Source organism: Lonchura striata, chromosome 2 (assembly GCF_050655825.1).
Source record: "Lonchura striata isolate lonStrDom1 chromosome 2, ASM5065582v1, whole genome shotgun sequence".
NCBI classification, from domain to species: Eukaryota; Metazoa; Chordata; class Aves; order Passeriformes; family Estrildidae; genus Lonchura; species Lonchura striata.
Genome location: NC_140704.1, coordinates 153,090,599 through 153,161,478, shown reverse-complemented (window position 1 = coordinate 153,161,478; position 70,880 = coordinate 153,090,599). Strand labels below are relative to the sequence as shown.

At 48.9% G+C, this 70,880-nt stretch overlaps 1 protein-coding gene and 1 long non-coding RNA gene across 2 annotated transcripts; one reads left to right on the top strand and one right to left on the bottom strand.

The window, feature by feature from the left end:
* Positions 1-4,100: 4,100 nt before the first annotated feature.
* LOC110480155 (uncharacterized) lies at positions 4,101-17,976 on the bottom strand. Its single transcript, XR_002467061.4, has 3 exons — positions 15,260-17,976; positions 14,603-14,694; positions 4,101-14,504 (listed from the first exon to the last, which is right to left on the bottom strand). It is a non-coding gene; the product is annotated as an uncharacterized LOC110480155 (long non-coding RNA).
* Positions 17,977-23,076: 5,100 nt separating this feature from the next.
* PTP4A3 (protein tyrosine phosphatase 4A3) lies at positions 23,077-65,002 on the top strand. The gene is made up of 6 exons (XM_021547913.4): positions 23,077-23,235; positions 54,089-54,878; positions 56,125-56,217; positions 59,379-59,509; positions 59,843-59,917; positions 60,377-65,002. The coding sequence occupies exons 2-6, from the start codon at positions 54,774-54,776 to the stop codon at positions 60,492-60,494; spliced, it is 522 nt and encodes a 173-aa protein (XP_021403588.1). The 5' UTR covers positions 23,077-23,235; positions 54,089-54,773; the 3' UTR covers positions 60,495-65,002.
* Positions 65,003-70,880: the final 5,878 nt, after the last annotated feature.

The window sequence follows — 70,880 nt, the reverse complement described above, 5'->3', positions numbered from 1 at the left end:
TATTATGGGTTAGAAGGCCCTAGGAGTTGAATGTATCAGAAAAAAAAACTCATCTATTGCAAAACAAACAGTAAAATCACACAACAGCATTGTGCTTGGGAGCTTTACAAAGCAGGAATATTTCTATTTTCTGCACTTACCTAGACAAATCTACCAGCCATCTTTCCTCTCCAGCATCTAAGGGACTTTATGGGGCAGTAAAAACTGAATTAATAAACCCAGATAAGAAGCATTAAATTATTGGCTTGGAAAAAAAAAAAAGAACATACTTGTCTTTCAAAATATTGGAGCTGTAAAAACCATCAGGGAAGAATTAGGTAACTTTATAGCTGATTTCAGTCTGTGAGCTTTGGAGAACAGGGGTTTGCATCCCAATGACCTTCTGCACATGAAATATTTACAGACCCCTTTTTGTGTATGTGCATTTGGACATTTTTAGTTGTGTCCTTTTCTCAATTTATTCAGTTTCGCATTGAAAAGACGGAATAAGACAGCAGCAATGTGAAAGCCAAAAATATCCTTGATTTTCATTTTCCAAAAATGGCCAGTTGGAGGGGAAAAAATTAAAAAGAAGTTGTTTTGTTTGGTGGGTTAAGGCAAATGGTCCATTTTGAAATAAAAAAATGCTATATCCAATGCAAACAAACCTTCTGGCATTAGGAATTATGTGACTGGATTGTGCAAGTCGAACGTGTCTCAGCAGACTCAGGGGCAAAGGAGCAGCTTTGGGCTTGCTCAGGGCTGCAGTCACAGTGCTGGCCTCTGTCCCCTTCTCCCTCCCTTCTTCAACTACATTTACTCTGCTGCCTCAGTTTCTCTTGGTGTAAAACACGCTAAAAATAGCAACTCTCCTCCCGGAGGAATCTCTGAGGAGTAATTAACTAATGCTAGCAAAGTGCCAGCCAGCACTAATTACTGTCATTATGCAGGAGAGGAGCAGTGGGGTTTGCTTTGGTCCTAGTGGTGCTTGTTTTCCTGGACTCGATGAGCCACAGCATCAATGAGCCACTGATGGGGCTGTGACTCCTCAAGGCACTGCAGCAGGTTCTGAAAATATAAACATTAACAGATTAATTTAGCTCTCCAACAGCCTCCAGGAAAGTGAAGGCTCCAGCCTCCCTCACAACGTGGCACACTGGGGAAAAGGGTAAGGAAAGTTATTACTGCTATTCCAGGATGATAAAATGCCTGGGTCTATCTGTACATCCCCATTCACCATTTGATTTGCCCTCCAAATAAAACCAGAACCGTGGTGGCTCTGCTGCAGCACCTGGAGCCATGCCCTGGGAGCAGAAAACTGGGAATGGGGCCAGGCTGGTGTAGGAAGGATGGGGGAAAGCAACTGGTTTTCAAAGCAGGGAAAAAGAAAGAAGAACTTAGCCTAAGGAGCAAGAGTCAAGGCATTCCCTGTACCTTTGGGTCAAAAATCTGCCCAAAAAGAGGGAATGGTTTGTGGAAGAATCAGAGATAGGGACGTTACCAAATTCATCTACGGAACAGGAACTTCTGGTGCAGACAGGCCTTTCATGAGCATGGAGGTTTTACAATAGAGGACCCAAGCTATGATCTGTCCAAATAAATATTTCTCTGCCTGGGAGAGCAAGTTTCTCTGTCATCCTCAGGAAAGGCTGCTGGGTCAATAGCAACTAGAAATTGTTGATCCCGTGGCAGGGGTGTTGTAACTAAATTATCTTTAAGGTCCCTTCCAGACCAAACTATTCTATGATTCTGTGAAATCACAGCAGGGTGCAGAACACTCTGTTGTTTGTAATCTGCACAGATCAAGTCTCTGCAGGGACTTTCCCAAAGGATGCTCCAGGGAGGAGCATCCCCCATGGCCATGGCACCACCGGAGCCTGCAGACTGAGAAAAAGCTTTCTTCAGGTTTGAAAAAGGAATAGCCACGCTCAGGCCAAGTGCAGGCTGGAAACCTGAGCTCATATATAATTGCACTCCCCAGTTAGACAATTGAAGGGAAATAGATTTGCTGACTGCTGTCTATGTGTGAAGACCTAACAAAGCAGGGAGATGGGAAGAGTCCTAGGTCTGGACATATTCCAAGGTGGTAGCAGTACAGACAAGGAGCTACCCCCACAGGAAGAGACAGTGTGAAGGAATCTTCTTTCACAGTTCTTTCCCCTCTGGCAACAGTTTCTCAAGTTAAAATATTTATATATGTATATATGCATTCATGTACATGCCCTCACAAAGCAAGGCAAAAAGTCAAATCTTACTGTCTGAAAAGTGGATCGAATTAAGTAAACTATCTTCAGTCTTGAAATTTCCCTTCCAATACTGTAAAATGTTTTATTTCAAAGTACAACCTCAGCTTTCCCAGTACAGAGTCATTTACATATTAACATTTTAAGTATAATGCCTTTGAAGCCTCTTTTAAACTTCCCAAAATGCTTTGAAGATGGGAGGGTTCAAACTTACAAACCCCTGGCAAAGGAGATGCCCCTTTAGAACCAGATGAGCCTCATCATCCTGTTCATTCAAAAAACCCTACAGTTAGTAGGATAATTTGGAAAACCCAGTGTGTGTTACCCCAGTATGACATTAGATGTCACCCATGCACTGCATTTACTGCCTGTCCCCCTTTCCTGGTCTTCACACGGGAAAGGAACAGCCCATTCCCCCCCTCACCCCAGGACTGGTGATTCAGGCTGGGGGGGATCTCAGGATATCACACAGGGAGACCCCTGGAGCACCAGGAGAAATGCCCAGAGCCTGGACCCGATAGCTCAGCCTGGAAGAGGTGGGATAGGAGCAGCATCCAGCCCCCACAGCCTTGCAAGACAGGGGTGGGTCTTTGGACTCAGGAGAAGATCCAAGATGCAAAATGTTTAACTCTGTACTGTCCCCGACCTGTGCCAGCCAGTTCAGCCCATGTCTGAGCAGCCCTGGAGGGCTGAAGGGTTTGGAGACACATCCCCACTGGGATGCACCCCTGATTTAGCAAGAAGAGAGTACAGCTATGTGGAATTTAGATGTTCTGTGACACACACACGCCCATGGCCAGGAAATGGGCCCCCAGAGCAGACAGGAGGCAGAGATGGCACAGAGGTACAGGGACAGCCCCACGTTGTAAGGCAGACAGGGTGCTCTGCACCCTCCGTTCCCCTGGCTCAAGGTCTCCTTCACACGCCCTCTGCTCCAAGGACTGCTTCACCCTCCTGTTCCCTTGCTACAGAAGGGGAACCAAAACCCTGGGAAGGTGGCCACCAGGCTGGAAAGCTGGGAGGGAGCCAGCTGAGCAGCCCCACGCTGGGAACCACCCCTGGTGCCATTTGGGCACTGTCCCAGCCCTACACCAAGGGCGCAGGATCTCCCAGAGGGCTGACAGAGGCCAGCAGGAGGAATCCCATGGATTGGAGAAGGAGGCCGACCTCATTAAAGCCATGGAAATCCCCTTCCACATTCCCGGCTGCGGTGTTTCCTCTCTTGCGAGAGCGTGAGGCGGTGGCAGGCAGGGAGAGGCACTTTGGGGAACATGTTTACAGAACTCCTGCCAAACCACAGGAAGTCCCAGCTCCTGGAGATGAAGAACGGGTGGAGGAGGAGGCAGATGTGGCCAAGGCTCTGTCAGCTCCTCTCCACTGCCACTGGCAAACAAAAGCCAGAGCACAGCAGCGCTGTTGTGCCTGGCCATGTGGGATGCAGGAGGGCCTGGAGTCTTCTCCCTTTGCTGTTTTATCTCAGAGCAGCCAGCAAGTGAAGTCCTCCAGCAAAGAGGGATAAAAACACCCGGGAGATAGGTAATTTTTCTGCACACATCTGCACCACTGTGCTTCTGACTGTGACAACAGAGAACCGACTTAGACATGGGATCCAACAGCTCACCATGCAGAAAGCTGACACTCAGTTGTATTAAAGTTTTCTTATGATTTCTAAACAGGATTCATCTGCTGCACCCTTTTCACCCACCCAAGGAATGCTACCTTGTGGAGTTCTCCTGGCTTCTCCCTGAAGGGCTGGCAGCAGAGCTGTCCAAGCATACAAAAAATCTAGAGGAAAGTATTCCTTCCCATGGCATGAGAGCTTGAACCACATGATTTTGAATGGTCCTGATATGAACAGGCAGATTTGAGGTAAGCCAGTTTGAAAATCTCAAGACTGTTTATTACAACCAAAACAACTGAAGACAGGGCCTCAGGATAAGCCCTCAATGACAAGCCACAGCACAGAATGCTTCCAGGGATAGACAGACCACTGGAAAGACCTGGATGCTTGGCACCCAGGGGTTTTTAAAGTTTCTTACTGGGGCAGGATTGGTGCATTCTTGATCCGGTGGATGATTGGTTCTTTTTTTGGTCCCTGATTGGTCCATAGCGTGGTGCATTCCTGACCAATCATTCTGGAAACTCGAGGCACCATGGGCTGGTTGGTTCTCCCAGTCACAGGTGGAGCTGGTGACATCACTCATTGACACAACCCTTCACCCTTCCCTGGATTGACAGCTACACACAGAACTAACACTACATATAACTTCATAACTTATTATATTAATTACAACAATTCATTACAGCACCACAACTCATTACACTAACAATTCATTCATTACAGTACAACAATTCATTACACTAACAATTCATTTAAAACAATTAACTATTATTAACCCCGCCCACTAAAATTAATTTATTTATAACAATCCCTTCCGGCCCAAACCATTCTACGATTTTACGAATCTGCTGCCTCTGCCACTCACAGCTGTGACATTCCCCTTGTCCAGTGAGGCTATCAGAGGTTTGGGCAACAGCTTGAAGATGCTCCTCCTTGATCAGAAGGCCCCTACAAATACATCCTAGAATGACAATGACCTCTTGAGACTGGGCACCACCTCCTCTGCTGACACCAGCTGAGCAGGATTTGGGCAGCAGGTCCACAATTCAGTACATGTTTTACATTCCTTTTCATTTCATTATGGACCACAGCCTTACAGCAGTCAAGGATGTTTCTTCATCTCACACGATCTCACACTCCTGGTGGCTTTGGCTGCATCCTTGGGGAAGACCTGGCACTTATAATGGGTTTACTTGAAGGTGGGTAGGTTTAGATTAGATATTGGGAAGAAATTCTTTACTGTGAGGATGGTGAAACACTGGAACAGGTTTGCCCAGAGAAGCTGTGGCTGCTCTATCCCAGGAAGTGTTCAAGGCCAGAATGGATGGGGCTTGGAGCAACCTGGGGTAGTGGAACGTGTCCCTGCCCATGGGAGGGGGTTGGAATGAGATGATTTTTAATGAGCCTTCTAACCCAAACTATTCTGGGATTCTATGATAGGTATCTACAGAGAAGCTTTACCCACCATTCCCCAGAGTACTCAGCACAGCCCTGTCCTCACCATTTCACTTGTTTAATGAGGACAGACACTCCACACCCTGATTTATCTATTGACATCTGCAGGGGTACAGACAGACAGAAAAACAAACTACCTACCAAAACATTGCCTCATATTGTTCAAGCCAGTCAGAACTGCAAATTAATTCATAACAGACTGAATTTAAGACCTGAAGAAAAATACAAGTTCATTTATTGGACATGCTATTTAAAAATGAATAATATAGTTCTTGTTTAAAGGCCACTAAAGAGACAGATTTAATAAAAGAAAAGAGCAAAGTTTCCAAGAGGTTTCATCTCACAGTGAATTTCATATTGAACATAGTCGGGAAGAGAAGTTATTGTAGTCTATATAATTAGTCCTTCCCTCCACCCCTGTTTGGCAATCACTTTATCAAATTACAGATGTCCAGACTGGATTAAGTGTTGCTGAAATACCTTGCAGTCAAAATCTTTGTGCAGTGTTCATTATCATTAATTAAGTGTATGTGATCCTAGTTCCCAGAAGAATGTCCTTTTCTGTTAGCTGAGCTATATTTAAACTCAGGAGAATTCAGCATACATTTTTAATAGAAATTCAACAGACAGTATTGACATTTCTTTTTGGTTTACAGCAGCCTTTTTACATCACAAAAACCATCACAATGACCCAGCTTCTTCTCCTGTTCAGCTAAAAACCCCAGTTCTTTAAACCTTTCCTCCTAAGACAAATTTATGAGATCTTTCTATCACCCTATTATAGACTTAGATCCAGAAAAGCCTTGCCCTACTTCTAAGAAGTAAACTCTGAGTTTACTACTAAGTGATATGCTTGTTTACACCTCCCAGTACGCTCTTTACTCTCTCCAGAGGGTGGATTTCCTGACTCACAGTGCCTCTAACCCATTGCCCAAACTGGTTGCTCCCCATCCTGTCTTTGTGCAGCTGAATGTTGCTCCTGCTTTATTCCACCCCACGTGCCTCCCAACTGAATCTCACTCTACTTTGGAAAGGCCATTATTCCACAAAATGAGGGTCCCCCTTCTTCCCAATCTCATGCTACAGTGCTGTTCTCAGATCTTCCTGACTCTGCATGTCCAGCAGATTGAATAATCCTCCTCTGGGTTCATCCACCCACCCTGCAGACCCATGTTCACTACCACCATCCCTCTCAGAAGTCCTGTTAAAAAGCATCTGAGTTGTGCTTCAGCTGTTTTAGAAGATTACTGATGAAAGCCCTGCTGGAGCCGAGGCAGCTACTGCATCTCTCCAAAACAGCTCCTGCAAATGGAATTTGATTGATCCAAAAGTTTTCTCTTGACCAGTCCCTAATGGCTGATATTAATTTCCTTAATTACCTGTCATGTGTTTGTAAAATGGCCATTTAATTACCTGTCCTTCACTTATGTTTTGTAAGATATGTGTTTCCTACTCTGTTGACTCTCCCACTTTACTGTACAGGTACTGAACATCCAGTATTGCTCTGCCTCATCATCCCTGATCCTCAGCATGAAACAGCCCTTTATGGGTCACTAAGGGGAGAAAAGGCCCTCCAAAACATATCTGCTAAACATTCCCAGTGCCTTCAGTGACTGTTTGGGTGCCATTCCTAATATTAGTCCATTTGATCCTAAAATAACACTTTAAGTACACATCACCAGCTTCACCACAGGTCTGCAGAGCTTTGGCTCTGGTTCATAACATTGTGGAGACTAAATGTTTCCATCCGTGGGTTAAAAAAATGCTGGTGATGTTTATCTGTTCCAAGGAACACCTGTGAAATGGATTCGCACATTGAAACAACTTGCGTTCACCTCGTTGGAGAAATGAGAACCCAGGATTTCTTCAGTGCTCCCAGCCAAGCCCATACCCCTGTCCTGCTGGGAAGGAAAATATTCCCATGAAGGCTGGGCTAAGAAGCAAGGAGAAAGTCCACATTCAATGAAGAATTTTCTCCCCCAGCAGCATCCCAAAGGGTTTTTGTGTAGAAGCTTGTTCGTACCTGATGATGTGACTGAGACCTGTGCTAAGGTGGCCTCAGGGGACTTTAAAACACATTTGACTGAAGCACCTCCATTAAAAGCTGCTCCCTGGGGTCCTTATACAACCAAGGAAATGGCATAACATCACTCCTGGGGGTCTTTAGGCATCCTCAAGGTAGCAAGCATGAATCCTTGCTATTGGGGATAGGGATTCTCTATCATTTTGGGGCAAGTTGATCACAGATACAACAGGGAAGAATCAGAGTTTGCATTTCTCTCACTGCTCAGCTGAAACCATCTTCAGACTGTTCATCTTTCTTGTGTGAGATAAAATTCATCACAAAGCCAGTCCCTCCTTGCCAGAAGATGGAAATGGTCCAATGTAAATAGGACAAATACACCAGCTAACGCCAGCTCTCTGTCAGTCAGTCAGCCTTCCCTCTGAAATGAAAAGTAAAGCAAGTCCCAGATGTCTCTCCTGCCCTGAGCATGGCTTTACAATTATAATTTATCCTAAGATTATCTTTGTCCCCAGCAGTGCTGAATTCACCTCTGCTGTGTTTGCTGAGGGATTAATTGCTGCTGCATTGGCTGCACTGCAAAACAAAACCTGGGGATGCAGCAAGCTCCTGATTGCTACCATCATTCAGCAAGGGGTGACAAATTTACAGTCAAATACACAGGAAACACTTTTTGATTTAGCACAGTCTGCAATTAGCCAGCACACACCACTGCTGGGAAGGGAATCAAGGCAAACAAGACCAGGCATCCAAAGGATGTGAGCAAGGACAGGAATTAGGGTAGCACTGGGTAAAGCAGCAATGTCCAGAGCTGACTATCCTGGCTTCAGGAAGCACCAAGGATGAACAGGTGCTTCTTGCTCTTCCCACATCCTAGCATGATGTCTGACAGTGCCTGGACGCAACATCCAAATTATTCCTTGATATCCTCTCCCACACTGTCAGGAGATTGCACTGGCGCCAATTTCTAGGACTCTGCATTCAAAGGAGATGCTCCAGGACTGCCCTTCCATCCCACCTCTTCCCTTGATGGACCACACATCTCACATGGGGAAATGTGAGGAGAGCAGATACCCAGAAGTCTGGCGCTATTGCAGAGCACTGGGCTTGCTTTCCAGATCCAAGTCTCTGGTTCCATCTTGGATATCCTGCCTGAGTGTGAGGAAAGGAGAAACTTCATTTCCAGCAGAAAAATCTCCCACTTGCAGAGGTCACCCACAGCCTCACCATCCTTATCCATGGTGGAAACAAGCAGCAAACACACCACTCCTCACTAAATCTGGGCTGGATCAGAGGAAAACTGAGATCCATGGGATTGCAGGAGGGCCCTGGACATCAGCACTGCTGTCACTCTGCTCTGGTGCTGTGGGACTTCCAGGCACATGGAAATGTGGTGAGAGCTCCGGACCCAGAGGCTCAGATGAAACACCAGAAGCTCCACAGCTCTGAGTGGGACCGGGCTGAAAATCTGTCAAGTTTTCTCATGAGATTTCCTCTCTCCCTCCTGGTTCTGTTTGGACTGGAAACACCATGAGAATAACTTTCCTCCTTGCATTTCAGCAGTTTTGCTTCCGGGCCTGGGCTAAACAAGGAAGTGCAGAGGCGTGGGAACCAAGGGGAGACACAAATACATGGGAGCGCAGGATGAATGGCTCCAAATCCCTGCATTCAACTCGCTGCCTCCATCAGGGGTTCTCCTGCCAGCAGAACTCCTCTGCACGGGCTGACACTTTCAGGTGGAGGTGGTTATCTGTGGTTCAGATCCTTCTCTCCCTTAGGCAGCAAGGCGCTCCCAGGAATAACTCAACTTTTACTGCTGTGAGACAAGAACATTTGGACCAGGATCTTGGTGCTTTTTAAAGACACATCACCCAGCCCACAGCAGAGCACTTGGACACAGAGCCCAAGACCTCTAAACCTTTGTCCTTCTGTGGTAAAAGGGTTTGACTTCTTGATGCACTCATAATCTCAGCACACTGAAAATTGAGTCCATTTCAGGTGTGGAGTACCACAAACCACTTCAGGGAGGCTGACCCATTCCTCCAGGATCCAAACTTCTTCACTAATCCACACCTTCAGCATCCACTGACAAAACAAGTTGTGCCCACAGGAGCAGGTATGGCATGTAGGGGTGAATAATGATCCTATCACCACATACATATTTCAGGATAAAATTCCAGCTTCACCACAGCCTAATGCACCACCCAACATGTGTTTACATCAAACAATCAGTAACTCAAAGCTGCAAAGAATGAGGAAATGGGAAGGAGTTTTTCCCATACCAAGCAACTTGTAATTTAAGGCATTGCTCTTTCTCATAAGTCTCCACCAGATTGGCATGGAAATCTCTTTGGGATTATGTGGATCTTTTCAGCAGTTCAAAGGTTAATTGGAGCTACACCAGCATTATGAGCAAAAAGGAAGGGACAATTTCTAGCAGAAAGGTCATGTATCTACTGAGCACTTCCCTCTGGAGCATTCATCATTATTTAATTATCACTGTACTAACAGCTAGCATGAATTAAAATATTCAGGGTCTATTAGGCTTTGTGGAAGAATAAAACCTTGTGGTTTTTTAAGAACCTCACAACAGGAGATACTGGAACATCCTCCTGGCCCAGCTGGCCCTATCTCTGAGCATTTGGGGAGAACAACTGGATTTACTTAACTCTACAGCTTCCAGGCAGGACTGGCCCAGACCATGGGCAAAGAAGTTCCAGGTGAGTCTCAAGGACCTGCAAACAGCCCTGGCACAAGCCAGGAGAGGACTCAGTGACTAGAGAGACCATTTAAGTAGTCTTAATTTGAACCAGAATAGGTTTACATTAGACACTAGGAAAGAATCTTTAAAGTGAGGGTGGTGAGGCCCTGGCACAGGTTGCCCAGAGAAGTTGTGAATGCCCCATCCCTGGAAGTGTTTCAAGGTCCGGTTGGATGGGAACAGCCTGGGATAGGGGAAAGTGCCCCATCCATCTTGCCATCTTCACTGAACAAGTTACATCTGAATTTGAGCCCCTTAATACCTGTTGCAAAAACCACCTTCCCCTCCTGGCTGGTGCTATCTGGTAGCAGCACCTAGACAGGTTCTGTCCTCTTGTCTGCATCATGTTCCTGCTCTGAACACATCCCCAGAGGCACAAGCACAGCTTCTCCATGTCCTTGGCTCAGACAGAGAAGCACAGCCCTGAGCCATGTCCTCCTCTCCCTGTCAGAAGAAGCAAGAGAGGCAGAAATGCACCCAAGAGACACCCTGTGACTCTGGTCCCTGCCAGCTCTCTCCAATGTGCCCTGCCCAAGGCACTTTTCCCTGTCGCAGTCTGGCACATCTATTTCAAATGCGGAGGATTGCCACATATCACAGGGAACAAGAAACAGATTCCCAACAGGGAAGCAGGGCCCTGGAGCAGAGTGGCATCAATGACATGCCCTTGAGGTTCAGAGAAGGAGGACACAACTGCTTGTTAATCCTGCTTCCCAGCTGGTGATTTCTAGGGATAACCTAGCCAGGGAATTCTAGGGAAAATGTTAAAAGAACTTCTAGCAATGCACTGTGAGAATAAAATCCCCATCGCTGCAGCTCACAGGGAGGCAACACTGCTGGTTGCACAATAAACCATGTGAACCACTGGACACAGATCCAAGGATCAGGAAACAAGCAGCAAAGTCTCCAGCAAAATCACCTCTTTCATTATTTGGTTTTAGGAACCCAGATGTGACCGCCTGTGTTATGGTAGATTACATGGTGGTCTCAAGCCTGCCTTTCAACCCCACTTTTCCTGAGTCCAATATTTTCTCTTGTTCTATTGTGCCTTTTTCACATGTTCACCCCTACCACATTTGCCTCCTTGCCCTTATCCCAGGCCCTCTCCCCAGCTTCCTCAGACACCATGAGCCCTCAGCCTGTTCTTGACCTCTCAGCGTGGCAGTCTTGAGCTCTTCAGACCTTGCCTGTGACTTTATGCTTCAGCACTTTTATTAATTCAGAGATGCCTTGTCTTAGAGGACAGATATGTACCAACCTGGAGGCACGAGGTAAGGCCACATGGTTGCAGCCCCAGAAGACAAAGCACATGCCCTGTGCCCACATAGATGTTAGCTGGCACAGTCCTGCCACTGAGGACCAAGAAATGAATCAACAGCACAGTGCTGCACCTTTACACAGGCAAGGAAAAGAGGCAGAGGTGAAAGTAAGTCACAAAATCAGAGCTGCATTACTCAGCATGGCCAGTTTGTCATTGCAGCACCTGAGTCAGAGGAGTAGAATTCATTCCACTTAAATTTAGACCTCTAAAATGTAGAATCTTATGTCTGGCCACACAGATTCAGCTTCCTTCACAGTCTGATTCATCTGACCTCTCTCAGACACTATTGTAGATTGAATCACACTCTGGTTCTTCCTATTTTTCTGCATTGGCAACAAAGGGAGCCAACGGTGACTGGTTCATCCAAAGCCAGACATCTCAACTCTATATGCCAAAATAAGAGCAAAGGAATCCCACTCAGAGTATTGTCATTTTTCCCTAATTTAAGGGCTTAAAACTTTCAAAGCAGAAGGACAATGACAGCTGAATTTGTGGTGGGGCTTTTCATGCCAACATTCAGAGACTGTTTCCTCCCTGCCAGCTCACTCAGTTTAATTCATGGGAATGTCCAGAAACAGGAACCCCTGGAGCACAGTAAAAAAATGAGCCAGGCTCTGGCATTTCTGTGAGCAACCAGTTCTTAATTATTTGACTAATACAAGCTTTGTGCAGCAACCCCCATGTGCATTGAGCAGTTTGTGGAGGTTTCTTTGTCACCCATGCACAAACCTCCACAAGGATCTAGGGTTTCTGCAGAGGTTTGGGTACAAGAGCACAATGCCAAACTGCAACTTTTCTCAGGAAGAAGAGGAATTTATAAAGAAATTGACCTTAAATGTAATTTGGGTCCAGAAGGATCAGAGCACCAGGAAAGGGGCTAATGCTGATCAAGTAGGAAATATATCATGGGCATGAGGCAAACCCTCCTAAATTCTGGAAAGCTCAGGAGCATGCTGGGAGCAGGTCTGATGGGAAAACCACAGGAATGGGAGTTTCTGCACAGAAGGGACACAACTACCCTGGGAGCAGGCTGCAAAGAAGCTCTCTGAGCCATGACAATGGAGACAAAATTACTCACAAGCCCCTGAACATTGGATACCTGTGGAGATGTGGGCTCTCCCTTCACTAGGAATAAGTCAAATATGGTTAGAAATCAGGATTTTATAATTTCAGCTCCCCAGCCCCACTCAGAAGTATTACTAGTTGAGGGCTCTGAGGCAGAGCAGAGCCAGGAGGGAAGGAAATGTCTTGGGCTGTGCCCAGGGGCTGCACTCAGACCCCACAGGGCTATGACAGGGCCAGGAGGAGAGCACGGGGGAAGGAAGTCTTATGGCAAGGTCGGACAGCAGCTGTCTCCAGGAATTAATCCAGGACCAGCATCCTCCTGGGATGGGCCTTAAGGATCTTGCATTGACTGACTGCCCTTCCTGAGTTCGGGAGGAAATTAATCTCCCACCGTGGGCTCCAGTTTATTTTTACATTGCAAGTTAGCCCAAAGGGAAAAAAAAAGAAAATCATAAAAAATGTTCTATTCCCTAAAAGGAATCACAAATTTCACAGCGACCTAAGGAGATTAGTCAAATCCCTGTGACCGTCAGCAGTTTCACTTAGGTCAAAGCCTGGCATAACTCAACCTCTGTGAGAAGGGAGGAGTGGCATGGACTGCCCAGCTCTGCAGGCTGGCCAGCCTCTCCAAGAGGGCCCTTCAGCAATATCTGGAGGGAAATATCCCTTTTGCAGTCCCACAGCAAACAGTCAGACTGACCCGGAGTGCAAACTGTGAAAGGGAACGTTATCTCTTGCAGATACCACAGTGAGATCTTCCAAGCTGGGAAGCAGGAGGAGGACAAATTTCCCAGGCTGGGAGACATCAAAGGCTGTGTGAAACCTTCCGAAAATGCTCACCCTGAATTTCTCATGCATGGGTGGGCATATGGGATAACTCTCCATAGGGTCAGGGAAATGTAGAAAGTGGAGCAGTTGGGTTCTGATTCGCCTCTTGCTTTGAGGGAGAAAATGAAGAGAATTTAGCTCAAAACCTAAAAATAAATATGCCACCCATAGGTTTGTCTTTGCACAAAAACTGGCCTGAGTTAGGTAATGTAAGGCATTTTTTAGATTAATTAATTTCCATTCCCTACCAAACGTGTCTGTGTTAATGGGCTCACAGAAGCATCAGCCCTTCAAGCTGTGCCTCAGACTTCATCCAGGGGACCAGTAATGTGGTGATGCTGCAGTGCACTCAGTGAGCAAAGAGGTTTTGGAGAAATAAACTGAGAACAAACTTTCAGATTTTGAAGTGTTCAAGACCAGGTTGGATGGGGCATTGAATAACCTAGTCTAGTGGAAGGTGTCCCTGCCCCTGGCAGAGGGGTTTGAGCCAGATAATCTTTAGGAACCCTTGCAGCTCAAATCATTCTATGCTTCAATGATTACTCTATGGAGAAATAGGGCTTTCAGCTCACACTCCACAGCTTTAAAAAAAAATCTGCCTTCTTTTCAGCAAGAGGAAGGGGCCTCTTGATAGAAACCCAACAGAAATTCTACTGCCCTGTTGTGCAAATACAGAATTTGCTTTACATGGTATCAAGGAGCCAAAAAGGATAGGAGTTCCAGTGTTCTTCCTGCACTGCAGAGAGGCAGGAGGCTTATGCAACTGTTTCTTTCTCTCTGATAAAGTTTTTTGTGCAGTTCTTAAAAGAAATAACAACTTTTGCAATTCTTATCTATCCTCCCAGAGACACTTGTTCTCTCTTTGTAGCTTCTCCATCATTTGAACTCTTCCAGTAGTACCAGACCTGATGTTTTCAAAATTACGAGTCAGGAACTAGAAAATCTTTACACTGATTTAGAAACTAAAATATTGAAAACGAAACAAGATAGACCTCAGCTGCAGGGACTTTTGAGTTGCTTCTGGTCTTTGAGCTTCTGAAACCAAGAGTGGGACAGTCCCGTTGCATTTTTTCCAAGTACCATCACACCTGCTCTTCTATCTGCTGCTTCTTTCCTGGTGTTAAGTTCTCTTCAGACCAGAAAATATCTTTCTGTCCTATGAATGTGCAGCATTTAGCACAAGGTGGTCTTCAGGCAGAATGCATCTTCTGGTCATGGGAAAAATGAAGGTGAATTGTTACAATCAGCTGTTTTACCTACCAAATACATAAACCCAGAGTAAACATTTGAGAAGTGAAGCCAGCACCTGGGATAAGGAAGACAGACAGCATCATTGTCCATCACAGCTGGAAGCACCCTCACTCTTCAATACTTGCTCCTGACCCAGTGAGAGGTTTCCTGTGGCGGAAAAGGAACAATAAATAACAGGGAATCATAGAGTTATATAATGGTTTGGGTTGAAAAGGACCATCTCTTTCCAACCCCTGCCATGGACAAGGGACACCTTCCACTAGACCAGATTGTTCAGGGTCCCATCCAAACTTGGCCTTGAACAATTCCAGGGATGGAGCAACCATATCATCATCGCCATCATCATCATCATCATCATCATCATTATCATCATCATCATCATCATCATCATCATCAAAAATATTGCCCATCATTAATACATCAGAATATCCTCTGCTATTCCTCTAACATCAGGGTGACCAAAAGCATGAGTTTGCACTAAGTGGGTTCAGATTAGTCAGAGGTAACATGACCCTTTGCTCCTGATGATTTCACTAACATGACGTTTGTTCTCTTGCTTTTCTCCAGCCTCCACCTCCCTCAAAAAACCTGGAAATGCAGTTTCCCTAACTAGAAACACACATTTCATAGTAACATTTTCCAGACCACTTTGCAAGAGGAAAAGTGAGACAAATTTTTTCAGCACAGTTTTGTAGAAGCTCACAGCTCTTACCTGGCCCTTCCTGTCTGTATTCTGACATATTCCTTCAGTAATCCCCAAGTCCTCTTGGCTTCATCTTTTTGTGGTGTTTATTTCTTTGCCCTTCTTAAATAAACTATTGGCAGTTCCTATGGTAACACGCCTCATTCTTTCTCTTTCCTCCCTAAAAGTCTCTTCCCATTTAACAGGCTTTTTAAAATGCTCTATTTATACTTTCTTTTGTTATCCTGCCCCTGCTCCGTTGCAGTCAGACAAGGGCAGGCACAGAGCAGTGCATGCACTACCCTGTGTTACTAATAATGGCCATCCATAAACAGGAGAGCGAGCCGTGGGGATCAAAGCTGTGACCTTCATCAGGAGATGCTCTGCTTCTTCGAGCAAAAAGAAAGGAAACCTGAGACACGGCTGGCTCGGGAGGGAAGCACTGTTTGCAGGGGCCATCCCCACCCTCCCACTCTCCAGCAATGCACTCAGGGGCTGCAAGCCCCCCAGATCAGCCAGCATGTGAAAAACAGCCTCACTGTCTCTGCAGGCAGCTTCCACCTCCCCTTTCTCCTCAGTGTCAGACATTCATCTACATTACCGGTAATTGGATAAAGAGAAAAATATGAACTGTGCTTCTTTTTGCTTCCCATTCCGTGAAAAGCTCCCCTCCTCTCTGTGCTTTTTCGTTTTAAATCTCAGGGCTATTACCAAGCATCAAGGTTTATGTCCTTAAGATTCATCATATCAATTTAAATGCAGATTACAACTTATTTTAACCCTTAGCTGAAGCAGTAGGTGGATTTTTATGATGACAACTCATTGTTTCTCAGGCATTTCTTCTAATGAAAAACAAAGGGTCTGAAACAGGCCAAGTACAATTTGATTCCTTTCTCCATCGAGAGGTTTCACTTGCACAGTCAGGCTGGTGCCAGAAACCACACATTTTTTGGTCATCTTTAGGGTGTTCCAGGAAACATATTGTCAACAGATCTCAAATTTTCAGTAGGAAAAGCAAGTAGAAGAATGACTCCCTAGCCTTCCCCTTTCTTTCTCCACATAAAGACAGCTTTCATGGCTTCCTTATTGATGAAGAATGACCCCCAAAAGTTGTAAATCCATTTATTCTTTTCTTCCTTGTGATCTCTCCTCCCTGGCCAGCACAAGAAACTGTGATGCCCTTAAAGTGCCACTGCATAAAGGGTTAAGGTATCTCAAACTACAGCCTCAATGAGCAACTCGAAAAAGTGTCCTGTCCCCAGGGCAGGATCAGTGTATGAGAATTTGCTCAGATCATTTAATGTTTGTAACTTGATTTCCTGCCGGAAAGCTTCAGTGGGCGGAGTTTCTGCTGAACCAGACAGAACTAGAGCTATTTCCTTTTCCAGATTGCTTGTGCATGTCCAGTCAAGCTCAACTGAATTAATAGCAATCAGCTTGTTTCCCCCACACACCCCTTCCCATTCACCTTTTGCAGTGCAAATATGGGAAGTGAGTGATAATCTTGCTGTCAGGGCCTCGGGAGATGAGATGGTCCTTCAACCTTGGCCAAGTCCCATTGGTTCTCTGCACCTCTGGCCCACTTCTTGTTAAATGCTAGAGAAAGGATGCTCCAATGAGCCGGCTCCTGCCCTACTGATTTCCTACATGACCTTGGGAAAGTCAATTAACATTTGCCTGCCTCCACCTTCCATGAAATGGAAAGGAAATCATCAGAAGGCTTTGCCACCACCAGTATTAAACCATGGCCCATGAGGACTGAAAGTAGAATTCTTTCCAATTTAAGCTTAAAGACAAATTGCTATTTTATCCTGAATAGTGCAGTTCTGGGTTGGATCACCTGAAGCACTTCTGCAAGGAAAAAACAGCCCTGTTACCCCCCACCATGCTCCCAAGTGCAAATTGATTCATTCATCCCCTATGTTGGCCATCCTAGGAACCATGAGTTTCTTCCATATTCATTACTGAATGCAACCAAACTTCCTGGGAAAGGCCAGATTCTGTTCCAGGTGCTTGCTTTTTTACCAAAGTTTTATGTTTCATCTAAGTAGTCTGAGCTAACCCCCATCAAGGATGCTTTTATCAATACTGAGATCATCTACAGAGAGGTGAATGCAGGACCAGCCAAGTGGGATCCTATGGACCTCACAGAAGAACAAATGGCTGGGGCCAGAGGTCTAACCCATGTACAGCCTTGGGACTCTACTGGTTTGAATGGTGTCAGGTCAATTTATTTGAGGTTCAGTTGGTAATCCAGACACTTTGGTTATTGAGGTGAAGGTGGGCAAGCCCCCTTCCCTCAGTCAATTTTTAGCAGCACCATTCAAAAATCCTCCCCAAAGTAAACAGCAAAGTCACCCCAAACAAAAGAAATGAAGCACTGTGGGTTTTGGTTTTTTTAACTCTTACAAGACCAAAGGGGAAATTCCTCTGAAGCACAGAGAAATTTCTGAGTGTTGTGTTCCTCACCCTTTTCAAATTGCTGTCTCCATACCAGCCTGTGAGTCCCAGTGCTGGATGCCTGGGGCAGCACCCTCTCCCCCCATCCAGATAGTATCATGTCCTTAGGATGTGTCTACACTCCCAGGTGGAGCTGGTTATGAAGAATAGTCCTTTCCTTAAGCCTGGCTAAGTCTGGAGGCCCTGGGCGTGAGACAGAAAGTAGGCACTGCTCCTTATCATGCAAGAATGTCCTGTAATGAGGATAAGGAAGGTGCTTTGAATAGGTATGTGGGGTTGGCTGCAGCAGGGCTCTTGCAGCATGGACTCCTACAAGCCCTGGTTTCCAGTGCCAGATGAAGTGGGGCAACAAGCTGCCCCACACCAACCTCCCTAAACCAATGATCAATTCAGCTTCTTTCACCAAAAAAAAAAAGCACAAAATTTGAGGACAACATCAATGAAAAAAACATCACCAGGACCTAAAACTCAAAATCTTTATCTGCTACTCTTAGTTAATCCTCCTTTCTGATTGCTGGCTCGTGTGCATGGGAATGCAATGTGTATGGTTTCATTTTCTTAATTGCAATCATCCTGCAGACCATCTTCAGGCACGCTGGGGACCACCAGTAGTGCAGGGACCGCATGTGAAGAAGCCCTGCCCTGGGAGACCCATCTTGCCTTCCCTGATGTGGTTAAAATGCCATTCCAGATTGTGGTGCTTGAAAGGATTTAATGATGTTCTCAGCCCAGACAAGAGCCCTGGACTATGCCCTGTGCCTGAGAAAGCAGGAATGAGCCTCAGCTGTGTAGGAGGGCAGCTGTAAGAAACCAGGATATCTGCAGCAGTGGTAGAGTTCCCTTCATAGCCTACCCCATCTCTTTCACATGCAAGTGTAGCCTTGGAGTCTCTGGACCTTGCTTTTTCTGTTCTTAAGCTTCACTGGCTATTAATACCTGGGGAATCTGTGAAGTAGGCAAACAAGGTTTTGATGAGTGTGGGAAAAAAAAGGCATTACCACGTATGAGTGAACTTCAGTTTCGCTCATGTGCTGAATTAGTCAGTACCTTCAAGTGAATTTCAAGTGCTGGTCTAGCTATTGAATGACTCTTCTTGAAGAGCTAAGTGCTCCATTTTTAGCCTCTACTGGAGGAAAACTAAATTGAAAAAATAATATTTGAATCAGAACTATTGCAAAGGCTTTGGGGTTGGGCTTTTTGGTGTGTTGTTTTGGGGTGGGTTTTTTTTGGTTTTTTTTTTTGTTTGTTTGTTTTGTTTTTTTGGTTTTTTGCATTTTTCAACATTTTTTATCTCTCCCAGAAAGAAAAAGTAACTAGTACTCAACACACAGCAGTTGCTGGCTGGAGAAATCCAGGTTGCTTGTCATGCCCATGAATGTGATGTCTGAGTCAGGAAACCTCACTGAGATGTTGCAGCCCCAGAGGAATATGATGTGATAATGGCATCACCATAGGTCCAGAAATATCTGGTGTAGAGGGTCAAGACACAAGCTCCAGTGGCTGAGAAATTCAGTGGAGGACTTGCTCCATTTGAACATTTAGTGGATGAAAAGGAGGACGAGTGCTGGAACATCAACACTGACATCTCAAGAATTCATGTTTCACTTCCTACCCTGGAGGAGTGGTTCCTCCTGCAACCTTTCCAACCCAGAATTATCACTTCTCTGCTGCTTCCCCCTCTAACACAGTGGCTGTGAGAAGTGCTGTCTGCAGATGGCAAAAAAACAGATTTGTTTTTTTTCCATCAGTTCACTGTTAATGGTGTCCTGGCTTGAAGAAAGTTGAGTTTGGCTGAAATGGAAATGACAGAAGGGGCAGGAAAAGAAAGATTACAGAAATTTAGACAAAGCAGGTGTATGGATTGCATGTCTATCCTTTCTGCAAACACGGAGGCTGCGTGGGCTAGATCCAGGAAAGTGTCCCAGCTGTAATACAAGTACTTTGACAAGCACACATTAAAACATAGCCAGGCTTTCCACTAACACTAAGGCAATCACAGCCCGCTGGGATTAGCATCTGTGCAGAGGTTACAATCCTTCCACATTGCTTTTCAGTGCATTATGCTGAAAAACGTGCTCAAGGATGCTCACGTGCACAGGAGATTGTTGATATTTGTGCTGAAAATCCATTCAAATTCAGAAATTACAGCTAACATGAAGCCTACTTGATCCTCTTAAGGCTGTGACCTGATTGTAGAAACATTTCTCTTTGCTTGTTTTTCTAAAATAAAAGTAAGCAAGGCAGAGGCTTGACTGAAGATGGATTCAGGCTTGCCAGGAGACCTGAAGGTGTTCCTCAGTTGCATTGCCCATCAATTTTTAATGCCTCCATTTTCCCTCCAGTTCACAATGGACAAAAGCTCCCCTAGTCAGGATATTCTCTGATTCTGTGGTGCCCAAGAGCATCAGCCAAACTGGTATGAATTTACACCCCCAGCCAAGAAGCAACACTCCCAGGCACAGCAACCCTTCGGCCTCACCCATGCAAGAGGGATCAAGCTGGGTTTGACAGCACTTCTGAGGGAATGTGGTGGAGCCTCATGCTGCTGACCCTTTATCTTCTGCCAGAGCTGTCAAGCTGAAGTTGTGCTCGAGCACTACAATTTGCCATGTGGCATTTCAGATGGGAAGCAAAAGAATGGCTTTGCCAACCACAGCACTCAGGTTCTTCACTAAATAAAAACCAGATTCCTGACATTTGCTGTGTCTGAGAGAAAGGCGGGTCTGTCATTTTCACAAACAATAAAGGATGCAGAAAAACAAACTTATTCCCTAAGAGCCAAGTGCAGTTCCCCATCATGCCTGGGAATCCCCGTGGAAGGGAAATGCTGTTCTAACAAGAAAATATTTGACCAAAAATACCCAACCAAATGAAGCAACTGCAACATTTTTCTTTGTATTTTTTTGTTTGTTTGTTTCAGTTCTCAGGTTGTTTTGGGTTTTAAAGAAAGCAGCCACAGGGCAGACTTCTCCATAAGTCCCACCAACACCAGTGTTAGCAGAGGGACCTCTGCCCTCCAGAGCTTTCCCCAGGCTTTGCCAGACTAATTTTAGCACCACCAAAAGTCACGCTCTGAGTTTTCATTAAAAAAACGTTGATGTGAAAAACAGATAATTTTCTCACTTTGAAAAAGTAGCAGGGAGTCAGACAGCAGAACCTAAATGCCAATAGCAAGGGAAGTGACAGGTTTTTTTCTGTTCTCAGCAGACTTCATTGCAAGGTGTGAATTTGCTGATGCCTAACCAAGGTTAAACTTATGCTCTGCGTTGAAAGGAGAAGGAGAAGGAGAGAATGAAAATCCCTTTCATCCAGCAGTGCATTTCAAACTTGCAGACACCAAATGTCTTGAAAATCCTTTGCAATCAATCAACAGATTCCAAAGTTTTTATCCAAGGATCCACTTTATACATTTACACATATAATATTATAGTTACATAAGATTCATAAGTGTTAAGAAATTGTGGTAAATTTCACTTATTTCCTTTACTCTTTTCAAACAGTCATATGCCAAATCAGCCCTTCTCAAGTCCTGCTGGAGGACTTGCTGTGGGTCCTAACAGGTTGGGATGTCAAGGCTATGTTGTGTAACAGCCTGAAGCTGTGTCAGGGGAGGTTTAGGTTGGATATTAGGGAAAGGTTCTTCACCCAGAGCATGGCTGAGCATTGCAATGGGATCCTCAGGGAAGCGGTCACAGCGCCAAGCCTGACAGTTCACAAATCATTCGGACAACACTCTCAGGTGTGATTTTTGGGGTTGTCCTCTGCAGGGCCAGGAACTGAACTTGATGATCCTTGTGTGTCACTTCCATCTAAGGATATTCTATCATCTATGCTTCCAGGTCATCCCTTAACCAGAGAGGAGGGCTGCATACTTTGAACAGTGTTCTCAAAAACATAAAATACTCTCAGACCATTCTGGTTTAGAGGACACCAGCTTAGCGCCTTTCAGGGAAGAAGTAAAAATATCTTTAAAATGCAGTAACATCTGAGGATCTCCTGATATTCATCTCTATGTGTTTGTGTCACATCCCTCTCTGCCTGTGACCCCAAGCCCCCTATTATTCTTTTCATTTTTTGAAGCCCTTGGCTGCCTCTGCAGTGACTTCTGCTAAGAGTCCTCAACAAGTTAGAAATAAATGAAAACTTGTCATGGCATCATGTGGTCTGCTCCCGTTCCTTTGAATTTATGGTGGTTCTTTACACTACAGAACTAGACACGGGTTGTAGACACAAAGGTTGACAGCCTGAGGTGAGGGCCCTGGCTGTAAATGACAACAGCTCCTGAATTGTGCCAGCTTGAGTCTGTGACACCTTGGGTGACCCCTGTGCCTCACACCTACTCAGAACCACTAATGGGAGATGTTAAATATATCCTGTATAGCCTCAGAAATGAGCAGCCTCCGCCCTTCATCTGTTGGGGGCACAAAGGGCATCTCCCCCAGAGGACAGGGGATACTGCTGCACTAAGCCCAGGCCTGTGCTGTATGCCCTTGGCTTTGCCCCCAGACTCATCCTTGTCTTCCTCAGCTTCCTCTTTGTTATCTTTTTCTCCTTCTTCTCCTTCTTCTTTCTTCTCCCTCCTCCATCTTCCTCTTCTTTCTCCTTGTCTTCTTTCTCCTCTTCCTCATCACTTTTTTTTATATTTATCTTCTTCCTTTATCATCTTCTTCTTCCTCTTCCTTCTTTTCCTCCTCCTCTTTCTCCTTGTCATCACTATTTTCTTTCTTCTTCCTCTTCTTCGCCCTCCTCTTCCTCCTCATCATCTTCATTTTCTTATTCTTAGAATCATAAAATCACAGAATATTTTGGGTTGGAAGTGACCTCAAAGGTCATCCAGTTCCAGCACCCTCCCATGGACAGGAACAACTTCCACTATCCCAGGTTGCTCCAAGCCCCATCCAGCCTGGCCTTGGACACTTCCAGGGATGAGGCAACCACAGCTCCTTTGGGAAACCTGCGCTAATGCATCACCACTCTCACAGGGAAGAGTTTTTTCCTAATATCCCATCTAAACCTGCCCTCTGCAGCTTAAAGCAATTCTTGCTTCTCCTGTCACTCCAGCCCTTTGTCCAAAGTCCCTCTCCAGCTCTCCTGGAGACCCTTTAGGCAACGTAAGGGGCTCTGTTCTCTCCGGAGCCTTCTCTTCTCCAGGCTGAACCCCCCCAGTTCTCGCAGCCTGTTTCCACAGCAGAGCAGCTCCAGCGCAGTTTGTCCATTTCTTTCCCTTTTCCCTTTTCCCTTTCCCCTTCGCTCACGCTCCCCTCACCCTTGACCCCGCCCACCCCGCAAGCCCCGCCCCTCTCCGGCCCCGCCCACATCCACGCCAGACCACGCCCCCTCCGCCGCCTGTTCCCTCCCCATTGGCTCCCGCGGGCGCCACGTGACGCGGCGGCGGCGCGCGCGGGGGCGGGGCCGGGTGCGCGGGTGCGCTCGGGGCGGCGGCGGCTGCATCTGCATGTGCGGCGGGAGCGGGACCGGCCGGGCGGCGAGCGGAGCCGGGCGCGGGGGAGCGCAGCCCAGAGCAGCCGAGCGGAGCCGGCGGGCAGGTCCGTGCGCGGGCGCGAGGGCGGGCGGGCGCGGGGAAGCGGCGGCGGCGGTGGCCGCACGTGGGTCCGCCCGCTCAACAATGCGGGCGGGAGAGCTCCGTGCGGGGCCAGCGCGGCGTGCGGAGGAGGCTGCGCCCTGCGATGTCCCCCCGGAGCGGGGTGATGGCTCCGCTGCAGCCATCCTGGGGCTTTGGCGGGGGGGCAGCAGCGTGCGTGCCCCCCCGGCGAGCCTACAGCGCGTTCAGATGGAACCCGAAATTGAGGGAGGGGAGCTGCAGCCCCGGTGTGCGGGGGTCACGCGCGGTGCCGCAGTCCCGCACCGCGTGTGCGGGCACGGAGCATCCCGGCAGAGCCCATCCCGCCGCGCTCCGTGGGTGGGATGCAGCGTGGGCACCTCAGGGCTCCACGGGGCCTCTCCGCCCCCGTCCGGGGCCGGACGCGGCGATCGGTGTCAGCGGGGGCCCAAGGGGGGAGCGCCGGGCTGCAGGCTGTCCGGGCTCGCCATCCCTAAGGGTGTTTCCGAACGGGGCTGCCCTGCAGCTCTAGCTGCGGCAGGGATGGCCCCTCCTGGGTCGTGTTCAGAGCAGGCTGCCGAGGGAAGTGCTGGAATCGCCGTCCCCGGAGGTGTTCAGGGAACATGTGGCTCTGGCACTTGGTGATATGGTTCGGTGGTGAAAATGGTGGTGTTGGTGATGCATTGATGGTTGCACTCGGTGATCTTGGAGGTCTTTTCCAGCCTGGATGATTCACTGATTTCGTATTTGAGCATATCTCCTTAGGCTAACAAGCCATTCTTGGCCTTGCTATGGCGTGGGGGCTTGGGAATGCCAGTAGTTCCCATTTCCTGGGCAGGCAGGTCACGTAGCAGGAGGATATACCCCATGCTATGCCTTTCTCTGCCGTAGGTGAAGTGGATTTTTGCATGCAACTGAAATTACTAATCCAGGCAATTAGCTGGAGTCTGTCAAGTTTGTACTGCTGTCAGTTTCTCTAGTTCATTTGGTTACAGCTTTATCTTTCTGCTCAAAAGAACTGAAATGTAAGTGGGGCAACCGAGTGTCTGGAGCTGCTGGGTTGAGTTTACGTGCATCCTTCTGGCCAAAGAAGGATCAGCAAGAAAACTGAGCCTTAATGAAGTCGTATATTTATTTAAGAAGGGTAAGGGGGATAAATGGGGCTAGTGGCTTGTTTGTGTATGAAATGTCATGAATCTCCCTACCAGGTTGTGAGCTGCATTTAAATTCCACTGTTACAAGGATCACTGATGATTTTTTTATCATGTCATTGCTGACAGCATATGTTAAAAATGCTGCAGGTGGATTTAAAGCTGAGGGCCTTGTGGGATCACCGATGTTCTGCACTAATATTTATACACATCCAGGGACTTAGCAGTGTGTTGTCACTTGGCCTCAGAGTTAACTGCACAGATGCTGGCTGGCAGGGGTTGATGCAGCATGGTCCCTGACACAACCACTTTTTGGGGATCTCAGCTGCACCAAATTTGCCAGTTGGGCAAGTGAAGTGACTTTTAGTCTTTCATAAGTGGCCCAACCTGAAATTTGTTCCTTTTGGGAATATTAAAACTTTTATTTCGGTTTACTTGTGCCCAAGGTGTATGCCATGAGCAATCATCCTGTTGGCTCTGCTTCAGGAGATGGCTGCTTGCAGAAGCAAAAAGCTTTTGTTACAGCTATTTTATTTTTATGTGCGCCTTGATAGCTCAAAAATCACTCAGCTTCCAGTCAAGGCAATCCTGGGTAAGAAGCATCCACTGGGATTTGCCTGTTAAGTGAATTTCTTTGATTTGACAGCAGAAGTGCCCAGAGAGACATCAAAAACCCCAACATTAGAGCATGTTTCCAGCTTCATCATCCCCTACAAGACATGGAAATCAGTGGCTTGAAATCCATCATCCCTTGATTTTAAAATAGCAAACAGTAAACATTGTCTCCTATCAATAACTTTAATTATGGTTTGAGTTTTGTCTCAGACACACATTGTCATAGGGAATCAAAGTTTAGTATCCAGACGTGCTCAGTGGGGTGGTAGCGTCTTTGGACAGGGTGTAACACGCTTTTATAGCATAAATTAAAATAAAAAAGGGGTTTAGCAGCATAGCAGGCTGTTGTGTAAGAAAACTGCCAACTTTTGGGCTGAGACTGCGTGGTTTCTGGGCATCGTGTGCTGCGGCGTGCTGGCGGCTGGTGTTCCCGGGCGGCTTTGGATGGGGAGAGCGAGTTTGACCACTCTGCAGCTGAACCCTGACGGAGTTTTTCAACCATAAAATGAAGTGCAGAGGAGGCTTTGTGTGTGCCACGGATAGCGAAACCGAAAGCAAAAATAAACACCCGCGAAAGCCGGGTTTTTTTGGTCATTGACAGAAAAGGAAAGTGCCGGTCTAGGGGAGGGTGTGAAGTCCCGTGTTCATTACGCTCCTAATCTGGAAAATACAGACTGTGGCGCATGGCGGCAGCGTGCGTGGCTAATTTTACATCTTGTCCTTTTGCCTTTCTGATTTAACCCAAAATTAAGGAAGGGAAGCAGCACCCATCGGCCTATTAAATGTTCATTTTTGCCAAGTTACACCACTTTGCGAACACGAGACACGACTGGATTCCTGTGGCAAGGAGCCCTTAAAATTTCAACAGCTCTACCTATAAATATAGTCACCGTGAAAGGCAATCCGGCTTTAAAAGAAAAAAAAAGCAACCATGCTCTTTTTTTAGTCCCACTGTATCTGCTTGACTTTAGTACCATGCGATGCATCTCCAGCCGGGCGATGAAGCCGAGGTGGTATGGAACATTCAGTCTCCTGATTCCTCTTGCTAATTGTGTGAAGAATGGGAGCAAGCAAAGAAAAAAAAAAAATTGTTTTACTTGTCCTGAAGATTTTTGGGGATGGGATAGTGGGGCTGGATCTCTGCATCCCCATCATGGCCTTTTGCAGAGGGACCTTTGGTGATTGCTTGGTCCTGGTGAGTTCCCAGGAGCTGCTGCACTGTGGGGCAGTACAGGATGAAGCCTGAAGCATCCCTTGGCTCTAAAGCAATGTCCCAGATGAAAATTAAAGGGAAAAAAAATAAAGAAAGAAGCTGGCTGCCACCTCACCCCAGAGGTGTCTGGGCTCACCCACTGGTCTCTGATGCAAGCACAGCAGCTCAGGGAGCTCAAGGGCTGCTTTTGGACATGCTCAGGGTTGCCCAGGGACAGGCTGGCCTCGGGAGCAGGTACAGCATGTTCTGGGCATTCCTCCAGGCCAATAGGACCCCCCACCAGCCCCAGACGATGTAGTGGAGTGATGGCCACTGACACATCCTGGTAGAGAAGACAGCACTGCCTGCAGGGCTGGAATTTAGGAGCAGCTGCAAGGGAGGGTGGTTTTGCAGCTTAGTGATGCTTTTCAGTGTGCCCTGCGCTTGCATGACAGAAATCCACCTTTGTGGCCAGAGCAGCTGGGTCACCTTGCAGTGCCAAAACCTGCTGGGTATGGTTGGGATAGGACACGGGCTGGGAAGCGTGTGGGAGTGGGGCGGGAGAGCTCAGCGCAGGGAATTGCTGCGTGTGCACTTGGGCGAAGTGCTGAGCCTGGGCTGCGCGGGAGCTGCAGACAGAACCCACACGTGACGTCTGAATTTCAGATGATTGCTGGACCACTTTGCCAACAGCCTCTCGCAGCTCATCAGCTGCAATATCACTTCTTCTTTTCCCTATTTTTTTTTATTTCCTTTCCCCTTCCCCACCCTGCATGTTTTCTAAGCTGAAGCAGGAGGGATGAGTACGACACCAAGGGTGGCTGCAGCTGCGCAGGGTTTGTATCCAAATGGTTTCCTGGAAGGCAAGTTTTTTTGTTGTTTTTCAATCTTAAAAATATTTTTACAGCGAGTGTCTCGTATCGGGGCTGTTTGGCTGTCAGGTTTCGTTTCCCATGACATGGAGGGAGGGGAAGGAGGGGCTGGGTGCTGCTTTATGTGCAGATCTCTCTACAGCGGTATCATTGCCTACTGATGGTAAATGTGTTCCCTCTCATCTCTGTGATAGCTCTCGGAGATTTCCTCTTTTACGTCACTGCAGTTAATAAGATGTTTAACTTGGGAGCTGGGGGCGATGTGCTGTGCTATCGTGTTGCAAGGAACAGGGGGGGATGGCGAGTTCCTGCGCAGACTTGTGCTGGGAAGATCATATCAATGCTGGGGAGAACAGCTGGGTTTGGAGTCAAACCATTGCCTTTCACCCTTAATGAACCTGACCTGGCTGCATCTCATTTTTTTATCATTATTTTCTGTCTAATAATGAGAGAGGCAAGTCAGTCCTCTCTGTCTGCTGCATTGCTGGAGTCAAGGATGCACCTTGATTTTTTTAAGCAGATTGTGTCCGTGTGGCTGGACTTAGCTGTTTTTTTCCTCTTTTTTGGGGACCACTGAAACATTTCAGGAGAGCACCTGATGACTGTTTGTGGTGATGCTGCAGGTGCAGTAATTGCAGAGCTGGAGCCCTCTCCAGGAAAGTCCTTGACTGTGTGTTTTGTGTGTCACTGGTTGATTATAGAGTTAAGAAAGTGTTGCTGTTGTACATGCCTTGACCAGGAATAGCCTCCCTCCTGCCACAGTTTGCAAGGCCAGCTCATCGAGGGCAGGCGAGTTGGTCAATAAACGCTCCAAGCAGCACCCGAGGGAGTTGTGAACCAAAATGGGAACACTTGTGTCCTTCAGCTCCTCCTTCCTTGCCAAATTGTTTTCTTCCCCCAGCTCCTCCAACTCGACACTCAAACCTTCTTCGTTCTGCTGTGTTTTTCCACAAATGGTTTTCAAGCGTGACAGCAGGGAGAAGAAAGCCATGCAGGGGGCTGATGCCTATCAGGCCAACCCTTGCCTGTGGCTTTGGGGGCCCCTTCACTTCAATGACTTGGTGCCTGCAGGTGGGTTCACATCTGGCAGCTGTTGGGCTTGGAGTTGCTTCTTTCTGCCACTAGACCCAACCCAGCTGCCTGCACCTATTCCAGGGCTCCCAGATCATCCCCAGGGCTTGAGACAGGCGGGGTGGCTGTGGTGTCCCTGTGTAGGTGTGGAGGGGAGAAGGGCTCCATAACCCTTTCAGACAAATAAGGACATGGAAGGTTTGCAGGAGGAGCAACCACATCTCTGGTGGTGGCATTTTCCAACCTTCCGTCAGGACCTGTCGCTCGCAGTCCTGATGACATTTAGCTGCTGACTTGCTGTCACTGATTTTGCTCAGTAACCCTTTTTAAGACTAAAATGCTGCTTAAAAAACAACATGCCACGCCACCAACGCATTGGGATGTTGATTGAGTGTTTAGGAGGCTCATAGCCTTTCCCCAGTTCTGCTTTTGCTCTGGGGAGGAAGCAGCATAGTTGGGTACAATTTTAAACCCTCATGGGAGCAGAGTCTTAAAAGATAACCCTCACATCAAACTCACACCATCACTGCTGGATGTGGGAGTTAATTTTTCTCGCTCCTGCCATGCACAGCAGCCCTTCTCTGTGCTTTTGCTGCAAGCTGAGACAAGGGAAATTTTGGGTGCAACTCCAGGCAGTGCTGGCTCGGCACATGTCCCCAAGCGTCCCAGCTGGGCGGCTGCCCGGGGCCCCCTTCATGCGAACGGGGTCAGCAGCTGGGAAATAGCAGAGCAAAGTGCCTCCCTGGTAATTCCCAGCTGCCGTTAAAGCGGCTTTAAAATAAATTCCCTCAAAGAGCAATTCCAAGTATTTGAGGGTTTGAACTTTTCCGGAGAAGGGTTTGGGAGCTGCCAGCTACCGTGCTGCACCCTGGCACCCCAGGGAAAGGCGCCAGGGCAATTGCCCTAATTATCCCAACATCTAAAAAACACTTTTTTGATGTCGATATGATGTTCATTTATTAGCTGCATGTGCAACACAACTGTTGGAAATGGGGCACTGCTGGAAGCAAAGTTTTGCTAAACTGGGAAGATGGGTGGCTGGGCAACGTCCTGGGCTGGAGGAATGCCCAAGGCTCAGTGACCCTCACCGTGCCATCTTACCTGGCCATCCTACCTGGCCACCAGCCTTACCCAGGGGTGCAGCACGGCTGGGTGCCCCTGGCTGCACATTCCACGGCCAGCTCTGCTTGGTAACGTGGGCACAACAGAAAACAAACTTTGCAGCAAGCTTTGCTCTCCCAGAGCCCCTGAAGCTTGCTTAAAAAAAAAAAAAAAGTACTTTGGAGTAATGTGGTCTTTCTTTTTCTCATGCTCATGAAAATTCTCATACCAAACCAGTAACCTCCACTGCCCCTGGTTCATTACTTTTTAAGGTGGCGTTAGGGGGCATTTAAGGGAAGGCTTGTTTCCTCCTTTGTGTCCCTTCCTCTCCTACATCCCGTCATGGCAAATTACAGCTTCATCCATGCTTGTGTGACAGGCACTAAAAGGGGGAGGTTTGGTCAACAAACTGGAAAGCTGGTCTCATCCCTGAAAGGCTCTGGATGTCCCTGTGCTGGTGCTCCCCAGGGTGATGTGTTGCTGCATCCCGACTGGTGCAACTTTTTGGTCACGGGAATGTCCCTGTGAGGCTGAGTACCCCAAGCTGGGGACAGCCAAGCTTTTCCCTGCAGAGACAGTTCTGGGCTCTTGCCCAAGTCCCCTCTCCAGGACCCTGGCACCAGTGCAAGTGCAGCCAGGCTGAAGGCTGATGATTAAACCCATGATCCAGGTCACTCCTGCCCTTCTCAGTGCCCCAAAAAATAAGGATGCTGATAGCAAGACTACATCCAGCTGGGGATGTTGCACTTCTCTGAGCGGTTCAGCAGGTTTGGGGATGAGCTGAGCTAATTTGGGGTAAAGCCACCCTATAAAAAAAACATTGCAGCAGGGGGTTCTTCCATACACACCCTTCACTGCCATGGCTGAGTTGTTCCTAGCTGAAACAGATTTTGTTTGTGAGCTGACCTTTACTCTGGCTTCTTACTTACTTTCTTACTGACTTTCTATCATATATGTAATTTTTAATTTTTTTTTTTTTTTTCTGTGTGGACATGACAGAGCTGTCTCCTGAGGTGGCAGAGAACACATCTTGCCTCTTAAGGACAGGTAGGGAAACCTGCACGTGGCACAGAGAGATTTGCTGTGCATGGGACAGCACTGGGTTGTACCCAACCCAAAGTCACATCCACTGGACCACACACTTAGCTCTTTTTTTTTTTTCCCCTCTCCTCCCAAACTAATCCCTCCAGCTTCTTAGGCTTTTTTGTTGTTGTTGTTGTTGCTCGTCTCTGAATTCCTTCTAATTTGCAGGCTCACTGCCAGCATCCAACGCTCTATAAAAAGGAGACTTGTTCTTCAAGCTTCCCTCTGGTACAGAGCGTTTGCACAAATAGCAACACGCTTGACAAGTAAGTCTGATTCCCCCTGCTATTACCGAAATGCTCGTAGGGTGCTCAGGGAGTAGAGCTGCTGTCTCAAGACGAGCCAAGCTGAATTTCACACAGGGCCCTGAGCCCAATTCCCAGCCGGTGTTTAAGCTCCTGTCAGCTGGAAAAATGGAGCTCTGCATTTTTATTTTCCTCCCCGTGCAGCTTCCCTCTGTCTCCAAGAGCGAGCGGATGCGGTTGCATCCCTCCGTATCCTGCCAGCACAGGTGGGATGTGGCTGCAGACCCATGCCTTGCTGAAGACAGCCCCAGGGCCACCACCAATTTTTGGCTGGTCCCCCCCTGTTGTTATAAGCAGCCATGACACAAACCCCCTGCCAGCTTCCTTCTTAAAACTAATGAGCTGTTTGACCCTGGCAAGTCCTCTGGGAAAGCTGTTGCCAGAGCCTTGCTGCTCGCACGGATACAAACTGCTCTCATTTCCAACTTAAATTTATTTGTGGATGACTCGTACCCATTTGGCCTTGTTCTTCTTGTACCCGCACTGGCTTTTAGCTTGGATGGCTCCTTTCCCTGCTCTGGTATTCATCCTCTGGCAGGCTCTACCAAGTACTGCGGGTCTGCCAACCTAAATAACCCCAGAGCTCCTGGTGGAGCATGGCTGGAAGTGGTGTAAGAGCATCTAGGTTTCCTCATTGCTGCAGTGGAGACAGACCCAGCAACTTCATTTGCAGCTCACCCACTGAAAAGGAAAATCCACTATGCTGCCTCCCAGCCTGCAGAAGGACAACCCCAACCATCCTCTCCACTGACAAAGGCTCTCCGATTTGAAACCATTATCTAATTTCATTAGCACACTTCTCTTTTGCAATGTAAATGCATCTTCTTTTGGCAGAAGAGGAGCTTTTTTTTTTTCCTGGTGCAGCCTTCAGTAGCACCTTTCCCTCTCCTTTCTCATAGTGCCAGGGCTCATGTTTCTGCCCTTGCTAATCTCAGCCCTGGTGTTGAGGAGCAGACATTTCCCACGCACAGCTGCACCAGGTGCTTTGCTCCAAGGCTGAAGTGGATTTAAAATGTGAAAGTTCATCAGGTCAAAATACACACATGGCTCCTTACCACTGGTCCCCTTTTGGAGGTGTAGAACTATCCATGATGGTATGGGAAGAGCTGCAAGGTGTTTGCTTTCTCCCCAGGATGATAATTTTTCACCATATTTCTCACTGCTGCATCTTTTCCATGGGTTTGCTTTGCCTTTTATGTGCTTTCTTTGGGATCTCTGTGCTTATTCCTGGTGATGCTGAGATGCTAGCTGATCCATCCCAATTTAGACCTCTGCCTTCACCTTGGCTGATAGAACTTGACTGGTACCTTTGATGGAAGGAAGGATGCTCCAGGTGCCATCAGTCACCAGCTCCTTATTTCCTCCAAGTTTCCCTTTAGTTAAGAACCTTTTTTTTTCATTTTTCCTTCTGTCCATTCTAAACTGCACCAGTGTGTCTATTTGAGGCAGGATTTCATATTCCCCTGCAGTGTCCTTCCATCATTCTGTGCCCTCATTAAACCACGCGTAAATTGGCATCACTGAGGAGGAGCTGGCCTCTGCAGTTATTAGTAGAATTATTCTCATCTCCCATTTCCAGTGAAGCTGCTGGGCTGGTGTAACACAATTCCCACTAACGCTCCTATCCACTGTCAGGGAGAGCGATGCTGATGGGGCACTGAGCATCAGCAGCAGATACCAGGAGGAAACCAGCAGACCCCATTGCATCTTTCCACATTAAGTGATTTTTGACCCCCAGCTCCTCTCCTCCAGGCCATGGTTGTTTAGCACACCATGCTGGGAATTAATTTCCCCTCCTGAATCTTTTCTGAGCAGCCCCGTGGGCTCCTTCACAGCTGCAGCTCCAGCACAGGAGTGCATCACATCCTGGGCTCATCACTGGGTTTGCTTTGTGCATCGTGTTTTCTCGCTGCCTAAATCAGCATCCACAGCCTCCAGCACTCAGAGTGGGTACAGCTGGGCATTTTCAGCCTGCAGTGGATCTTCCTTGTTCCTCTCTCCCTATTTGATTTCTCACTGTATTTAAAAGAGAGGTCAGCATGTGTTTTGCAACCTTCTCCTCCTGTTACTAATTTCTTAGAAACAAAGGGGAAGGAACCACAAGCAATACAGAGCCTGATGTTTGAGGACTGGCTGTTTATTTGTCAAAGCTAGAAATGCACTGACTGAAGAGGACAAGGGAAAATCTTCATGCAGATGTACTTCATTTAAGTTTAAGCTTGTGTAGGTCAGATTTGGGGAGGGAGGTGAGGTGTCTATTTCCTCCTGCTGCAGTTTTAGATAGAACTGTTATCAGTGCTATTACTGCAAATTGCATCTTAATTTTGCCTTCTGCACCTCATTTTTTCACCCCACAGCCTGACTTTCCTGCACCATACCTATCTGATGCTGGGGGAGCAGCAGTGCCCATCTCAGTGGCATCGTGGCACCCCATGCAGTGGGATTGGATTGCACGTGGCTGATGGCAAGTGGTGGGTGGCAGTAAGCCAGTCCTAGGGGTACAAATGCTGCCAAGGAAGCTGGGACTGGCCATCAGCTGCTGGGAAGAGGGGATGAGGAGCAGCAGGGTGGCTCAGATGCCAAAGCCAAAGAGGCTCAGAAGCCAAACAGGGACAAAAATAGGTGTCTGGGTCATTTAGGAGGGTTTGAGGACCACTTAAGATCTTTTAACTTGGAAGCAGCAATTACCAGATGAAAGGGAATGTCTTCAAGCATTTTGGAGCATCTGTTTTTTATTTGGCGTGTTCAGTGGGGGAAGTGGCGGAGGCTGGAAGGCTGCTGGGTGGGTTGGTGGCAGGGCGGGGCAGAGGGTGTCCTTCAGGGGATGAGTCTGGTCGCTTACGAAATGCATTTTGACACCAGGAGCATTCCCGCATCTCTCCTCCTTTTTGGACTGCATTGTCAATAACATTCCAAAGCGTTAATGCTGAGTATGAGCTGGATTTCTGCTCATGGGAGGTTAAGGCGTGTCCCACATGAAGGAGCAAATAGGGGGATGCACACGTGGTTTTCTTTTTAGGTTTCGCCCTTCCTCACTACAGAGGAGGCATTGGCATGTAATTACTGCCAGCTTTAGTCCAGCCAGACCAACTGCCTTTCTGGCAAACCCAAATACAATAGGAGCCAAAGGTTATTGCATGCCCTAAATAAAACCATTACAGCCCTGGGGCCTCACCCAAGCCCAGACCACAAAGCATCCAGGACTGGCTCCATTCAGTTTTTCTGAGGCTGGAAGATTTGGTTTGATGGCAATGACCCATAACTTTTTTTTTTCTTTTTACTTTTTTTTTTTTCCTTACTTCCCCCCTGCAAAGCCACCTGCACACTTGCAACCACTGTGGCACCTGCCAGGAGCAGCACATCTGGCCAGCATTAGCGAGCTTTCCAGGGATGCACTTGGTTCAGTCTTTCCTTGCTAAAATCATTAGTGGCTTTAATTGAAAGCAGAGGTGGGTGAAGACACATCACACAGCGTGCACAGCTCAGCCCAGCACCTGGCTGTGACCAGCGTCCTCTCAAACTGCTGCCAGATACAGCCCCGTGTTCTGCCCATCCATGGGATGGACTGAGATTTCAGGCACCACATAAGCACCCATATGGCCTGGAGGAGCCACCCAGGAACCCAGTGCATCCTACACTGTGCTCTTCTCCCACTTACTGCTCCAAACTGGGATTTACTCTGAAACCTGAAGGGTTTTACTCTTTATTCATAAGCAAATACAGTCCAAAGTGATGCAAATGTGTGACCTCACCCAGATCTCAAGAGGTAAATATTGCATCAAGATGAGTACACCCCATATCCCTTGACCCAGTCTGAGACACTATACAGTCCATCCTGATGCAGGGGCAAGCCAGGCCAGGGAGGAGGTATATGGTGGGGAAAGGCTTTTTCCTCACCTCCCAGTTTAATTATTGGTGTCTCATGTTTGCAGCATGATGGACACTGGTCCTGCCTCTGTTCAAGGCTGCTCTGGCTCCTGGCATCCCTACAGAGCTGCCAGCAGGGAGAAATTGTATTTCACAACCCGCCTTTCCAGGCTCCCACAAGATTACTGGAGGGAGAGGAATGTGCCGAAGAAAATATCCCAACTGCTGTTAAAAGGCACAGTTTTCCCTACCCCTTTCTGGGATGGCCATTCCTTCACTGAACTAGACACTCTCCTCCAGCTGGCAGCACCCATCGAGCCAGCACTATCACCTCCCCATGTCACCCTCGGGTGTCTTTGCTTTCCTGGCCTCCCCTTCATATGCAAATAATTGAAATTATGATAAGCAAGTTCTTTTATGAAGAAATTCTGCTTTTCACTAGAAGTGCTCCTGGGACAGAGTTCAGTCACTTTATATCTGGGCAGTAAATCTCCAGACTCTCTAGGGCACACCCGCCACACAAGGCAGTAATGGGCCTGCCAGATGCTGTTCTGTCTGGGTGAAGAGCTTGCCAGCCAGTGCAGCATCTGTTAATCATTTGCCAGGAGAGTCCAGGCAGTGAGGGAGTCTCAAGTTGAATCCCTTTTGGCCCATCCTTTTGAATCTGGAGCTGAAACAAACTGTGAGCTGCAGCAGCCTGTGATCCTGGGCTGAGAGATGCATCCCACACATGTCATGAGGAAGGTGAGAAATCTTTCTCCTTGGTCCTTCTTCTAAGAGGCATAAAATCCTCACCAGTTCAAGGCTAAGGTAGCCCTTTTCCTTGATCCCATTCATCTGCTTTTGCTTCAAAATCCTGTGAGCATCAGATGATGAGATGTGGTCCTGAGCAGTGAAAAGCACTGGGGAATCTTGAACTGGTTTGGTGTTGAGTCATTTCTTCCTGGGTAATGGCATATGGACAAGGCTGAAAGTGGGGATGGCTTTCTGTCTTCTCTGTTGAGTCTTCTTTCAATATTCCACAATCCCAGTCCAGGCATTTTGCCTCCAGCAAGTAAAAGACCTCCAGGTTCTCTGCACCTGGGGGCGATGGTCGGGCTGCTGTGCTCATTCTGATTTCTCTCCCAGGCTAATTACAAACCTCTTGGACTCTCTCAGGTGGCTTTGGCAAGTGCTCTGCTTTTCTAGTGCCAGTGCCAGGGAGCCCTGGCCACAGCCATCAAGTCTTTCCCCAACTATTAGAAAGCAATTACGCTCCTGGTGTGTCTTTTCATTGCCGGAAGCTGGTAACTGGATGGATCCTACACAAATAAACTTCTGTAGGGCAGAGAATCAAAATATCCCTGGGCTTGTTTGGTGGGAAAAGGTTAACCAGCGTGAAGTCTATGAATTGCTGCTGACCAGACTTTGTTGACAAAATACAGTTATTAATTGGATTTGAAGGCAAACTGCCTGGGGATGTTTAGAAGGAACTTGTCCATCACAAGGGCCGAGATCTCCCTGGGAGAAGATCTGTCTGGGCTCTTTGGTGATGCACCTAGGCCTTAGCCATGGCTGTGGTTTGGGGTTTTGTTGTTGAGGATAAGATGTGTCAGGGTCTCAGTCTCCCACACTGGCCATGGGGCCACACAGATTCACCAACAGCAGAGCTGTAGCAGAGAAGGACAGGAGGAGCCTGTCAAGAAGCCTGGGACCAGGTGACTGAAATGGTCTCCTGATCTGCTGGAAGGTCTCCTTGCTCATTGCAGGAGTAAATACTGTTGGACTAGACAACATTTGAAGTTCTTTTCCAGCCCAAACCATTCTGTGATTTTTGTGGTGACTCTAATGAGGCTCCTGGGACCCTGAATTCAGATTTCTATTCTCAAGCTGAATCCTATACAAGGCATCATTGCCTGGACCGGAGCAGAACCTTCCTTATGAAGGTGAAATTTGGAGTGTGACTTGTGCTGTTCCCAGTGTGCTCCTAAATCCCAGCTGTTCGCTGCTGCGTTGACACCGATGGCACTCACTGTCACCCTGCCCTCAGCCTGGTGGATTATTTCGGACTGTGGCAGGGCAGTGGTCAGTGCACGTCCCCGGGTGCCATCGCAGCCTTTAGCCACCGTCATGGCAGCTCCAGAGCCAGCTGCTCCTCTCGTGGCTGGTGAGTTCCTTCACATCTCACAGCCCTGCGTGAGGAACAGCTCGCTTCCCTCGGCCTGGGAGCGAGCAGAACACCCGTGCTGGCACCAGCCCAAGACAGAAGCTTTGGGAATCCTCCTCGACAGCATGACAGCAAATGTTCCTCTCCGGCAGGGCCGGTGCTGGGAGGCTCCCAGCAGCAAAGCCCATCCCAGTGCAGGAAGAGCTTGCCTTGGGCTGCAAGGTTTCCTGTACCTGTGTGACTGAACGTGCTGGAAAGCACCTTCCATGTGTGCCAGAGTAATGGAAATCCAGTTGCCAGCAGATAAACGTGCCTGTGCCTGTCATGCTGTGCTTTGAGGAGGGGGGTAGGCAAAGGGGCCCACCTCCTCAGTTTCCCTAAAAAGCTGACAGTTGCCTTCTAGGTGAGGTCAGTCACATCCAGGTGGAGCTTCATATAGGTTAAGAGTGGTCTTCAAAGTTGGCTACGTGCCTGTAGCCCACAGATGAAGCCACCTCTCTGGGATGCTCAGCCTTGTCTAATTCAAGTTGGGCCATGCAAACATGACCTGGAAGAGCCAACGGGAGCAAGATCCATTTGCCTTTTCCTCTTGTGCAGTCTCTGGACGTGGTCTTGCCAAGGCTGAAGTGGTCCCAGGGATGAAATGGTCCATCCAGGCTGGAGTTCAGAGCAGCTTGACCGTTCCCTGAGAGCAGCTGTGGCAAGCAGCCCACGTTTCACAAGTGGGGTTTTCCCATCAGGCTCTCCAGCTGCTATAAATAGCAGGAAACGTTTTGTCGTTTTCTGCTCTGGGGAAGGTCAGGAGCTGGATTCTGTGGTCTTTGGAGCTTTAATAAGGTTGGAGATTTATGCAGTGTACCCAGAACTCCCTCGAGACAGCTTGCCTGAGGCTGTTTGGCTCCTTGGATGCAGAAGTCCTGAATGCCAGCCTTTGACAAAGTTACCGTAGCTGCCCTTTATGAGCTGTCAGGTCCTGCTAAATCCTTAATGTGCTCTTCATCTCTAGGCCAGATGCTAACTCTTGGGTTGCTGCTGAACCATCTCACAAGAGGTTTGAACCATCCCCTGTCAGTGGTAGGAAAAGCTTCTACCATGGATCCCAGGATGGATGGATGGATGGATCTAGGGACACCACCAGTCACTGATCTCGTGAGCTTGCTGGGAGCTCATTTTCATAGACTCACAGAATGTGCCCACCTGGAGAACTGTGCCCAGGTGTGGGGTCCTCAGCGCAAGAAAGACATGGACCTGTCAGAGCGGGTCCAGAGGAGACCACGAAAATGATCAGAGGGCTGAAGCATCCCCTCATGTTTGTGTTTGCAGCAGGATGGAAACCCAGCAAATCAGGTGGGAAGATCCATTTCAGGGTGTTGCTCAGACATCTGGACAGCTTTTTTGGGGCCTGGAGAGCCCCAGGCTCGGGTCTGTGCTGCCTGTAGCCCCAGCAGCCACGCAGGGAGGAGGCAGAGCTCTGTCTGCCGCCTCTCCCATTTCCCCAGCAGATGCAGGAATGCTTTGATGTCCACTTCCCCAGCCCCAGTGCCCAGCGCCAGGATTAACCACCAGTCAGACATCTCCATTGACTCCAAATAAATCTTCCAAACTCAGACAAGCACCACTCAGAGGGGTCACAGCATTCCCCTCTTGCAGAATGAGGGTTAAAAGTAGTTTTTTCCCCTTGCACCTGGCCCTCTGAAGCTGAGACCGTGTTTTATTTTTAAAGCCCAGGTGGTTGGCTCTTCTCCTGGAGTATACAGGCCAGGGACAAATAGAAAAGTTGCCCATCTCAGTGGTATGAAGAAGGTGAGCAGTGTGGAACATGCTCACATGGAGTGGGAGAAACTTTTCCCTCCCTAGTCTCTTCTTTTTATAACCAAAACAGAAGTGCACCTCTAGGGATGATCCTTCAGAAAAATACTGAATTTTGCTCATTTTTGCATGTTTATGAAAGTGTTTTATTTGTCTCTAAGGGGTTTTTGGGTCATAGTTAGCAGATCCCTGAAGCCTGGCTCAGTCCCACTTAAATGGTTTCAGTGAGGCTGAATTATTTTTTGTTAAAGCCCATGTGTTTACATTTCATAAGCTTATTTTAAAACACATGTGTATACAAGAGCAGGCTTATTTATATGGCATATTGGCCTACTGTGTCCTTACCTGACTTAAGTGTCAAGGAAGCAGCTTTTTTTAACTTTTTACAAGCACAGTTTAAAATAAAATACTGGTTTGCTGTGCACCAGTGAATCTGCCCAAGAGAGGAGGTCAGGACAAGGTCTTGTTTTCCAACTGTAAAATGTTATTTTGCTTATTTACAGAGCTTCCTCTCACCAGCCATCATTTTAGAACAGCTATAGGTTAAAAAAAATCATTTATGTTCCCCGGAGTCTTGGCAAGCCAAAAGCCCCAAGTAGCCAGGCTTCCCAGTGAAACAGCTTTTGGGAACTTTCCATCAGTAAAGCAGGATTTACTGGGTGACCCATTCTATCCAGGTTCTTGGCAAGATTTCTGATTTCAAGTATCCCAGGGAAATACTTGAGAAAAGCCTTTGTGGAAAGATCTTGGCATTTTCTACTTGCCCTGGAGGAAGGATTTTATTCTTGATTTTAATCATATGAACTGGTAACACACCAGTCCAGCTGCAGGAAGGTGAAGAGCACTTATGGTGGTGCAGTTCAATGTTGGAGTATGAGGAGATGTGTGTGGACCTTAAAGCAGGATGGGGAGGGTGAGGAGAGCCCCAGGGAGCTACAAATTTACAGGAAAGCAGAGGGAAGCTTTGACTGAAGGACATAAAATTCAACTTTCAAAAAGGATGGAAAGCCCTTATGTGATTTTATGCCTGTGCTTGGGGAACTTTTCCTGCTTCTGTCAAGCTTCTACATGGGGCTGGTGGATATGGACATGAAGACCTAGGAGGTAATGAGAGAAGTGTTGACATTTACACCCAGGAGGGAGCTGGAGCAGACACAGTGTGAGGGATGGTTTTCAATCCAGAGAAGCTGTAAACCAAAGCCCTGACCACTGGTGGTTATTTAAAGACTCCAGCAGCGTTTCCTGCCATGGGAAGGTGCTTGGCCCACGTTCAGCCTGGGCGACTGCTCTCTGCAAAGCCAAATAAACAACAGCCACTTGAACTTTCCACCTTGCAGGCTCAGCCAGATGCCTCATCCTGGGCCATAACCAGACACTGCACCTAAACAGGCCTTGTGGATGAGCTTCTTTGGAGGATCCAGAGTGATCACCACATTTTGGAGTTGAGGGTGCATTTCTTGTCTCTGAAGGACCCTAGTGAAAGAGTTTGGTGCTCTTTGGAGCTGAGAGAGGGCATTTGGGAAGGGAGATCTGTGTCTCCATGCAGGTCCATGTCCTTCAGTGACCTTGGGCAGGGCAAAGGGAAGGAATTACATCCTTTAACTCTAGAAGTGTGCTGTAGATGCTCCAACTCCTCAGAGGAGCACAGTTCATGTAGCCGGGATCAGGAATCTCATCCATCAATCAGGCATGGTGGTAATGCGTGTTTGCAGGATGTGCATGAGGGTGCCAAGGCATCAGTGGTGAGATCCCCATAGTGATGGGGAGCTTGGAGGTGGTCCCTTCCAACCTCAGCCCTCCTGTGACAGTCAATGTGAGATGTCAAACAATCCTGTGTAGGTATTTTGTTGCTTTTATTGAGTTGCAGACAACATGATGCACATCCTTCCCCGCTTCTGACCCTTCCCTGGTGAGCTGAGATGTTTCAGCAATTCACATGAACCCTGCAGTGGATGTTCCTCAAGTCCAGCTCCTCAGCCTGGGAACTTTTGCAAGACTTGGCAGCAGGGCTGTTGCAGGAGTATTCCACACAGGACCCAAAAATATTGCTGTCGGTGCAGTGTCAGCCGGCCTGGACGCAGGGTCAGCTCCCTCAGAAATCAGACTGTTGACGAACAAGCTTGAGCACATTCAAATGTTTCGTCTGATTTTCTTGGACTGCAGAGTTTCCAAGGCAGCCAAAAAGCTGGCTGCTCCTCTCGTTGACTCTGCAGACCAGAAATGCAGCTAGGTTCAGTGAAATAAGGAAGCTCACAATTCTTGTACTGGTGTAGCAGAGAAGGGAAAAGCTCGATTTGGAAAAGCTCAAATGTCTTTCTTAAGATAAAAATAAGTCCAAGCTGGTGCTCTCTGCCTGTGCTCAGCATCAGGGATGATTGCTCAGGCAGCCCAGGATCAAAATCCTTTCTTGATGTCCTGTTGTAATGTCCCTCTGAATTTCTGGCAAAGAAGTGAATCCAGAGGGATTTCACTTGATCAAGTTTGAAAAGTTTGTCCACACGGGCTTTGAGGAGTGCAGAGAGAAGCTGTGCCAACACTGAGCTGGGATGAGAGCACGAGAGACTTAAAGATGAGAGCATCACTTTAAACTGCAAATGAACCCTGAAATGACAAAAATCTTGAAGCAAGCCCACATTTCGGGTCAGGCTGGCCGTGAATCAGCTCTAGAAAATGAAAGACAAAACTTTCTGACTTCAGTTCAAGTTATGAACTTACAAACTCATTTATCTGGTTTAATGGATGCAAGCCAGAGACATTTTTTGAGGTTAGTGGATGGGACAGTTTCCTGAAAATGAACTCATTGAGAAAGGCGTGATTTGGAGACAAAGTTTGTCTCAAATTCTCATATTGTACAAGTCTGGGTTAATGTGACAGGGAGATATCTTCTGTATATCCCAGAGCTGCTCCTGAGCATCTTCCATCCATTTAGTGCTCTCTGCTAAAATGCAGAGGCATGATAAATCACTTCCAAAAATGAAGACTGAAAAAAACAAATCAGATTTTAAACCCATCTAAATGACAACAAATGTGTAAAAAGCTTTTGCACATGGCAGCCATGTAACCTTACTCCATTCCCCCAAGATAACAAGCACAGAGTGGCAGTGAACTGTGGACAAGTGAGGCAGCCCACGGTCCAGCTTTGTGATTTCATGGCTCAGAGATGGGGGTCAGAATAGGAGTGTCTCACATGTTGGTGGTTTTTGTCAGAAAATCTTAGTAGGTTTTTTTTTTCAGAACAAGACTATTTCCCCCTCCCCCTCTGTTTCCCTTTAAAACACTGATTTGTTTTTGCCATTGCTTTAAAGATGGCTGTGTATTCCCCACAACTGTCTTCAGGCATTACAAAAATCAGAATATTGCCTGAAGCTAGGCATAAAAATGCAGCAGAGGCGTCATGCAGGCAGCTGGGCTAAAATTGGTATCCGCTAAAGTTAGGGGAGAATTTCATGGAGCTCTTGTTTGTTTTATTGAAGTGGAAGGGTTGAAGACCAGAGTTTTATCAATGCCCTGGCCTCAAAGGGATACACTACTGGTTCTGCATGCTGTGAATCTTCCTCATCCTTGGTGCTGTGGCTGCAGGCTGGAAGGGTGGCTGGGATGTGCTCCTGGTGAGGAGTTGGTGGTGGTGTCACCAGCTTTGGAGGCAGTGATGCCTCAAAGATGCTCCTGCCTGTGGTTGTGCTGGAGAAGTGGGGTGTGCTCAGAGTTGATCCTTAGTGTTAACTAAAACTGCCTATTCCTACACTATGCCAGTGACGTGGGAGCAGATTTGGGGCAGGAGTTCCTCTGTGCTTGAGTTGGATCATGGTTCCGTGAGTGCATCCACCCAGATGGAGATCACCACAGACCTGCCAGCTGGTGAGGCACAGGGAGACTGTGGGTCCAGCCACATGGGAGAGGCTGTTTGGAATTTCCTAACCTTGTGGGGAAGTCTCTTGCTGAGGTCCCCACAATCTTTCAGGTGCCACTGTCTGGTGGAGCTTGAGGGAAGTCCCTCTGCTGTGTTTCTAGTAAATGCCAGCCCAGGACATGCTAATGACAGCAGAGGATGTGCTCCATCTGCGTGACGAATGACACTTAGGGGAGATCTGGAAACAGGATGGGGATGTTTTATCGACCACTGATAAAAGAAAATGCCAGAGAAATTCCCCTGTGGGAACACAGGGCAGAGTTTCACCCCATGCTTCAGCATTGAATTACAATGCTCATTTAGCGACCCTTGGCTGCCTGTCCCAGTGCTGCCCACAGTGCCCTGCCAGTACAGCTGCCTGTTTGTAGAGAGATGGGCTGGGAACGGATCAAGCTGAAAATAAACTTTTTTATTTCTTTTTTCACTCCCCCAAGGCAAGATTGACTCCATGGTGCCTTTGCCAAGATGGCCTTGTGCTAGTAGAGCTGAGCCAAACCAGTACCTGCTGATTTTTCACTGGAGCAGATGAGTCCCATGTCTTGTGGCTGGAGGGGACATCTTCAGTGTCCCTTGTCTCTGCTCCCTCTGTCCCACTGTGGTCCAGCCCACTCCAGGCTGGTTTTGCTCTTGGTTTTCACGTGCAATGCCAAATTTAAATTATCTGTGAAGTAGCAAAACATCCTTTGCATTGGCTGCTGAAGTACTGCGTACACATCTGTGTCTGTAGGGTTTTTCTTGTAGCATAGTTGAAATAATATGGATTTCAGCATGCAGCCAGGTATATTAATAGGAATGCCCTAATTTTGCTTTTTCTCTCTACCAAAGGAGCTTACAATGGGGGAATTAATCGAGCCTTAAGTCAGCACTGGGTGTTCTGCAAAGCCTCCATAGGTATTCCTCAATGTTTTGTTTTCTGTTTGCAGCAGCCTGGCTCTTTAGGAAGCAGCATGAAAAAGAGATGGAGAAAAACCCTCCCAGGATACACCCATGGCCAACAGAATAGGGAATGTCTGTCTGCCTCCTCCCCAGGATGAAACCCCCTTATGTGCCCCTGGGAGCAGAGGGACAGGGACCATTCTGGACAGATTTCAAAGCCAGTATTTAACCCAGACAGCTTGTTACTGGCGTTGCTTTTTCATTCACCTCCTTTCCATCTTTCTCTCCTGAGAGGCAAAACATGTGCGTGTGCATCCCCAGAAACATTTACTATCATCAGTCAGCTTCATCATAAATGATGAATTTGGGCTTGCAGCTTCCTTTACCCAGGGAAGTTCATTTGCTTTCAGCTTGCTTAGAGCCTGCTCCAGCACAGCAAGGGTGGCTAGGAAATGCCACCCACGCTGGGGTGTCAAAATGCCTTAGAAACCATCCAGGAGCCAGGGAGCCAAGCAGAGCCGGGAAACCAAGCGGAGCCGGAGCAGCTTGCGTGTCTCCAGGCCATTAAAGCTCACCCCTGGGGCTGGGGAGGATGTGCAGAGCACGGATGAAACGCTGCATCCTGCCTGTCCCATCCCTGCTGGATCCGGCCGTAGGAGCTGAGGAAGTTTTCCTGCTTAGCAGGGTGGGGAGGCTTTACATCTCAGCCTTTATTTAATTTTCAGGTGATAAAAGCGTCGCTTCCTTGCTTGGCGCGTCAGAGAGCAGCCAGCACCTTCAAACGCTCCCCTTTCTCCAGGGAATTTGCATTTCCCTAAAGGCAGCACTGGATTTATGCAAAAATCTAGATGAAAGAGAGTCAAAGGCAAAGCATGCTTGTGAGTAAGCTTTCCTGGGTACTTCCTGAACGGTCAGACCCTCTCCTTCCAATCTTTTGGCATTCTGGGAAGAAGTGATGCTGGCTGCAGGTTCCTCCAGCCCCAAAAACACTTGGTGATGACCACTTCACCTCCATGTTGTCCCAAGAGTGGTATCAAACTGGAAAGGTGCTTTGAGGCTGCAACATCCCACTGTTTGATTTGTTTTTCCTAGGTGCACCCTTTTGTTATGGTGTTCAGGTGGTGTTTACTCTCTAGAAAGGATGGATTTCTTCCTCATCCTGCCATTCCCCTGAGGATGTGGTCCTTCTTCTTCAGTGATCTCCAAAATCACCTGGGCGCAGTCCATCAAAGCCACCTGGCTGTGCTTCATGACCTTTTCCTTGCTTTCTCTGACAGGATGGGAAGAGCACCAAGTATCATCATCCCACAGTGGCTCTGACATGAGCTTTTTGTTCATGCAAATCATTGCAATTTCCCTTCCTGAAATACCAGGGCGTTTGCTGGCTTTTACAAAGCCACTGCTGGAAATCCTTCCTGTGAATGACAGGAACAGGGCTGGATGACTGTTCATCTTCTGCATCGAAAGACAGTTCATTCAAGTTCAAGAAGCGCCAGGATCTGTATAGTTTGCCATCTTTTTTTAGCTGGTTTCCCCTCCAACAGTGGCTGGGAGCAGCCTTGGCATGCCAGAGCATCTCTGTGTGACAAGTGAGGACGTGATTTAAAATCTGCTCATCTGGGGCTGCAGCAGCTGCTCCCTGCTTCTGGTATGCAGCCCAGAAAGGGACAGGCTTGATGGTAATTGGGGAGCCCATTTTTGCAGTCCAAAACCACCAATTCCCAAGCTTCAGCATTGTAGGGCTCCAGCCCAAAGGATTTTTCATCCCATTTTCCTAATTCTCCGAGTGTCCTGTTCCAGCAAGGTTTTTTTAATACCTTGGTTAAACTTGAATCCAATTTGAGCCCCACTTGATGAAGTTGCAGGTGGGAAGCTGGGTGGGAGCTGATGTGGAGAATCCAGGGGAAGGGTCATGGTGACATTCAGCTACTGTGGCCATCAGGCACTCAGAGCATCATGCATTGGTTTGGGATGGAAAGGACCTTTAAAGATTATCTAGTTTCAACCATGCTGCCATGGACAGGGACACCTTCCATTGCAGCCAGGTTGCTCAAGGCCTCATCCAGCCTGGCCTTGAACACTTCCAAGGATGGGGCAGCCACAGCTTCTGGGGGCAACCTGCTTCAGTGTGTCACCACTCCCATCATAACAAATTTCCTGCTTATGTCCAGTATGAACCTGCACTCTTTCAATTCAAAGCTGTTGCTTTTTGTACTATAACTACAGGCCCATGTAAAATCTTTTTCAATCTTTTTTTTTTTTTCAACCTCTCTTTAATGCATTGCAAGCCTGCAGTGAGGTCTCCCTGACCACCAATTCCTGAGCTGGAGTAAGAGCCACTGCCACATCCTCAGCTTTTTATGCCCATCTCAGCCCACCTGCAAGGTGCATTTCCAAGGGGCTTTGAGTTTTAGAAGTTTTGTAATTGGGAAGAGGTCTCAAGTTGCACCAGGGGAGGTTCAGGTTGGATATCAGGAAGAGCTTCTTCACTGAAGGAGTGACTCAGCATTGGAATGAGGTGGAAAACATCCCTAAAGTGTTCAAAAATGGGTAGACATGGTACTCAGGAATGTGGCTTGGTGGGCAAAATGGTACTTGGTTGAAGGATGGACTTGATGAGCTTGGAGATCCCTTCCAACCTGAATGATTTCACAATTCTGTCTACAATTGTGTTATTCTGGTTTGCAGACCCTGAACAATCTGGGCTCTACCCTGCCTTAATCTCCTTCCTCCAAAGTGATGCTTGATCCTCCCTCCTCTTCCTTCCAGTTTAATCCCCCATCTTCCATGTGGACAAGGTGCAAATGGGGCTGAGGACATGAGGCAGTGCTTTACACACCAGGCAGGCTCTGCAGAATGAGTGGAGACATTGCTGTCCCTCCAGCAAGAACAGCTGTGACTTTCAGCATTTCATGCCCTTTGATCTTTTATTTGAAAGAAAACCACCTTCATTTGCTCTGTGAGCTCCCACGGGTGGGGGACAACTCTTTGGGGTTTTGCACAAGGGTGGCAGGACCATAGGATTTTGTCCCTGTTGCTGAGGATGTCTGGGCCCAGGAGGGTTAAGAGAGGATGTGGGGTAACAGGAGAGGGTGCAGGATCTGGCCATGCTGTAGCCATGCATCCAAAACTGGCAGCTTGGAAGTACCCACCTTTGTCCCTAGAGCTTTGTCAACTTGTTGCATTTGCAAAACACTTGTCCTGTGGCAATCACAGAGCTCTGCTGTGACTTTTTGCTGGAGCTAAGGAGTTTTCTGGAAGAGGATTTTAGGGGAAACCATCTCTGCAGGACCTGGCTTAATGGGAGGAGCCAGAAGGGTGATGGGCTGGGGGGGTCTTGATAACACTGCCAGACCTTCCCCCATCCTACCCAGGTGCAGCCCATTTTCCCATCTCCCTTCACTTGCTCCATGGCTTTTAATTGTCCTGTCTGACACTCAATTGTGTTTCCCCCAGGACCTCTCTGAGTTGTTGATACTCCTGAGGGTTCACTTCTCACCTACATGCAGCATCTCTGTCCTATCCTGCTGGAAAAGAGACGTCCCTGGAGGGGCTATTTCAATTGTCATTTTCAGCTGTTAACGTGACAATATCCATGGCTGGAGAGGACGAGGAGGAGACAACCTAAAGGGGTTTCCCTGCATGTCCCCATGAGCTTGGTGGCTGCCTTCAGAAGTGCTTTGGTGTCCCCCACAGAGGAAAGGGCTGGTGGTGCTGCCACCTCCCAGCAGCCTGTTATGATTTGTGTGATCCTGTCTCCATGGGGTGAAATGTGTAAACCAAATAATGCAGAGTAAGGGCGAGATGGTTTGGGAGGACAACCCCAGGCAGCACAGGATCTGGATGGTGGAGGAAGCTCAGAGACCCACAAACACCATCTAAACCTGGTGCCATTGACTTGGAAGAGCTGCCTTTCTCCACAGCTTGGCTTCTGTGGCAATCCTGACCATCGCTTGATGCCACCAGAGATCTTTCCCTGGGACACATCAAAGGCAGGGCATGTTCTGTCCTGTGTGGCATCCTCAGCATGTCACAGAACACTATTTCAACATTGTCTGCTGGTCAAAATCCACCTTTTGGGTAGATTTGAGTCCCCTGGAGCCCCCTTCATCATCAGCAAACTTCCATCAAAGCCACCGCAGCCTGTCTGGGCTGGGCATTGTGCAAGAGGCGCCAGTGACGCAGACAGGGCTCTGGTGGCCTTGGGTCAGGGCTCCTGGTGGCCTGACCAGGTAATGTAGGGACAATTTCCCATCAGAATCCCTCCATCGAGGACAGACATTGCAAATAGCAAAGTTCAGGTCTCGTGGGATAGAGGTTCAGGCTCAAACTGTACCTCAAAGGGGAGGTCATGGCAGCTCCTCCCTGCCGTTCCCTTCCCAGGAGTGTGCTGCTGTTTCTCGTGTTTCCCCAAAAAAAACATCATTCTGCACCCCCACCCCCAAATTTTGCCACCTGCCACAAGTATTAAATTCACTCAAAATACTGTGAGAAACCACAAGAAAAAAGCTGGGTAGGTGTTCAGCTGCACCAGAGTTTCAGGGTGGGAGATACACGTGGCAGTGGCACTTGTTGGGGGTGAGCACTGGGGTAAGTTTGCCCCCAGTGTGTGTTTTGGGGGGAGGATGCTGCTTTGGAATTATTTTCTTTCCAAAGATACTGTTGGACAAGACTTGAAGCCTGGAAGTGCCCAATCACACACAGAATTGCTTTTTTCCCCTGATTCTTCTGGCCAAAAGAAATCCCTGAAGGATGGGGGGAGCTGGCCCCAAGTATTTGGGGTGCCTGACTTCCCTGTGCATCGGGCGCCAGAGCATGGGGACCATCCGTCCCCTAACGACTGAGCCTTTCACCCCTCCCCAAAAAAACCCTCTAGGGCACACCCTCTGCAGATTTGGGAGGCAGCCAGCCTCAAGCCTGTTACTACTTTTCCCCGTGGAGTTGGCCTCTCTTCTTCCCCCCTCTTTTTTCTTTTTTTTTCCTCCTTTCCCTTCAAGTCCAAGTTAGGAAAAACCTCTGACATCAGCAGCATGGCTGTGAGCTCCTCGTGGCTGCTGGGGGAAGGCAGTGGAGGGGATATCCCGATCATAAAACCAGGGGGACAGGGTGGGAGGGATGGGTGGGGGACTGTGTTCAGCTGGGGGTGTTCCTTTTCCCCACAGTGCAGAAGGTTTAGTGCCTTTTTGTGGTTTTTATGATCCTCTGATGGCTGAATCTCTTCTGGTACAGTAATTAAGTTAAAAAGCTGTCCATGGAGACCTCAAATTCAAGTTGCTTGGGGGCTGCATGAGAAGGGAAAAGCTGAAATTCCAACTAAAGGGCTGTTGAAGGCGTGCTTGAAGCATCATGTTTCCTCCAGGGCATTGCTCCATGAGCTCTGGACAGGAGAGGCAGCCCTGACACTGGTGGCATCACAGGAATTCCAGTGTGGGCACAGGGTCCATGTCCAGGGGTTGTGAATCTGGGTGAGAGGGAAAAACAACTCCCAAAGGACCTTTGCAGACACTCTCCATCCACACTGTGCCTCAGCCTCTCTTCAAAGACAAAAGGTGCAAATACGAGATAAGAAAGGGTTGATCATGTTACCCGTGCGGTGCCTCTGGTGCATTCCCAGCTTGCAAAGTGCTGGGAAGACTTTGTTCTTTTTATCTGGCTGGCTGGCTCGCTGCCTCAGTTTCCCCATTCCTCCCTCTTTCCTGGTGTCTTGAGTACCTCCTGCTTGCAAATGTCCATGCCAACGTCATGCTGGCATCTTTTTCTGCTCTGTAAATATTACCAAACTCCTTAAGTCCAACTGGAGCTATAAAATCAAGGGCTGCACAGCTCTCTGACAAAATTTCATGTCAGCCAGTATTTACTGCACACCAAAAGGACCTAGTTTATCTTGCAGGTGTGTTTTCATGGACTGCCAGGAGTCCCCCATTGCTTTCCCTCTACACCTGTGCATTTTTAATCCTCTTTGTTGTGTTTTGCTCAGAAAACATCACATGCAGCAAGAGAAACAACCTAAAAAATAACCCCTTGGAGGAAAAGCCTACAATGTTCCCTGGCAGACAGTGCCAGCCACTGCTTCGCTCCTGGCAGCAGGTACCCCACAGCCACCACGGTACCCAGCATGGCTTTTCCAGGACATCCCATCTGCTCTGTCCAGCCCTGGAGCAGGACGTGCCGGTGGCTGCTTACACCTCTCCGCACAGATGCCGGCTCCTGCTGGGTGTTTTGTTTCCGTCGCTCTCCTCCCGGACCTTTCCTGTTTCCTTCCGTGCAGATGCAACTGGAGGAAATCAGCACACTGGCTGTGTCCCAGCTGCAGTCACAGGCTGGGGACAGCACAGTGGCTCTCTGTGTCCTGGGACCTGTCCTCCCTGGCAGTGATGGTGATGCTGCTCGTGCTGGTGGAAGTGGTGGTGCTTGTGGCAGTGCTGCTCATGCTGGTGGAACCCAGTGGTGGCAGTGGTAGTGTTGCTCATAGTGATGGCTGGGGTGACTCTGGTGGCAGTGCTTGGAATAGTGGTGCTGGTGCTGCTGCTGCTGGTGGCAGTGGTGGTGGTGGTGGCAGTGGTGCTCCTCCTACCGATAGCAGTGGTGACACTGGTGGCAGTAGTGCTGTTTGTGGCAGTGGTCATTGTGGTGGTTGGGGTGGCAGTGGTGACAGTGGTGATGCTGCTGATTCTGGTTGCAGTGATGGTGGTGGCAGTGGTGACACTGGTGGGAATGGTGGCAGTGGTGATGCTGGTGGTGCTGCTCATGCTGGTGGCACTGGTGACAGTGGTGGTATTGCTGGTACAGATCTTCTGTGTGCAGTTGAGCTTCATAGACCTGCTCCTCATGATCACTCGTGTCAGTGGCAACAGATGTGTGCAGAAACTTCTGCAGTGATAACTGGAAATGCTCAGAAACTTGGATTCAGTTCTCAGGGTGATGGAAGTGCTTGTTGGGAGAGGGAGAGCAGGACTTCATCAGCCTTAAGAGGAAAGGGCTGATCAGTGTCTTGCTACGTGAGCTGAAAGCGGGAGAGAGGTCGAGAAAGTGTGGCACAGCTGGGTGTTCTGAAGATGAACTTTGCACAGGAGATGTGCTCACTCTGAGATCGCTATATTTATATACGGGTGAGATACACATTGTTTGGGTAGGAGCCTTTGTTCTGAGTCCTGCTGCTAAAGCTCATGTGGAGCGACACTTTGGCTCTGCAAAGCTTCCTTTTCCTTCTCGTGGGGATGTGCTGTGTTTAGGAAAACCTGACTCCACCATCTGTGTCCCACTAGCCGGGTACCAGCAGCACAGCCATCAGGTCAGGCATCTGTTTGCCTCTCCAACCAAGCTCTGTCATTCACTGTGAAGAAATGTGACCTTTATTTTCCATCAGGTTGCCATGAGGAAGATCAGCCTCATCCTTCTGTTGCAGGCTCAGTCCCTGGACATCTTGCATGAGGCCAAGACATTTATAATGATCTTGCCACACTACAAAGGATCAGAGAGCCCTGTGATCCTCTCAGCTGTGGGGCTGGAAGGCAAGGAGATGATGTTTCAGTGGTCCCCATCCCCAAGAACAGCAACCTTCACTGCTGTCTTGCCACACTGGTGTGTGTTCATACTGGATCCTCAGTGGGCTCTTGGCTGCAAAATTCTTGTGTAAGAAGCAGAAATTTCCATACTCATGGTGAAAATAAAATGATAGAATCATTAAAGTTGGAAAAGATCTCTGAGATCAGTTGTTAACACTGCCAGGTCCACTATTAAACCATGTCCCACATCCATGCCTCTTGAACACTTCAGGGGTACTGATTCCACCATTTCCCTGGGCAGCCTGCTCCAATGTCTGAGCACCCTTTAGTGAAGATATTTTTCCTTATACCAAATCTAAACATCCCTTTTCACAACTTGAGGCTGTTTGATCTTGTCCTGTTGCTTTGTTACATGGGAGAAGAGACCAACCCCCACCTGGCTACAACCTCCTTTCATCGGGCTTTCCCAAGATGGGTTTGAGCCTGACAGGCCAGCACTGCATTGCTGAGCATCCTCATCCAGGGCTTGTTCACTGTGTCCTCACATGCTTCCTCTATATCCCCTGGAGTGCTCAGATGAGAAGGATTTATATTCCACTTGGCAGGTTATTAATATTAGCTGAATTTCCCTTTTCCACATTGTTCTGCCACACTTAATATGGAGATCAGCATCGCAGCCTGAAACGCTGGGGATGATTTGTGATTGAATACCCATTAGGGATTTATGGGCTTCAGGACTGAATTTCTGGGATGTGTGATTGCCAAAATACTTGAAACGCTTCCACTGGAGAGGAGACCTTGTGGGAAAGGAGCACTTGCTGTTCTCGTAGGCAGGCGGTTCCCACTGAGCCTCTGTTACTGGCAGCGAGCACGCCCAAGCCAATAAAAAATTGTCCAGGATCCAGAGCACCGATGGAGCATGAACTGTGTGTCGGATGATGACAGGGGCAGCGCAGGCATTGGTGCTGGCAGCAGTTCCCAGCCCCACGGGGTTGCTCAGCAGGTGGGATTTAATCCAGGACATGGGTAAACATGGGCACAGTTCATATTAATGTCCCTGGCAGCTGGTTAAAACTAGGTGTGAGGTTGTTTGGAGGGAGAAAAGTAATTTTTTGATAATTTCCCTTGTGCACCTCTGGTGCTCGTGTGTTAAATCAGATTGATCATCAAGATGAGATCAAATCATTAGGACAGATGGCATTAAACACACTGGAAGCCTAGAGAGCAAAGGCATGAAAAGTAAAAGCAAAATATCCTCAAGTCCTTTGGTTCATAGAAACTGGATTTTCAAGGTGACGCTTTGAGGCAATTCCTATTTGCATCAGCTCTTCCCTTTGAGCAGGCAACTGTGACTGTCCATGTCTCCCACCTCCCATCCCTTTTTGTGGTTGTGCTGGCCAGCAGATTGACAGCTGGACATGTCTCCCACCTCCCATCCCTTTTTGTGGTTGTGCTGGCCAGCAGATTGACAGCTGGACATGTAGGAGCCACACGGCCAAAACCAGCCCTCAATTACCATCCAGAAATAAGAAATTGGTTCTTACCCAGCCATGGTGAGATCGTCTTGGGAAGAAGCAGACCCCACAAACAAAGTGATAGTTGGGGTCATCACTGAAAAAGCATGGTGAACACTGTGGGGGAAGCAGGTTTCCCAGCCCATCTTGCAGGATCATTGCAAGCTTTGAGCAAAAATTCCAGCTGCTGTGGTCCAGGTGGGGAGGATCAGCTACCCTGGGGGGTTCAGCATCATCTGTGGGCTGAGCTGTCCTGAATCACACCTAAAATGCTGCGGAGAGGCAGCTCCCACCTCACTCCCATGCTTCAGCCAAGCTCCCAGCCTCCATCAGCTGCTAAAATCTGATTTCTCAATGGGGACTGGAAAGTCATCCCCCATGAATGTGCCACTCATCCCCTGCAACCCAGGCAGGGTTTGAACTTCACAGAACATCCTTGCAGGACTCTGGGATAGCATTATCCTCTTCTTTATGGGCAAAAAAAAAAAAAAAAATAGTCAGATGTGATGGAGCGTGGTTGTTGAGAAGAGTCCATGATTTTAGCGGCCAAACTGGGCACATTCAGCAGAGCAGCTCTGCTTCCCCTGGCACTTCACCTGGCTTTTTTCCTGTTACTATTTAACTTTTTCATTCCTGGGTACCACTAGAGAAGCAGGAGGTGTTAAACATGTTGTAAATGATGCTCAGGCCTGGACAAACCCATTGTCAGCACCCAGGTGCTGTTATGAGCTGGTCAGGGTTCAGCTCATCTCCCTACTTCCACCTTGTCTCATTGCATAAGGGTGAAACAATCCAGAGGGGAAAGTTTCTGGCTGCTGTGAGGAGAGGCAAGGGGGTGCCTGCTGGCCTGGCTCGGGTTACTTATGTGCTTATGGTCTATTTTGAGGCTCTGGCCACCCAGCACTAAGCAGTCACTGACCTGGGGGAAGGACCAGCTTCAAAACAAGAGTCCAGTGGGGAACAACCTGGGGAGGCTCTGGTTGGGTTTCTCTCAGCAATGAGTGGGGCTGGCAGAGCCCTTACCTCCCCACTGGGCCCATTATCTCATGGATTTGGGTATTTCCACAGTGGGAATTTATTGTCTTTTTTAATTCTTCCCACTGCCACCCTTGAAAGCGAAGATGCCACGGGTGGAGGGGCCGGGCTCTGTTACTGGGAGCGATGTGCCGGCGGTGTGGGAATGTGGGTGAGCAGGCAGGGAGACACATCCATCACTAACCCTGGCAAAACCACACACATGCAGCCCCCTGCTCGGCACCCCCTCCCCAAGATAGCTCATTTGCAGGCAGCTTAATTCTCCTAAGAGCATTAGAGGTGCATTTAGTGGACATGAGCCCAGCGCCAGGAGCATGTGGCCGATTAGCGGCAGCGGCAGCTGGTTTTGGGCACAGCGTGCATTTAGGGTGGAGATTTTCAACGTGCTTTTTGGGGACACAAAGGTGAGGTCTGGGGGGGTCTGGATGGGTGTCGGGGGGTCAGTTGGCGTGAGTTGGGTGCTTAAATCCACCAGCAGGTGCAGATGTTGGGTGGTATATGAGAGCAAGGCCTTCCCTGCCATGTGCTTTCAGTTCTGCGAGTGAAATGTGAGTTATCCCTTCTGGCTTCCCAGTGCCATTTCAGCTCTCCAGATGGTATTTCATCTTTAGCTTTAAATACCACCTCGCTTTCTAATTTATGGTCTCCTGTGAAGATGAGGATGGTCAGGGATGCTCACAGGGGATGTAGAAAGTGATGGTGCCTTCAGGGGCACCCACACCAGGCAGGGGCTTCCTTGGGGAGGAGGACACTCTCACCACCGCGTTTCCCTTTCTCTCCCCTGCAGCCTCGCTCTGCACTGGGATTTATGGAGGTGCTGAGGAGCAGCTGTGAGCCCCGCAGCCCCCGGCAGCCCACCCCGTGAAGCAGCCCCCGGCCGCCTCTCCTCGTCCTGCCCAGCACCCCGACCCTCCGACTCAACCATTCAAGGCTCCCGTGCATGGATCGCCCCAGCGAGGCAGCGCTGCCGGCCGCCGCCCCGTAGGCTCCCGGCCCCCCGTGCCGCCCCCAAGTACTCCACATACCCCGATGGGGTAACGTGACGGGGGCCACCCTCCCGCCACCACCACCCCCCACATGCAGAGGCCTTTCTAGAGCGCCCGGGAGCGCGCGGCACCGGAGGCAGCAGCCGCTCGCCGTCGCACACACGCGGAGGACGCCAACACTACAGCAAAGGGATTTTTTTTTTAATTATTATTATTATTATTATTTCATTAATATTATTTTTTTTTCCCCATCTGGCTTTTTTTCCCCCTGGTGTGTCAAGGAAGCCGGTGCGCTCCCAGGAGTTGGGATTATTTGCACAACGTCTGTATATTGAGTTCTTGATCCTGTTTTATTTTTATTTTTGAAGCGCAGAGCGGTTGTTGGGGTTTTGTTTGGTTTTTTTTTTTTTGCCCCTCCGCACCACACTTTTCTTCGGTTTTTCCCTGCCACTGTCAGCACCACCTCACCTTCCCACTGTCCCCACCATGGCCCGGATGAACCGCCCTGCACCCGTGGAGGTCTGCTACAAAAACATGAGGTTCCTCATCACCCACAACCCCACCAATGCCACACTCAGCACCTTCTTGGAGGTAAGGAGGGGAGACTGGAAGGTGGGAACCAGGGTTCAGTTACATCTTCTGGGGCTAAAAGCTGATGTTGATGAGAGGGCAGCACATCCCCTTGGGTACTGTAGCACCTGGTGGTCAGTGGGTCCAATCATTGCCAGCTTTTTGTGGTGGGATGGTTTTCAGGACCCCAAGTGTGATGTTTGGGCACAGTAGAGATTCCCATTCCCATTGCATCCCCTGCCAGACCCACTAGCACATCATGTCTCACAGGGTTTTGGAGCAATGCACATGGGTGCACACAACCTGCCCTGTCCCTCCCAGCACCTCAATAATGGCTTTTGATCCCAAATATCCCAGCATATTTGCATATTTCCAATGCTTAGAGTGTGTTGGGTAGTGCTGGAGAGTTGCATTGGTAGCTGCTCTGTGAGTGCCACTGCCTCAGGGTTGACAGGAAGGTGGCTGTGATTTGTGGACAGCCACCCCATACTCTGCACACTGCAGAGGGCTGCAGTGGGGAGGGAGAAAAATTCCCCTTTCCTCCAGTCTCTTAGACTTTTGGCCAGGCTGCTGAGCATGTGGGGCTCACCACGGTCTGGTGAGCGCACATGGGGAACAAAGGAGGTGGATCACTGGGGATGATCTCACGGTGCCCGGCGAGGCCGGCACACCGGGCATGTAAATCCGGGGGCAATCCTCACGCCGGGCAATGAGCCATGCTGGAAGCGTCCCAAGTCCCACGCCTGAGCCTGCAGCGTGTTGGAGTGATGATACGGCAGCGAGGTGGAGAAGGAGCCCCTGAGCCATCTGTGAGATGCTGAGCTCGGCTGGTGGGGCATGCTATGACTCCCCCACAGCTGCCTCCATGTATTTCTGCATCAGGAGTGTGACCAGGCACAAACAATTTCTCCTTCAGAGGACTAGCACCCTGTCAGAGACGTTTCTTTGCCTGAGGTATAAAATCCCTGCTGATGAGGCTGTCAGGGCTTAAAAATAAATGGCCCCGTTGGTACTCGTGACTCTGAGGAGTCATGAAGATGCTGGTTAAAAATCCTACAAGGCCACGTGGCTTTGGTGTCCTCGGATTTCATGTTTCCTTGTGCCTGGCAGGCTGAATGGACCACGGGCCAAGGGTTCAGAGAAGGGGCACAGCACTGTTTTAGGGTCAGTACTGCTCCACATGGTCGTAGCAGGGCTTGGATGTTCTGGGGTTAAGTGGCGTGCATGTGGCAAGGTCTGTTCAGACTCCTTCTCCTTCCCCCTCCAGGACCTGAAGAAATACGGTGCCACCACGGTCGTGCGAGTGTGTGAAGTGACCTATGACAAGACCCCCCTGGAGAAGAATGGCATCACTGTCATGGTAGGTGGGCAGCAGGATGGGCACTGTGGGGCTGCCCCAACATCACCCTTAAAAATCTCATCCCTTGGGACTGTTAAACACCCCAGCACAGCATCACACTGAGGCAGGAGCAGAGCTGGAAGGCCAGCTGAGCCGAGCTGAGGCTGGTGCTTTAAAAAGAGACGAGCTGCCCACGCAGCCGAAACTGTGACTCACCCGGCTGAGTCGGCAGCTGCCTTCCCTTCCCTGCCTGTTGCTCAGGATCTGAAGCATCCAGGGATGGGAGCGCCTGATCCCACGGGGAAGATGCGCGTGGTTCCCATCACCCCCGGCGTTATCTTATCCTGGGGGTGGTGTGAGGGTTTTTTGCTCTTCCAGCAGCTGGCTGGTGCAGCTGGGGGGGATGAAAGGGAGCAGGCAGCAAGCTGGGAGAGGCAGAGCATGCAGCTGCCTGGGCTGTATCTTGGCTGATAGGTAATTGGAGATGATGTCAGACGTGATAGCCCTGCCAGGGAGTTCATCTCCAGCTGGGAGGTGAGGCTCTGCTCATTATTTAGGGAAGGGTTTGGAAATGCCTTGTGTCTCCTGGGGTGGTCCTCTGTGTGTTAGGACCTCTTTATACACTTCTGTCTGTATAATGTATATCCTAGAGAGAGGAGGCTCTATCTTAGATCCTCAGGGATACACGTGGATAATCCCATGGCTCTCTAGATACAGATGTCTCTAGATATAGATGCAATCTGTGTCTCTACTGGATATATCTTGGAAAAATCACTGTATCCTACGTATATAGAATCCATATGTTGGAGATCATATCTGCTCACTTACACACCAAATTCTGCCCTATTTCTAACTGGAGCCTTCAGTCTGAGTTTCTGTATCGATAGACATACCTCTTTACATGTCTTACATTTCTCTTATGTGGAGAGATACATATCTGGGATATGTTTTATAGAGAGAGTTAGAGAAACTATACAAGACACTGTATAGAAACTAAATAGTTTCTATATCAGTGTTTCTATAACCATATAGGAACTATATAAGGTAAATCAAGAGATATCTATAACCTGCTTTTCTGTAGATAGAAGTATCTCTGCAGATACAGAAATATCTCTAATTATATCAAATCTCTTTATATTTTTGAGATATCATGCTATATGTTTTTATTTGATATACATAGTTTGGTATATTTTTATCTGTATCCTCATATATGTATTTGGGATATAAATGTATCTTGGTGCACAAGTCTGATGAGGACCAGCTGAGGGTTTTTATCCTGGAGAGAAGGAGGCTTGGGAAAGATCTTTTCCTCTCTACAATTCCCTTAAAAGAGGTAGCCAGGTGGGGGTTGGTCTCTTCTCACAGGACAGGAGGGAATGACCTTCAGTTGCTCCAGGGGAGATTTAGATTGGATATTAGGATAAATTTCTTCACTGAAAGTGTTGTCAAGCATTGAAACGGCCTGCCCAGAGAAATGGTGGAGTCACCATCCCTGGAGGGGTTTAAAAAAGCTGTAGATGTGGCACTTGGAGACATGGTTTAGTGGTGGCCTTGCCAGTGCTGGGTTAACAGGTGGACTTGACAATCTTAGATGGCTTTTCCAACCTAAACAATTCTATGCTTCTATATATAGACCATATATAGGTCTATGTATGGAGAAGTGAAGGCTCTGGGGAGACCTTAAAGCCCCTCCCAGTCCCTAAAGGGGCTGCATTTACACAGGCATGTAGTGATAGACCAAGGGGAATGTCTTTAAACTGCTAGAGGCCAGATTTAGATGAGACATAAGGAAAAAGATATTTATCATGAGAGAGATGAGACACTGGCACAGGTTGCCCAGAGAAGTTGAGGCTGCCCCATCTCTGGAAATGTTCATGGCCAGGTTGCAGCAACCTGGGATAGTGGAAGGTGCCCCTGCCCTGGCAGAGGGTTGGACTAGATGTTATTCAAGGGTGCCATTCCATCACAGGATGATTCTGTAGGGTGCTGTGTCATCCCTGGTGTGAGCCCCTGACCTGCACTCACGACTGCAGGGAGGACATGGCCTTGCAGGACAGGCACAGGCCAGCCACTGGCTCAAACACTGCAAATACTCTGAGGCCCAGCATGCTCCTTTGCTATCAAATCCCAACAAATTTCACCACCTGTTCAAACACTAAAGTGAAACAGCTTATTTTGTCATCTCACACCAAGGCTGACTCCAGCACAGCAGCTTAGTGACTCACTCCTCAAAATCTAGGATTTAGGGCCCAGTGTCCTGCACCCTTTGGAGCTCACGAAGCCACATCTTCTCTAAGTGATGCTGCCCTTCCTGTCTCTCTCTTCTAGTGCTGCAAAGCCAGTGCCCATGCTCCTTCTCACAAATCTGTTTTGGGAAAGAAATCTCCATTTTGGGGCACTTACCCCTCATAACAGAGCCCAGGGCTGAGGGGTATCAAATGCAGGATCCGTTTGACCGACTTCCTCAGCATGCTGCAATTATGAACCCCTGCAACTTGAGGATGAAACTCAGAAGGAGATGGGGTTTTTTTTTGTTTTGTCCCTTTGTAGCCTTTCTTGAAGGGTGGTATTTAAATGGCCCCATTTGGAGTGATCTCCCTCCCTTTGACTCCCTCTCTAGGGCTGTGTTAGTGGGTCCCCAGACCATTCTTTTGGTTTTCCCCTCCATGTGTTGCAGGAAGCTGAATCAAGCTCTGAGATTTCAGCCATCTTTGAGCCACCTTTGCTCAAATCCCCAACAATGTACTCCCAAATTCTGGAATTAGGAGCTGGCAGGGGGCAAAATGGGAGCTGCATCACCCCAAAGCTCAGTGAGGTCATCCTGATGGGGATAGAGCATGGGGTGGCCATCCTGGTCTGCAGAAGGAGGAGGTCATGGGGACCATGTTACAGATCATACTGGTGCTCCTGCAGGCTCAACCTGTTTCTAGCAGGCAGAAGGACTCCAGACCTAGATTTGTGTGGCTTCAAACCCTGATCCAAAGCAGCCAGGGAATTCCTGTATGCTGGATGATGCCACAAAACTGCCTGTATCCCCACAGAGCTATGCTGTGAGGCCAGTTCTGGCACTCCTCTACCTCCCTGCAGCTGAGGCCCCAAACACCATCACCCCAAGTGAAAATCAACCCCTGAAGGGTTTTCCCCAGAAACTTGACAGTGTTTCTCTCTTCCCAACCGTGCAGGATTGGCCATTTGATGATGGAGCACCTCCTCCCAGCAAGATTGTGGAAGATTGGCTCAACTTGCTGAAGACCAAGTTCTGCGAGGACCCCGGCTGCTGCGTGGCCGTGCACTGCGTGGCCGGCCTGGGGCGGTGAGTCTGAGTCCAGTACCTCACCTGCCACCCCTCATGAATGCAGGAGGGGGAAAACCATGCCAGCTCTCCTCTTTCCCTTCCCAAGTCCCTTTCTGAGCAGGGTTTTGTCCCAGCTGCCAGCTCCCCATGAAGGCAGGAGAGGAACAACCATGCCAATACTCTCCTTCCTTTTCCCAGTCCCTCTTTGAGCAGGGTTTTGTGAAACCTTAGTGGGAATAGGTGGTGATGGGGGGGATCTGCTACCTGAGCTTCTCCTTGGACTTTAAATGATGACTATCAGCCTTTGGGCTGTATGACTGGGGAGTGACAGCCACTGCCTTTGACTTTCAGTGCACCCGTCCTTGTCGCGCTGGCCTTGATTGAGAGTGGGATGAAGTATGAAGATGCCATCCAGTTCATCCGACAGTAAGTGAAGCAGTGTTGTGGTTTTAGGGCAGAAAGTTCCTCTCTGAGAGAATGGAGAGATCTGGCATGTCCCAGGGTTTGTTTCTTTCGTGACACCAGGGTTGCTTTTCTCTCCTTTGGGAGTGGGAAAACAAGGTGTTAGCATGGAGCATCCTGTGCCCTTGCAGGAGGCTAGGGCAGCTGCTGGCAGCATCCCTGAGGGGCTTTTGGCAGTCACCCCACCTCTGCCCCACGTTTCCTCCCCAGCTCTCCATGTCCTGGGACTCAAAGGGGGGATGAGCAAGGAAAGCTGCTGGGGTCAGTGCCTGTCTCCATCGCTGGAGGGTTCACTTGGCTTCAGCCTCCAAAATCCCGTTCTGCTCCAGGCAGGGGGGCTCAGCACCCCAACAAGAGTGGTTTGGGTTGGGGGGGATCTCGTGCCACACCTCTGACTGTTCTGGCATTTCTCTGTCCCCACAGGAAGCGCAGAGGAGCCATCAACAGCAAGCAGCTGACATACTTGGAAAAATACCGACCAAAGCAGAGACTCCGATTTAAGGACCCTCATAACCACAAGAACAAATGCTGCATCATGTAACCTCAATGACCTCTTGCCAAAATCCGTGCACAGACCCCCGGGCACTCGCACACATCCCACCCCCTCCTCACCTTCTGGCCCAGCCCTGTGCTCCCCATGTGCCACCCCTCTGCCAGGGCTGGGCTGGGGACGTGGAGCATCTCCAGCGTGTTCCAGCACTCACAGCACACTCGTCTTGCTGGATCCCCAAAAAAGGCTGCTCTCTCCAGCTGCAGCCTGAGGAGGGAAGGCAGCACTGCCCTCAGACTCCTGGTGTTAGCAGGCAGTGAGCTCCTGTGACCGTTCCTCACCACCATCCTCCTCCCCCCCTTTCCCCACCCATTGCACTGAGAGGGGTGGGCAAAGGGTGCTTGGTTTGGGGTGATGCAGGCAGGACTCTGCCAGCTGAGAAGGGATGGGGTGCAGAAGGGCCAGAGCACCCCCAGAAAAACCTTTCCCCACCTCTTCCCCATAAATAAGGGCTGCAGCAGCAGGGATGGAGGTGGGGATGGCACAGTGGCCTTGCAGGGGGTGGGGGGGGATGGTGGTTGATAGCAGGGAGAGGTGGCAGGGGTTCTTATCTCAGTGACCCTTGTGACCAGGGGAAGGGCTGAGCTAAGACCCCCAGCACCATTCCCTTTCTCCTGGCCCCTCTGTCTCCTCACCACCTCCCTGTTGTCTCAGTGCCAGCCAGGATGCTGCAGATGGGGCTCGCTGGGGACTTGCTCCAGTGAAGGCAGAGCTGCTGGGAACCTCGGGGGACACAGCAGGGCTTTGAGGCACTCAGCTTTGCTGGGATGCTGGATCAGCACTGGGTCCCCCAAAGTGTGGGGTGCCCTTATGTATAGCTTCCAGCTTCAGTGCCCGGGGTGGTGGGTTCTCTGCTGTCCTGTCCCCAGCCCTGAGCTGTGGCACAAACCCCAGTTCTGGCTGCAGTGCCCTGGGGACACTGTGCCTCTCAAGGCACATCCATGTTCTCCACCACCACTGCGTTTGCTGGCCAAGGGGCTGGGCTGCAGCTCTCCCGGGGGATTTTGGGTGTTCCTGGCAAGAGCACATCACCTAATTTTGCACCTGCCTTTTCCATATCTGTACCGAGGCGCCTGGCACACGCCCAGGGGTGTGGGCTCAGAGCTGCCCCTGAGCTGGGACATTAAACATCTCTCAACTTTCTGCCTTTGAACGCTTGCAGCAGCTGGAGCAATGGGCACATAGGGGGTGTGGGAGTGTTTTTTTTCTCTTAATGAGGATAACAAGAAATTTGCTAATTAAAGGAAAAAAAACCTTAAAAAAATACCCTGTTTGTCTTCCGCACATCCTCTGGCCTTTCTTTCTCCTGTCACTGCCCAGTAGAGCCCGGGAGGTGACCCATGGTCCCCCAGAATGATCCCCAGCACTGTGTCACAGCTGGCTGCTGTCCACTATCACTATCAGGACATACATGTGGCCCAGGGGATGCTCCAGGACTCACTGCTGCTCACACCTCAGCTGCAGAGGATCACAGTTCTTGGGACAAGGAGGACTGATCATCCACCTCTTGGGATTTAGACTGAGCAGCTTGAGATACTCTCAGTGTCCTGTTGACCCTGAGCTGGGTCTCCAAAGGTTTGTGTGCCTTCCAAAACGTAGGTATCCAGAGACATTCACTTCAGGGCATTCATCTCTTGGGACAGGTGGTGAGGAAGGCTGGTTAGACACCTTCAGTTTTGTGCCACCACATGGGTGAGCAGCAGAGGTGTTTGGAGCTGTTTCCAGCACCACTTCACCTGTCCTGATAGGGGCCAGCCCCACAGCAGGGCAGGGAAGGTCACCCATTGGGTAAGGGACGTGGGGACCCTCCACATGTGACCCCGGAGTTGTCACACCACACACTTTGGGCCTGTCCAGCATTGTGGGACAGCCCTCAGTCCCTTGAGTTTCTCCTGCTCTATCCCAGGCTGTTGGTTCCCATGACTCATGGAGAAGGCAGCAATGGTCAAAGGGTCTGTGTTGATTTGAAATAATGTGGATTGGGCTGATACAAAGGCCTGACCCTGTATTAGAGCACCCTGCTGGGTTGGTCACCATCCCCTTCCTGCTTGGGTTTGTCCTGCTGCTAAAATAGGTGCTGCTTCTTCCCCAGGGACATAGGAGGTGGCTTGGCATCGTGGTGGTGACAGCCCGAACCCCTGCTATCCAGGAAACCTCCTGATCTCATGCCCTTCCTTGTGGGAACTGCTGCTTTATGGGCTTGGAGACATTTCTGTCCTGGCAAGATGAGTTTTCCTCACTTGTGCTCATGGCAGCATCACCTGGAACATTGCCCAGGGCAAGAGGTCCTGGGATTCAGCCACGATGCCTTCGGACTCAGGCTGGGGACAGAGGGATTTGAATTCAGCCTCCTTTGGCCACTCTTGAGCAAGGCTTCCCTTAGGCCTCAGCTTGGGGGGCTGGCTTGGGGGGAACATGAAGGGGACAGGCTTTGCTTTATGTAGCATCAACCCAATCACCTTAAAATTAGGGAGCTTCTGGTATAAAAGCAGTCCTTGATCTGGCCATGTGGCCAAATCCTGAGGGCATCTGGCTGGCAGAGTGGCATCTTGATCCTCCTAAGTTTATAAGTCACTGAAAAAAACAAAACAAAAAAGAAAACCAAATCATACTGATTTAATTGTCCTAGTTTTTTTTTGTCATGGATATCTCCCCATTAACCCTAAAATGTGCTGCTTTCATGGAAAGGATTCCTTGGCAGCCCAAGAGCTGCTGTTTTGCATGAAGGGCTGAATTCAAAAGTTTCTCTGGGTTGGTTCTCTGCCAAACATTTGGGATTTTTTTATATGGACTTGGGCTCCTTCGTCTGAGGTACCAGCTCCTCAATGTTTCAGCCTAGAGAAGGTTACAGAAGCAACAGGCTGGGGAAATTGAGGGGTCTTCCAAGGGGGATTTGGGTTAGAAATCTCAAAGAAGAGCTCAGAAGTCTTGAGACAGTTTAGGTAAGGGGGAAGGTTGAAGCTCAGTAGACAACACGAGGCCTAAGCTGCCAAGGGCTCTTGGTCCAGGTTGGTCTTGGGTTCCCTCCTTGTACAGTAATCCTCATTTCACCTCAAATGCCAAGATGCTGAAAAGAGAGCCTTAAAAATGTGATGTATTTGCCAATGCTGTCACTTCTCTGGTTGTTTCCGTCGAGTCCTGGCAGATGTCACAGGGAACAGACACCCCCATGGCTCTGGCTACAAACCAGCCACTTCATCCTGCCCTTTTCTCCCAAAGCAAAGGCTCAAACTGGGTTCTAATAATTTCTCACCCCTATCCACCCCCTCACCCCCCCCATGGAAAGCCACCACAATTTGCAGGGACAAGGCTTCAAATTGGTGCAAGAACGTTGGAGACCCAAGGGATGGCAAAGTGCAGGTGCCCCACCTATCAAACCAAGAGCTTGTAGCCTTTACCCAGGTGTCAGTCATGTCTGAGCCTCGTGTGAGGGAATAAATCTGAGCAGGAACTTGTAGCTGTGTCCTCTCACCAGTGGCACACAGCACACATATACCCTCAGATATCCCTTCTGTTTGTTTTCCAGTCAGATGGAGCACATGGAGGGGTGGGATGGTGGGAAGGCAGGAAATGTGGCCATCACGAATGTCCAGCTCTTAATTTAAGTTCTGGTGGCATACATTTAAAGACTTCACATTTGTAAATTTTTATTACGAGTCTCGCAGTAAGGCTGACACTGTGGTGCTTGGGCTGGGAGCTTCAGAGGTTTATGTGGAACAGATTTCCCGAGAAAGCAGAGTCTGGCTCTACCCACAATAGAAGGAGTCGTTTCCTTTTTTATTTTTTTCGTTGGGTTTGTTTGGTTTTTATTAGTCCCAGTGGGAAAGCGCACAGGGAGGTTCGTGACTTCCATGCAGTTTCCAAGGTCTTGTATCTTACTTGCTGCCAGCACGCTGGGTAGGTGCAGCTTGGCGGGTGGGTTTGGGTGGGATTCTGTCTGGTGGGAGACAAATGTGGCTGATTTCTTGGCACACGGGGGAGTCCTGGGCCGGGCTCTTGCAGACATTCCCGGGGAGGGGGCGTTCCACTGCTTCCCTTCAGACCATGATCTCCCAATGAACTCTCCACTTCCCTGCTGTTCCTTTCTGTGCAACAAAGAACTGCATATTTTCCTTTTTAACCCCCTGGTCAACCATAGTAGTGTGTAGATTAAGCCCAGATGATTTTTTTTTTTTTTGGGGGGGGGGGTTTGGTTGTTTTTGTTTTTTTTTTTGTTTGTTTTGTTTTTTTTGTTTTTTTTGTCTGAGCCATAGCTAAATTATTGTACCCAATGCTTTTTGTATCAGATGGCATCACTTTGAATATGCAGATGAGGTATAGGATCTTGACACTTTAACCTTTTTAAAAAGAAACTTGTCTGTTTACTTAATGTCTTGTGTAAAAAGGAAAAAAAAATGTATGCCTTCGGTAATCACTTTTTTTTTTGGTTTCTTGAGTTTTATGAAATTACAGTGGTTACACTCCAGCAGCAAAATAAAAAGCATTCACTGTTTTGTACATCCCTGTGTGCCTGGTGCTGCTAATGGGAATTATCAGGATGTGGGAGGCAAAGGCAGAGCTGAGCTCTGGCCAAGGGTGGAAGTGTACAGGGGAGTTTGTTCTGGCTAGAGAAGAGAGCTTCAGGAAGACCTTAGAGCACCTTCCAGTACTACAAGAGAACTGGAGAGAGGATTTGCAAGGCCTTGGAGTGACAGGACAACAGGGAATGGCTTCAGACTGACAGAGGGTGGGTTTAGATTAGGTACAAAGAAGAAATTCTTGTCTGTGAGGGTGGTGTGGCCCTGGCACAAGTTGCCCAGAGAAGCTGTGGCTGCCCCATCCCTGGAAGTGTTTAAGGCCAGCTTGGATGGGGCTTGGAACAGCCTGATCTAGGGAAAGATTTCCCTGGCCATGGTGGGGCAGTTGGAACTCCATGATCTGAAAGGCCCCTTCCAACCCAAAGCATTCCATGATTTTATATCCAGTAGAGCCTCATCTTGACTAGACACCCTGAAATACACCCAGAGGACACACTACACACACACCTCACCTGATCTCATGAAATCAGTTGGTTTTTTAACTCTGCTCCCCATGACCAAGGGAGGCAAAGACCAGAGTCTTCGTGGAGGCTGAGGAATTGGAGCTTGCATAAACAGGCTGGTAAGCAAGGAAAGCTGACACAAAGTTGTGTGAGCTCCCAAGTAATTACGTGGGGTTGCATGGAAGAGTGGGGAGGAAACTCTCTTTGTGCTGCTCTAGGCTCAGGAAGGCTTTTAAAACAGGTGCCAGCTGGGAAGACGATAGAGGTGAAGCAGGATGGTGTGGCCAGGGCTGTCCTTGGATTCCCCCAGCACTTCCCAAGTGCTTGGCACGGCAGATCCTTATCTCCTGCAGGCTTTGAACCGCAGCTGCAAGGGGCACTGCCTTCTCCTTGTGCAAGAAGCAACTGGGCCTTCAATCAGCCTAATTGCCGCCTCTCTGCTCAAGCAGGAGGGCCGGGGGACTGCTGAACAGGACGTGTGTGCTGGAGAAACACCCACCCGCGCTCTTGCCTGTACATGCTGTCTCCTACCTGCTGCATTCCTCCTTGCTCTCCGTCACCCAAAAACGTGCTCCCCTTTGCAGGCCAGATCCCAACTCTCCATGTTAGGCTGCTGCCACTCCATGCACAAGTCCCTGCCCTCCCTAAGAGGAGTACTATGAAAGTTCATTAAATTGGGGGTTCTGGGAAAGGCTAAGTTGGCCACTCACAGGGATCGGCCCAGAGAAGCTGTGGCTGCCCCATCCCTGGAAGTGCTCAGGGCCAACTTGGATGGGGCTTGGATCAACCTGGTCTGGTGGAGGGTGTCCCTGCCCATAGTGGAGAACTGGATTATCTCTAAGAACCCTTCCAATTCAAACATTTCTATAATTCTTGGATCTCTTCCCAACTGGTGCCATGGTCCACAGTGCCTTGCACTGTTCTCAGCAGAGGATGTTGGTACCTGCAAGGTACACAGCCACATATTGCAGTGCTTTCAGTCCTTCTAACAACAAAATCAGTGAAACTCCCTCTCCACCCCACACTTCAAGGTGCTTAGCTTAGCTTCATCCCTGACTCCCTTTCCAGTCATCAGAGATCAAGGGATGGCACCACAGATTGAGGAGGGACTCATCTCAGACTGTCATGAACATTCCTTTGGGAGCTCCACCACCACAGAGGGACCTCCAGAACTCTCAGCTCACACAGACACATCCATGCTGGAGACCCCAAAGCTTTGGGAGATGAGCCATGGCTCACAGCTCTCCCTGTCCATGTTCCTACCCCACCTCAGCAAGCCAGGTCTCCACAGAACAAGGAGGCAAAGGCTGCAGGGTCTTCTGTAAAGTCCAGACCAGCCTCATAAGACTGGATTAAAAAATGTTTTCTGAGGGCTGTCTTGGTACATTCTGAACCATGATGAAACTTTCCTTTGATTATTTTGGACTGCTGCTGGCTGCCATGGCCAACACTGGCTCTTCCCAGGCACTGCACAGCTCTCATCACAGATCCCATCTGCCTGCTTGGGATCAGCCCTTTCACAACACCTCCACCTGAGGCCATCCTGCTGCCTGAAAGGTTCTCCCCACTTCCCTCTGTGCCCAGGAGTCTTGAACCATCAGCCATGCAGGGGCAAAGGTCTCACCTCCCCCAGGACCTGGCAGGCCCCGTGGGTCTGGGCACACGGCACTGGAAGGTGGGAGGTGCTGCCCTGCTTGCACTGCACTATCTGGAAACTCCCATGCTGGTAGGGATGAAAATGTAGGGCAGCTCTTGGGTTGGAAAGAAAATGAAAATGTTTGCAACAAATATAGCTGAAAAGTCAAGTGGAGAATTAGGCACTGCTTGGCAAAGTACAGGAACGTGGATCACCAGGGGTGGGTTTTGCCCGGGAGCTTTCCATGGGAAGCAGAACAAGGAGGGGAAGGAGAAACTCTTTGCCCAGGCTTACACAACAACCCCAATGGTTCAGAACGGGAATCCTGCAAATCCCTGCTCCACGCCATGACCGCAGCAAGGAGCAGCGCTGCCCTGTCTGAGCCACTCGCTGGGCAGGACCTCGGGGCAGAATTTACGAGAGACAAAGAACATTTGAGTGGCAGGAGAAGAGGCTTGCAGGGAGCTTGTGAAGGGCTGAGTCACTCGCTGTCGGCGTCAGCAACCGAGGAGAAAAGCGTGACTGCCAAACAGCCACCCGGACCTTTGTCAGCTCATCGTTTAAAAAAAAAAAAAGAAAAAAGAAAACTCTCAGCTGCCAGCCTCTCCCGCATCCCACTGGAGAGCTGAATGTGCCGCACGCAGCCGGGGAGCTCTGTGCAGAAGCAGTGGCGGTGAAAAAAATGAAAAATGCCCTTCCCTGGCTGCAGGTGCTGGCTTCTGCTGCAACACCTCCCGCGGGGCTCGCAGAGCAGGGGAGGCAGCGCTGCTCGCCCACAGCAGCCGGGCAGCCTCCAGGGACGAGCCACGGCCCAGCCGGGCTCGGTCCCAGGCCGGGGGCGGAGGGATCGGAGACCGCGGCGGCAGCAGGAGCGGGCGGGAGCTGCCTCCGCCCCGCAGAGATAACGCGGCTGACTTCAGCCGGGGCTGACTCACCTAAGCCAGGGCATCTTGTCTGGATATCAGGTGGAGACAGGGAGAAGCAATGCATTGAAATGAGCTTTGATCTTTAAAGCAAACAACGCCGCCTCGTTTTGCAGGCAGCCGTGGGTGACAGGCAAGGACGGCCAGGCTGGTTTTTGGGGGCCCAGTTTGGGGCACTCGGTTTTCGTGGATGGGTGCTCAGCACTCAAAACAAGGGCTGTGATAAAGGGCTTATCGTGAGAACTCACCTGGAGCTGCCAAATGGCATCTTGTGGCTCTGCCTGTGTTCCAAATCTGCCAGGTGGGGTGAGACAATGCAGCTGGGTAACTCAGAGAGGCACGACTGTGACTGCCCCAGCTGCAGCCAAGTGACGCACCTGGGAAGAGAAGTCTAGTCCTGTTTGCAGCTCCTCAGTTTGTTCTCTCCAGTCTCCATTCTGGGAATATTTCACGGTAAAGCTGTAAGGAACTGGGCTGACCCCCATAACTGTCTTGCTTTGAGCAGGAGACCTCCTTCCAGCCTGAATCATTCTGTAGTCCTATGAAGATCCCAGAGAAGAAAAGGGTATCTTATAGCTCATAGGGTGTAAAACTGGGTCACTGAAGGAGATATCAGAGAGATAGTCCCCTTGGGGTATGTACCTTCCCCTGACACTGCACCTGTCTCCTCCAGCTCCATCTGTTGTGGTTAAAATGTCCATGGCTGCAGAGGGAATTATGTCCAGACTGGCTGCTCCCCCCACAGACAACTCTGTATCCTCTCTAAAGTGTGATTGTACTCAGTTTCAAAGGATCACAGAATGATTTGAGATGGAAGGGGTCTCAAAGATCACCCAATTCCAACTCCCTGCCATGGGCAGGGACACCTTCCACTATCCCAGGTTGCTCCAAGCTAGTCTAACCTGGCCTTGAACACTTCCAGGAATGGGGCATCTACAGTTTGTCAGAGGATTCCAACATCCACAGCTCCTCAGATGTGGATTCTAGACTCATCTAAAGCAGTTAAATCACTTCCTTACATGCACACATAACTCAACCTGTCTTCTGTTTTCTCTTGAGAGTGTTTCTATCACGCGATGCAGTTTTACCACACTCAAAGCCCTGCAGTGAGATGTCTCTGTCTCCATCAGCTGTTGCCACATGATCCACCATGTCCTGAAGAGGCTGAGCTGGGGCCTCTCACATTTTGATCCCTGAATCCACCACTGGGGTCCTTTCCAGTTGGATGGACTGAAGTCTGTGTGGAAGTGCAGGTGCCAAAGCATGTCCTGTCCAGAAAAGGGTGGTGGAGCTGAGGGAGGGTCTGAAGAACAACTTTGATGAGGTGGCTGAGGGAGCTGAAGCCTGGAGGAAAGGAGGAGGTTGTAGCCAGGTGAGGGCTGGTCTCTTCTCCCAAGTTACAAATGACAAGAGGAAATGGCCTCAAGTTGTACCTGGAGAGGTTTTGATTGGATAACAGTATAAATTTATTTTCAGAAAGGGTGATCAAGCACTGGAACAGGCCAGCCAGGGAAGCTGAGGGGTCACCATCCCTGGAGGTATTTAAAAGGTATGTAGATGTGGCACTTGGAAACACAGTTGAGTGGTGAATATGGTGGTTCTGGGTTAATGGCTGGACTTGATGCACTTAGAAGTATTTTCCAACCTTAATGATTCTATGATTCTGTGAAATGGTTTCATACTAAGAGGGATTAACCAGTCCCTGTGGGTGTTTGTCCATTTTCTACCCAATTTTTCTCCCCTCGCATCTTCTTCACGGGCAATTCCACATTTATTTCCAGCTCACTAGAGAAAGAGGCTTCACAGCTTTGGGCCAAGGATTTTACACTGAAGAAACAGATCCAGGCCCTGGTGATTGCCCACTGATCACCACTTTTTGAGATCTGTCAGACAGCCAACTCTTAGCTCATTTAACACGTGCTCTACTGATGTGCAGCGCTTTTCCCCCCACTGGAACACCACACTGTACAAATCTAATATTTTACAAGCATGTTGAATGCACAGTTATGTTTATAGGCCAACCTTATGATCTAAAATAATGGCATCAAGCTGGTACAACAAGACCCCTGTTCCAGAAAACCATGTTGACTGGCATTTTTTATATTTCTGTTATTTATGCTTTGATGAATCAGATTCTAGATCAGACTGTTTTATTAACAATCAGCCTGTTGTTATTACTAGCCTGACATCACCCCTAGACATGTCTGGCCCACAAAGGCAGTTTTGCTGCTCAGCAGGCTCCTGAGGCTCAGCACCACATTAGCACTGGTACCAGAGACCAGGAGAAGATGTTGGCCCATGCATCAAGGCCTTTGCATCTTCCAAGGATCTGAGCTCCAGGCTTGCTTGGGTTGAGCCTGAGGCAGCTGTTCTACACCCAAAAACCGGTTTCCTTACTTAGTCCTGAAGTTTGTATGAAACTCAGATAGAAGACAGATATTATGGCTCTAAACTCATGAGGGTTCATTGTGTCTCTTTGCACAGTGGCCAAGGAGAGGAGATGGTTGTGGGGAGCCTGGCAGGATACACCAGGTGAGGCCTGAGCTCACCTCCCTGAGCTGGAGGAGAGGCACAGCCCCAGTGACCCCGCAAACCTCTTTGTGTGTGACAGCAGAGTGCTGTGGTCTTTGACCCTTGGGCTGTGGGACAGCAGGAATCAAGCTGGGTGTGATTTTAGAATCATAGAATTATTCAGGTTGAAAAAAAACCCTCTAAGATCACTGAGTCCAACCATTAACCCAGCATCACTGTGTTCACCACTAAACAGTGTCCCCAAGGGCCACATCTCAGTGTCTTTT

Bases quoted from the DNA above. Each gene is read 5' to 3' on its own strand.
- PTP4A3 (XM_021547913.4), top strand. From the start codon at position 54,774: ATGGCCCGGATGAACCGCCCTGCACCCGTGGAGGTCTGCTACAAAAAC. The intron at 59,510-59,842 runs GTGAGTCTGAGT...TTTGACTTTCAG, and splicing joins TGCGTGGCCGGCCTGGGGCG to TGCACCCGTCCTTGTCGCGC. The intron at 59,918-60,376 runs GTAAGTGAAGCA...CTGTCCCCACAG, and splicing joins GCCATCCAGTTCATCCGACA to GAAGCGCAGAGGAGCCATCA.